This window comes from Apteryx mantelli, chromosome 10, assembly GCF_036417845.1.
Source record: "Apteryx mantelli isolate bAptMan1 chromosome 10, bAptMan1.hap1, whole genome shotgun sequence".
In the NCBI taxonomy this organism is placed as follows: Eukaryota; Metazoa; Chordata; class Aves; order Apterygiformes; family Apterygidae; genus Apteryx; species Apteryx mantelli.
In genome coordinates, this window is record NC_089987.1 from 16,957,285 (window position 1) to 17,029,373 (window position 72,089).

Below are 72,089 nucleotides of genomic sequence, written 5' to 3' on the forward strand. Positions count from 1 at the left end.
CTGACTGCAGTCTGGCTTTTCTTCAAGCCTTAGCGGGTGCTTTCTGCCCAAAGCCATAACGTTGGGCACCATGGTGACGGCAGTCTGGTAGTAAAGAAGCTGTAGTCCTGCTACCAACTTGTAATAAAACTTCTTCTGAAATCCTGGTTTTCACGCTTCCCTCCATCCCCCCCCCCCCCTTTTGTTTTACCTCTCTTGGCACTGTGTGAACTATATTCGTGAATCTATTTGCAAAAACATTGGTTATTAGGAATTAACAGTACAGTTCATCGCTTAATGTTCACTGTTAACAGGACGCGCATGTTGCCATGGAAACAGTATTAATTAGGGTTGAATTAAATGTGCAGAGCTAGATGTTAAGTATCTTTTTTGTTTTTTAAAAACTTAGTTCAGTGAGTTTTGGCTTGGACAGCTGTATTCTTTTCTCCTTTTTTGTGCCCTTTAATTAAAGTGTGAAAAGAAAAAAAGAAGGATTTTTTTAAAAAAGAAAATTAAGGTGCATATCAAAGAGTCCAAGCAAGCAAGGTGTATTATGATTAAAGATTGTGTGTGTGTGTGTGTGTGTGTGTATGCCTCAGTTTAAAAGAACTGTTTCACTACAAAACTTGTGTTGCGTATCTGACTCTCGGGACGCGTCGGTGCGCTGAGCGCGCTTTCGCGCTGGAGAGTCGGGGCGCTTTCCGCCCCCCAGCGCGGTGATGGCCGGCGCTTCCGTTCACGGCGGCCCGCAGTGGCTCCCCTTGCGACGCGCAGGGCCGCAGCGTGCTCGTGGAGACCACGTCATTCGCTCCAACGGGAGCGAGACCTATTTAGCACGCTGCTTGTAAGGGAAAAGTTCTGGCCGCTGGAAGAAGACGAGGCGGTGCGCACCGGCCGGGCCAGCCGTTGGGCGCAGAGCGCTGGCGAGCGGTCCCGGCCCCTGCCCCGCTGCGGTTTTAGGCAGCATTGCACAGAGAAGGGGCCGCCGGGCTGCCGCACCGCGAGCGGGAGAGAGGTTTTGGTCCCTTGTCAGAGCATGCCGATAGTAAGCTTAAGGAATGTACTTTTTTTTTTCCTTGGGCAAAACTGTGTACACTTAACTAAATACCCTTAATGTGATAATGCTGTCTCTCTGCAGAATTCATCCCAGGAAGTGAAATTCAAGCTTATGGGAAGGAGTTAGAGACTATCAAAAAAAAAACCCACAAAACCTAGCTGCACACGTATAAGCTCATGCAGAAATTCATGCATGGAGCTGGTGATGAATAGCCCATGGTTTTGGGGGGGGTAACTCTTTTGCTGTTCGCTGTATTGGAAATCTGAAGTTAATGCTCATGAGAAGTGAAAACACAGCATGCGAGTCATTCGGCGTGGCTGAAGACTGCAGGACCAGCAGAGGAAAGGCAGAAGTTCACTCTGAAGAGGTAGCTTGAGCTGCATCTTTCTGTGTCCACTGGAAATTGAGTGAGAAATAATAGCCAGACGGGGATAAAATGCCAGCGAAGGGTAAATACTTCTTTAACGAGAATGATGACTGCAAGATAACAGACCCGCTCTATGAGAAGTACCGCTACACCAGCCAGCAGCATCCACTTCTGTTGTTGCTGCTCTTCATTGCAGTTGCCTTCTGGACTACGCTAATTATTATCTTTTTTGTCACAGATGTGAGTATACCTTTTGGGTTGTGCTTTATGCTGTAAAAGAGGATGAGGAATGTGTATAACAGCACACAACATTTCTGTGTAAATATATTCTATGAGCTAGTTGGTGTAATAGTTGTGTTGTTGAAAGAAATCAAGTAACTGTGTATGTAATGCTGTGCGTGTTTGTGAAGGGATGGGGAGGAGAGGAGACAGCCTTGTCGGAGGCATGCAGCCATCCTGGAGGGGATGTTGCCTCCCTCCCACCTGTTCTAGGCTAAATTGCAGCTGTGCTAGTAAATAAATGTCTTTATTAAAGGAGTCAGGGACAGAACAAGAACTTAAGTTAAAATGTTCTGCCTCTCTCAAGTTTTCTTTTTAGATTCATGTAAGATATGTGAAATAATATGTTGATTCCTTGGTTATGAATTCCTGAGATTTTTTTTAATAGGATTTGTAGATATCTTTTTTTTTTTTGGTATTAAAACACAACAGCAATCCCACAGTATAATGGAAGATCTGTTGAAGGAAAAGTCAGTTAGTGAAGTGCAGGATCCTACAGGCATCAGAAAGATGCAACTTAGAGAAATTTGCTGTTGTGTAGCATAATATGATTTTCTGCTTAGAAACTAGGTGTTCTTCAAGCAAGCCCGGTTGACAGCTGGTAAAAGAGGAAGGAGTAGCTTTTTAAGATGGTAACATTGTAAATGTGTAATAAGGAGACTGGTATATTCCTTCCTTGTCTTTTAACCCTGCTTTCCAATAGTGTTTCATGTCAAAAAATCTTTAGATTTGTTGGTAAAGAGGGAACACCCTCTTAATCTTACAAATTGTACTTGTATCCCTTTTAGCTTTTACTTTTGAACAGTGTGTTTAAACACACCGTTTATGCACGTGTGTTACAAGTCATCTTCTGTAAAACTCTGGGAAAGAGTTACACTCTCCTTTCTGCCAGAATACATGTCCTTTGGGTATGTCTGCATTGCAGAGCTTAAATGACAAAAAAAAAAAAGAAAAAAAAAGAAAAAAAAAAAAGAGACTAGTTTGGGAAATGATAATGATGGAACTGGGGTAGAGTGGGTATCTGTAATATCTATATATTATCTCTATATGTGTGAATATTGTTGTGTTAATGCTGCCACAGCTAGACTACTTCAAAATATGCTAACCTGAGTTCCAATCTCAGCTGTTTCCAACACAGTATGGATGCATTTTCCATTTTATCTAAAGGAGAAAGTTAGAATAAATATAACACTTTGTTTTGCTTTTGCAGGAAGCACATAATCATCTTGCCTTCATTATTACAGTATGTACTGCTCTTGTCATATTTGCAGTCATGTACTTGCTTTTATGTATTGAATCTTTATTTCGGAGATGGCTAACATTATTTGGAGTTATGATTTGGATTAGCTTCGTAACCATAGGATATGTATCCATTTTTGAAAAAGAAAATGATTTTCCACCATGGGAACAGGTAGGTATTTCTTGTTTATTCATCTGCTTACATGCAACTGGTAGCCAGTGTACCAGGGTATGTGTGTATTTGTGTTTTTAGTTTTTCTGAGCATTTTAACTGCATAATTATGTATTTCTTCAAATTTAGGTTCACTTTCCCAAATTGTTTTTATTGGTTTATATCATGATCAGCTTTAGTTCATGTTCTTTACTTCAGTGAAAATATAGTACAAGTGAGAAAACTGAATAACTGCAGGAATCTGTGCAGGAATTGCACCTTCAGTTTGTAATTGAATTGCATTTTTCTTTAAGCAAACTAAGTCTTGTTTATTATGAATTCATCTTCAGGAGAATTTTTCATTAATAATGCTCGCTTTGTTCATTTGCTATGTGGGTCAATATGGTGTTTAAGAAATATATAAAGGACTCTCTAGCTGGGCGTGCCCTGGGGAGCGTGTTTTCAAATCAATGGGAGAGGTGAAGGGAACAATAAGAATTAATGACACATCCTGGCATGGCTGGGTGCGGCTAAAGTTCATTTCTTTGTATCTCTGATCAGAAGACAGAGATTTCATGATGCCAAAAATATCATAATCTGTAGGAAACTCCTCCTAGGCTCTGATAATGTAAACAGAAGAGTTTTTAATGAAATGAAAAATGACTTTTTATCTTGTACTGACTCCTCCCCTTCCCCCCTTTATTTCAAATAAAGAAAATTACAAAATTATCTGTTAAACAACCAAAATCTGATTTGTATTATGGCCTTGATCCAGTAACATGTATTTGTAGTTGCTATTCAGTGCTTTTAACCTAAGAAAAATCTCACCTTATGAAAGGAAAAAACAAAATTTACTGTTTTTAACTATAGATACCAAAATGTAACAAAGCAAGATTTGGTTTTGTGGCTTGCAGCACTGCAAGTTAATATCTTGCATTGTTGTCATTGGGTAATAATTTATTGACGTTGCTTTGAAGCCAAAAACTTAAAGACCATAGAGAGGAAAGCAGAAGTGAGTAGGTGAATTTCAGACTTCTGTCTCAAGTTACGACTTTAATTAAAGCTACTATTTAAATGCAGATATGACCTTTGGTTGTCCGTATTTACAAAACTATTACATAGTGTTCAAAACATTTTGTGACAGTGGTTTTAAGTGTGGTAGAAAAAAATTTTTTAGTACAATTAATCAGTAAAGATGAAGATGAAAATATTTTTGTTGGACAAAAATGTATTTATATATGTATTTTTATTGCCACAACCAAACTAGCTATACTGGCTAAACATTTAAGTGTAGTCCAAGCCTGAGACTTCCTTGAAGGGAGCGGATGTCTGGAACAGCAGGAGTTGAGTTGCAGTGAGGAGACAGAGCTGATCCAGGAGCACTGCAGTACCTCTGTTGCAATATTTAAAGGCAGATATCAGGTCAGGGTTGTCAGTTTCCATAAGGGCAAACTAAATGCTGTAACAGAAGTCTATAAATAAGTATTTAAGTGATTGGCTTTAATAGCTCCCATCTGATCCCTAGCAGTTTAGTGAGCCATTGTGCTTTTTGTAAAGTCTGTGCAGCTTAATAGGTGGTTAGCTGTGATAACCATTATTCTCTTCTGTGGGTGCTGGGATGTATTGTTTGCATTTTTGGTTCTATCAAATATGGATTGAATAAACACATGTGATCTGGTGGTGTTAGTATTAGCATAATATTTTGGAAAATGTGCATCATTTGATGCTAGTCAATATTCCTATCTTGCCCTGCACTATTCCTGATACATAATGTACAAAGTGCACCTTCTGCTGCGATGGATAAATTAAGGGTGAAGGGCGAGGACAACTGAACAAATTACAGGTGATGGGTCATATTAAACAACTGTCTTATCTATGCTTCTATAACTACTAATCCCATCAAAGCTTTTAGGACTACTACTATCCTGATGTTTTTAATAGTATTTTTGAAATGTCAATATTTATATGTTCAGTCTGAAAATGAATGAGAACACTGCTGCTTTCCTCCTTGTTCTATAGTGATTTTTTGGTAGGCATCTAGTAGTGTGTGTGTGTTATTTTTTGTTATTTGTTTTTTCTTCTTTCCAAAGGTGCCGTTCTTTCTATTCCTAATCTTCACAGTTTATACCATGCTCCCCTTTGGGATGAGAGATGCTGTCATAATTAGCAGTCTTTCTGCTCTCTCCCATATTATTGTTCTCAGCATTGTTGTACCCAAGAACTCTCAGAAAGAAAAGGAATCCGTTCTCTTTCAGGTAAGGAAATACTACTCGCGTAAGTAATATTCTAGTCATATTGCCACTTGACATTGGCAAAGCGTTGTGTTCAGCTAGGTTCCAAACTTCCACACCGTTTAGGGATTTGGAGCGTGGGCCCACAACTGATTTGTATACTTTTACTAAAGACATAATCATTTTCCTCTGTAATGCATTCTGGTTTTCTGACCTAAGTGGAAGAAGCAGAATGGTTTTGTTAACTGAGTAACACAATATAGGACAAATTTTGTTGTAGTCCTCCTTCCCAGGCTGTGCTGTTGCAAGTGAGTCCTGTCTCGCTCCATCTGGCACTGCCTGCTTCCCTTAGGTGCAGGGTGGATCCAAGGGCCAGCAGTGCCCTGGGAGCGCCGCTGCCTCCTTTCAGCGCCCCGGCTCGCCTGCTAAGGGCCACGTCCCGAGCGGCGCCCCGGCTCCCTGCTCCAACGCCTTGTGCAGGTGTTTGTCAGAAATTCACGCAGCGTGCTGATGCCTGGGTTTGTAGGCTGGATTCTGCCTGAATCCAGCGCACCTGTCCGCAAATAAAAATATTAAGTGATATTGCAGGATTTTCTGCGTTTCGGTGTGCTACTGTGTCTCCACGTAGGAAAGCCCCCGTCAGTGTAAGTTAGCTTATATTTCTCAGGTGCATCCTGGTTAACTGGAACACTGTGATTTGCGTGTGTGAGAGACAGGGCAAGGGACAAATTGTAAGAGGTACTGGGACTGTTGGTTTTTAAGGGACTAGTCAATATGTCAGTGAAATATCTGTGGCTGTTCTGCAGTACATAAATGTTTTTCTTCTCATGCAGTTACTTGCCAATGCTGTCATTTTTCTTTGTGGTAACTTGATGGGTGCATTTCACAAACGCCAAATGCAGGTTGCTTCGTGGGATTTGTATAGATACACATTAAAGTGCATTCAGGTCCGAATGAAACTGAAGATTGAAAAGAGACAACAGGTGAGTGAAATAATTCATTTTATGAGTTGCTTGTTTCTGTTTATAAAGTCTGTATAATTTTATAAAGTTTGTGATTAATGCATGTTGTGAAAGGCTTGGTCCAATCTCTGCGATACCCCCGATATTAAAAAATAAATTAATAATAATAATAAAAAAAAGTGCCATTTTCAACAAAAGAAGGAAGTTAAAGGGAAGAAGCTGTTCTGTGCGGGGCTTTTCTATACAAAAAAACCACATAGTATTTGTAACAGGAATATGATTGGCAGTTATTTTAGTTAAATTTTTGCCTAGTATAAAAGATTATTAGGACTAACCTAAGGTAACTTAAAAGAAAGTGTCCAGAATGCCCTGGGAAATACTTCCTGAGACATGCTTCCCTTGGTCACATGTTTTATGTTTGAAATTCTCCAGTATTATTTGTTCTTGCATTTTCTTGGTTTGCAAACTATTTTTATTTTTCAAGGAGGAGAAAATTGGAACTTAAGGGAGGAAAAAAAAAGTCCTTTAAAACATTACAGTATTGTTATACAATCTATACAATCTAACATTGTTTCTATAAACTCCAGTGATATTTAAAGAATAAACCAGAAACAGGAGTTTTCTCCTGAGGAAGGACTGTAAAGAAGTATCAAAGCTGAAACTTTGCTGCCTTCCTTAGCGTGTCCTGGCATGGGCAGGGTTCGGAACAGCGGCTCTAGAGTGCTCCGGTGTGCCCAGCTCTCTGCCCACAAGTTACTAGATAAAAGGAAGGAGCTGAAAAGTGACTGACTTGATTAAATTGAAAAGAAGAAAATGCCACAGTGCTGGTGCCGGTCTGTCCCCTGATGCCGATGGTGTGAGCCAAGGCGCCAGTGCAGTGTGCCGATCCTGCCGGGGCGCTGCCTGCTCCCCCGCGGCAGCCCGCGCAGCTTGCATGCACCGTGCTTTCTGTGATGTCTCTGAGCGATCTGGCAACCTGCTTCCCTCCCCCCCATGGCTGCTTGTTTGAAATGTAGATGTGCTCAACTCCATGGACAGTTTTCTTTCATCTGTGTTGTAATTTGTCAGGCATAATTCAGAGTCTCCTTTTTGCACCTGCTTTTTCTCTATGAAGAAGATATGAGAAATACAGTTAGGAGTTTGTCATCCCTTCTTTGGAAGCTGTGTAATGGGTTGGTATCAAATTGCCCTGTTGCATTCAGTGGGGCTCTGCCGTCAGTTTAAATTGTTCCCTAAGGTTGAATCTCGTAATGCAAAATGCTAGAAGAGAGGGAGGCGATGCCCTTATTTCAGGGGCAGTCTCAAACCAAACTGCTGTGTATTCCTAGCGTAGTCGATATCTGACACCCAGGAACTACCCCTTCCCACCGTGATCCCAAGACATTTCTTTGTGGTGGCAGGCACTAGTTAAGCCCTGGTTAAGCTGCCTGGTCGTGCCTGTGGGCTGCTGCAAAAGTGGGAAAATGGGACTGAGAAGCAATCGAGTTTTACTGGGTTGCAGAGTCTGTTTGGGTTGTGGTGCCCGTGTCGTCTGAAGAAATTCCTGCTTGTAGCTGTCCCACACAATGTTTCCTCTGCGGTGCTGACTGTCTCTGGGGTGGCAGAGCTCTTCATGGGTTAAAAGGATTCTTCCCCCCACCCCTTCTTCTTCTGCCCAGCAACTCAGTGGGGTCTTATTTGAAGAACTGGCTTTGCAGACAAAGCCAGGGTAGCACAGTGCACTGAGTAGCCAAACAGTGTAAGTGGTTTTCCAAGAGTCTTTGTTCTCGCTCCATTCAAAAGACCTTGTTTCAGTGGCATTAGTTGTCGTGGTTCATTTAAACGATAGTGGCATGCTGTCAACAATTTTGTATCTGTTGCTGTTTTCCAGCATTTGAAATTCTCAGCTCTTTATTCCAGTATTCGAGAATTCAGGTTGTTTTAATACTGCACAGATCATTAGTTACAGAATATAAGTTTTAATCTGAACTTTTATCAGAAGATGCTAACATAATACTGAGGAAGACAGGTGGGTGAAAAAGTAAATTTTCATTCATACAAGATTGTGGTAATATTGAATTTTTGGGTTTTTTTTCCATGGTAATAGAGAGATGTGGCATTTAGGTCATAAGGAACAAAAAGAGAAAGAAAATGTGTGACACCCTTACTTAGCTGAAAAATCAGTGTTTTTGATTTTGAGAACAGAAACAGAAAAAGCCTTTTTTGGAAAACCCAACATGTTACTCAAAAGCTGTTTGAACAAAGAGGTTTTATTTTTTAATTCCTTCTTACAGTCGCTAAAATTCTGCAATTTCAAATTTACTATATTAAGAATTTACATCATTAATTTTTTCCCTCCTTTTAGGAAAATTTGCTTTTGTCCATACTGCCAGCTCATATATCTATGGAAATGAAACTAGCAATCATAGAGCGACTAAAGGAAACCAATGATAATAGGCAAATGCATGACAACAACTTCCACAGCCTATATGTAAAAAGGCACCAAAATGTTAGGTAAGTGCAGAAACTTTAGATCTATTCATATTAATGCAAGCTGATAACTTTTATCAGTGTATATTGTGGTGAAATTCAAATTTGGAGGTAGATTTACAGGCTGTAGTAAACCTTTTTTCCCCTGTTGTTTGATGGTAGAAAGCAGCACGTGAGTTCAGGACACTAAAACTAGTTTAAATATATAAGCCCTTTTTTTCCAGAGTTATTTTCCAAAGGGAAGGATGCTTTCTATTAAATAGGCTTTAATATTTAAGTTGACTGTGGAGTAGATGTGTTTTCCTATTTCAGTTATGCTGTTTTTGCCTTTTGTTCCTGTCTAGCATTCTCTATGCAGACATTGTAGGATTTACTCGTCTTGCCAGTGACTGCTCTCCTAAGGAGCTGGTAGTGATGCTGAATGAACTGTTTGGGAAGTTTGATCAGATTGCGAAGGTAGGTGTTGCAGTTTGTTGCCCAAGTAGGGATAAATGCCACCATTGAAAAACAGCCAGCTTTTTCTGCAAGACAGAGGTCAGTCAGGGTTAGTGCTGGTGAGGACAAGGAGGAAGGACTTCTTTGGCTTTGAAGTTGCTAGCAAAATCATATAAAACAAAAAAACAAAAGTAAGAAATTTTGCAAGTTGTCACTATAACTCAAAGCCTGGAGGTGTCTCTGTATTTGTTTTGCAGGGAATTGTCTGATGGAAATAAATGATGGGACTGTAGTAGGTGCTGGATAGCAGCTCTGCTGAGGAGCTTTGCTGCATTCAGTTAGCATTTGCTGTTTGCTCTACAAACTCTCAAGCATGTATTTAAATACATGAAATCTGTCATATTGCATCAGACCAAAGAGTTCTTTAGGTCAGGAGTAATGACAAGTCCTGGATACTTACAAGAAAGTGTAAGAAGAGGACACAGATAAAATGCTCCTTATTATGATATACCCTCACTACGGACCCTTCAGACTGTCAGTTGTTTTTACATCCAAATGCTGCTTGAGGTTAATTTCTCTGGAGCTGCTATCACAAACGCAGTTTTTGAGTTCTCAGATTGCAGGGATTGTGTCATATAGTGAAGTTTTGTGTGATTCACTCACTCTGCAACGCTGTTTTCCTCTAAAAATGAAGTAGTCTGATTGTGTGTTCTGTCATATCCATTGATTTTTCTAACATCAATATTATGAGGCAAGTGTAGCTTTAGGAGAGTAAAGCTGCATTTTGTTGCATCCTATAAGACATTTACCCCCCCCCCCCCCACTAAATTCTGGTTCTAGATGTTTATCATTGGTAAGCACAAGGAGAGACCGATGGCTACCTTTCAAATTTCCTGTGCTTTAAAGATCTTGATTGGATTTGATAACTAAGTATATTTGGTTTTACTATTTGAAAATAATTTGAGCCTAGATAGAAAATTTTAATGGACTTGGAAAATCATGTTTTTTTGTGAAATTCTAAAAAGTCTTCATAAATAAGTGGGAAAATATAAAATTATTAATATAGCAGAGGTGTTGAGAAAGCACTTCTAGTTAAACCTTTGTGGATGTGGCCAAATAAACTCTTAAATGTATTGTATCACTGGTTAAAATCTGGCTAAAATCTTAGTTTCACTTTTTGACTAGTAAGTGACATTGCTAATCTTTATACAGTGTTTCTGTGAATTGAGCTGTTACTAAAACTCCTCAAGTACCGGAAGAGAAGAGGGTTGTACTAACCATATTGCAGCTGCATTGCTGTAGAGCAGCTAAGAACACACAGGATGACGTGACTGTTACTCCAGTTAGCAGCAGCTTTGAAGCAGAGAGGGCACGTGGGTGCCTGCCTCGCTCTTTGCTCGCAGCTGTACTCGGAGCATGCTGGATGGCATCAGATGTTGGAGAGTGATGGATGGGGCTTTGACTGATGAGTGAGAACAGCTTAGTTTGGTGACCTGTCACTGATTTGGGCTGGCTGCAAATTAGGGTGTTTGGGGATTGGCTGAAGACTAGCAGGGCTGTTCCTGCAGTGGGGCTGGCTGGTTAGCGGCAGGGTCAGCTGTCCCAAATTAAGCCATCTCTACTCATCAGTCAAGCACTAGGCAGCCTCCCAGGCAGAATTAGCCTTGGCCATCTTGCAACATTTGTAGTTAAAACTCTTACGTAAGGTCTTCACAAAAGACAGCGTGACGAGGTCTTTGTTCTTCCCCTTTCCCCTCCCCAGCCAGGGTCCGGAGCAGGATCCTCTGTTGCAAGGTTAGGAGAAAATTTGCTGCTGCCAAACAGTGTTGCTGCTTTTGTGATTAGCCGCTGGCAGTAACAAAACTGTCCTGTGGGCTGGCTTCCTCTTCAGTCTTTTAAAAACAACTTCCCTTTGCAACGCTACCAGTTTGGCTATCTCAATTCCTAATTTCTCCTTAAATTCTTTGCAGGTTTTGTGACGATGCTATTTGTGAGGTTACGATAAGAAATTTGTTCTCCTTTTACTCAATTTTGCATTATTAGATTGTTAATAAAGAGCAAGATGAAAAGATAGATAAATAGAGTTCATGCGTTAGGTAGTAAATTCTGTGGTGGTTCTTCACTACTATAATTTTATTTATGATTTCTCAATTGCAAACAGTTCCGAAAATAAAGTCAGAAATCAGTAAGATGATTTTCTCTCAGAAATGCTTAAAGTGATCATTTCTACTGCCCTCTAGTCAGCAATGTCCAGGCATTTGGATGTAGGAGAAGAGAAGTAGGTTTTGCTTCAAACAGCATTACACGAGGCCCAACTTCCTCAAACTGACATAGAGAACTCCTAGTTTTTGTGTCATCAGCTTACTTGCAAGGTCAGTTTTTCCTGTTGAATATGTTTACCATTATTTCACAGGAGAATGAATGCATGAGAATAAAAATTCTGGGAGACTGTTACTACTGTGTCTCAGGCCTACCTGTATCCTTACCGGTTCATGCCAGGAACTGTGTTAAAATGGGACTTGATATGTGTGAAGCAATAAAGTAAGTATAGCAGCAAAAGACTTTTTAAAGTATAGAGGCTAGGAAGATATTGAATAAAGTCATTCTTAGTTAGAGGACATTTAAAATGTATTTATTAGCTATAGTTTATGATAGTTATGTATGCATTAGGTCATAAAAGTTTTAGTCTCTTGTCTTTGCACTAAGTATATGTATAATGAGATTAATTCATAATATATCTCTAGACCTTACAGAAGAAGGAGAGAAGACCAAACATAAGTTGCCTAGGCACGTTTATGTTCACTGATGTATAGTTTAGTGTAAGTACATAAAGCTAAATATTGTGTTAATCCTCAAATTATATTAGGGATTCAGTAGTATTTAAAATAATAGTTATAGACTGTATCTTTTTTCTGCATAAATCTAGAGTATTTGGCAGAAAGCTAAATCACTTATTCTGGACCAATATATGCCAATGACATTTCTTTTTTTTTTTTTTTTCTTCTTACAGCTGGTCTGAAACTGTCCAGCAAAACAGAGTTTTGTTGGCAAATGCCAATTCTTTGATATACAATAAGACAATACTGTTATGTTGATATTAAGAAGAAAATGTTGGCTAGGGCATTATAATATTGTCATGGGATTTTTGCTTCAAACTTAGTTATTTTTTACATAAGTAGAAAGAGCATGTATTTAACAATGCTTAGCAAAGTTATTTGTGGGAACAGCTTAATATGTAAATAACAAGAAATCGCTTGATTTATATGTGAAATCCATTTAGGCTTTTGTTGTAATGTAGCTCTCCACTTCTGAAATTTTTAGCTTGAAATGGAAAATATGGCCCAGTTTTGAGATTTTTCAGAACTGTTGACCTTAGCTTGGTTTCACTGAGAGCAGTATTTGACACGTGCCTAGAGTTTTTAAAAGTTTCCCTTAAAATGATTTATTTTCAGAATGAAAATTTTAATCTGTTTGGAAGACTAGTACAAAAGCAGTAAAACTGAGAAATCTTCAGATGCAGGAAATAACCATGAAGAGTGGTAGTTTTCTTTTCACCATTATAAGCAGTTCTAAATTTTATAGCTACTTATTGATGAAGAGAAGAAACAGAGCAGTTGTGATTTATGTAAGGCTTATACTCTAAACTTATACTCTCAAGCCCTTCCTTTTGCATAGGCAAGTGAGAGAAGCCACTGGCGTGGATATCAATATGAGAGTGGGCATTCATTCTGGGAACGTGCTCTGCGGCGTCATCGGCCTCCGGAAGTGGCAGTATGACGTCTGGTCTCACGACGTGTCCTTAGCTAATCGCATGGAGTCGGCAGGCGTACCTGGGTAAGGCTCTCACCGTCAGTACTGATTCGCTCTATCATCGCAGCTTGCATAATCACGGCTCAGGAGTCTGGAATTTGTAACTGTGCTATTACACAAATCATAAAATGGGATGATGAAAATAGGAAAAAATGTCTGCTATAGCTGTAAGATGTCAACATTTTCTCATTCCTTTTCAGTTAACTGTAAAATTCTAGTCTTTTCCAATTGACTGCTTCTTGACTCTCCCTTCATTTGAGAAAATTGTGTGCATTCAGCAGTGTGTTATTGTGTTGACCAGTTTGGTTCATGTTGTGCACAGGGATAATACTTTATTTGTAAGTTTAGATAAAGGATAGTATGCTACTTACGTAGCCAATGCAAAGCTACGTGTTTGCATCAGTCACACTTGCTTTATATTAGCTGTGTATTCAAAAAATGCAGCCTGATGAGGGGTGTCCAAGCAACAGGAACTCCAAGTCACTGGTGGCCGTGTATTCACTCTGCGTCGCGTTTGTCAGCACACGGGAAGGGAGGCAAGTGGCCCAGCGTGCAAGAGCTGGAGCAAAGCGGTAACGTAATGTAACGTACCATATGGCGCTCAGCCGGGCAGTGGGAGGGACGGGCTTGGGACTGGTGTTCATGCCATCTTTCTGAAGATGCTTATTGAAAAGGACACAAAATGTTAACGTCTTTTGAAAAAAACACCAGCATTTTGTATTTTCCTTGTTTAGCAATGAGTACTATTTTTTTTTCTGTTTTCAGAGTGAAACTCAGGGATTAGAATTCAGCTAAGAAACTTTTTTTTTTTTTGGGGGGTAATCTGCACCAAAAAAGACACTTGTAGAATTTTCCTTTTCCATTCCCAAATGATACTGTCATTTGTAGGGTTTTGGTATTTGGTGATCTGTGCAAATTATTACTTTTATGTATTAACGGAATAGTCTTTATCTGGGTGTATATTTGCTATTTCAACCCATTAAGCATTGAAGTTCTGGTTTCTCTTGTAAAGTGATTCAAAATAGTGACATTTTAGGATTGTTTGTATGCCTCAGGCAGCTTTTAGGCAAATTCCTTTAATTTTAAAATGAATTTCTGCAAAGCAGTAAGGGGGTATGAATATGAAACTATTTGCTCGCATTAACTGAAACAGAAACTGGAATAATTGGAGCGCGGTTCACAGCTGCAGTACTGTCCATGCTGAGTGTTTTAGCAGTGTTGACTCTGCATGGGTTAAACAAGAATAAGGAGTTGTAAAGTTTCTTTTGTTGGTAAAGCAAACAACACGACTCTGAATATGGCACAAAAATTTATTTTTCTTAGTCACTTTTAGGATCATTGCTTCATCTTAAAAACTTTGATTATTCTGTTACGTTCTTGGTGCTTATGTTTGATTATCTGCTAAAGGTTAAAGCTATTTTAGGTTGGTTTGCTGATTCTGAAACATTACACTGTAATGCTTATATCTGCTTGTATATGCTTCTATACATGTCTAGCACTCAGTTACCATTTTTTTCAAAAGTAGCAAGAGGAAACTTTTCATTCCTGGAAGAGGGAGCCTCAGAGGGAGGAGAGGTGTCTAGCTGATATGCATCGCCTCTAGAAGAAGGGTCCGTCTGGGGTTCCCCCAGTTCTCGGTGTTAGCTAGTCCTGCTCCTGTGGAAGCTGGGGGAAGGTTTCTGTCATCAGGAGCAGCCTGAAGTTTTCCAAAATGCTCAGTTGGCCAGATGATAGTGGACTTGAATTCAAAATATGAAGTATATCTGGTTTGGACTTCTGTGAATGAAGGCAGTCTGAAGACTGTCAAAAGGATGAAGGAAAACTTGTGGGTTTATAAATATTATATTTCCATTGACTGACTGTCCTTATTCTTTCTGTTTGTCTTTCCAACTTAAAACATTATTTGCATTAATAACAATGTAACACGGTAGAGCAGAAAGCATAAAACTAGAATTAGAAAAAGCCTTTATGACCATTTCTCTCCAGTAGGTATATGCCCGACAGGCTGGGATGGGTTCCTCAGGCCTGTCGGTGCAGCACGTTGGCTGTCGTGCACGAACGAAGCGTGTTCAAGCTTGCCTGTATGAGAGGCAGCCGTCGCAGCCGCCGCTACGCGCTGATGCTGGAATTTAGCGAGTGTTAGTTACTGTTGACAAATCATCAGTGTAGCAATTCACATGGAAGAAGTAGTTTGCAGTAAGATCTGAAACTGTGGTAGTGCACGATTTGGGGCTGAGGGGAGAGGAAGCTCTGTAAGGTGGACACTGAACAAAAGTCCTGCCTTTTGGTGCAAAAACGCAGAAAATTTGCTGCAGTAGGTGGTGATGTTTTAAGTCTCAATTAATACAGATATCACCCAGTATGCCTCAACCCCTGCAGGATGGAAAGGATGTTTTAGAGCAAGTTACAAAATTTGGGGTTAGAGGGTTTGTCTGGGCTTGCAAAACTGCCTGATCAAGGTAACAATTACAAAAAATAGTCTTTTGAGACAATTGCCAGTAAACAAATGTAAACATGCACCCTCTCCATCCAAAACTCTCTTACCTTCTAGCTCGCAAAGAATTTAGGAAGTTTTTTGTTCCTCCTTGTGGGAAGCCATGGCCAGTGGTCTCTGGATCTTGGCTAGGTTATCTTCAGGTGAACCTATCTGAAGGTTAAGAAAATAGAGAGAGAAGGGACAGCGATCCCCTTTCTTTCTGTGTTTAGGCAGGAGTGCTGCACACTGGCAGCTTCCCTTCTAGAAATGGTCTGTCCCCAGCTCGGTGCCGAGTGTGTGTAGGGCTGTGCCAAAACCACTCCACAATGAAAAATGAGAAAAGCTGTGGGAAAATCAACTGGAAAGTAGAATATAAGAATAAAGAACAATTATTCTTATTTCAGATCTCTTACTGAGAAATTCTGTGGAAAGATGTTACTCACAACATATACGGAAATATGTGATTCAAGTCACTTAACTAAAATGATAACGTTCAAGGGAAAGTATGCATAGATGCAGAAAAAATTAGCTGCTTCCATTCAAAGTGTTGTGCTGCTGTTGCTGTGTTACGCTGTCCTCTGTTTCAGTCAGAAAAGACAGGCTTTCAGAATCATCCCTTTCCAACTGTTTTTTCAGATTTTCTTTCTGTCACCACTTCCTCTCCCCTCCTCATGCATTTCTAGCACTGGATTATTCCCTTTAGACAGTCTCATTTCTGTTCTGTATGTGAGCTTTCCCTGCAGCTCTTTCCATCTGAAACAACCTGCCTGTGTGTCTCTGTCTCTTTGTCAGTCATCAGATTTGATCATTTTTTTCTTGTTTTTTTTTAATTTTTAATTTCTCTTCTTTGCTGTATTTCGCTTTAATTTTATACTGATATTATCTCATTTTGGGAAATGTTTCTGGCATACTTAGTGTGAAAGATGAGTAACAAAAAACTGCAGTAATGGGTTGCTAATATGGTTTTAAATACTGGCAAGATTTTGGAGTTGGCTGCCAAAGCACAAGATGGCTGAAAAGCACAAAAATGTCAGCAGTAGCCATTGAAATGTAAATGAAATGCTTAATCTGACCTTTCTGTAAATGTTTGGGTCTGCTGTTCTTTTTTTCTCTTCTCAGTCGTGTACACATCACTGAAGCAACATTAAATCACCTAGGCAAAGCTTATGAAGTAGAAGAAGGGAATGGACACCTCAGGGATCCTTACCTTGAATCCATGAACATCAAAACCTACTTGGTGATTGATCCAAGGGTAAGTATATGTTTTTTAAACGTGTGTGTGTGTATATATATATATTTACATATATACCTACATAAGTACTTAGGTATCTGTGGCTCATACATTTATTTTCAATTCCGAAACATAATTAAAGCATGGGATGAGTTGTCTGAGTAGCTTAAATTTGGGACTTCTAGATCTGAAAGCACATGCTGCTATTCACTGAAATGTCTATTAGCTTGAAGGCAACAAGTGTTAAACTGAAACCTCTTTATGATCCACACAGAGACAAATTTACGTTTGACTATGCCTTTGCTTGAATTGGGTGACTCGTACAAAACAGGTCGAAAGGTGAACTTTTAGAACAGAAGAGATGAGAATGTGTGGATCTAAGGTCATACAATTAACTTTCTTTTCTTTTAGCTCTAAATCCATGTTGTGCAGCCATCCCATTGGGATTAATACAATCTCAGATTGTAGAATACTTGGGAACTAACTACTGCAATTTGAGCAACCAAGTGGATCAGAATGGCAAATCCAGCATCTATAGTGTAGGTGTAAATGCACAGACACAAATCTGTTGCAATAGTTACCACTATGGCTCAAGTACGTGCTGCCAAGTGGCTTATCTACAGGTCTGGTGTACTTGTGGAAGGATGAAATCATGAAAGAACATCTGGACTGTGTGGCCACTTTCAGAGAAACTATTCTGTGTAAAATAGCATCTGACAATTTCTTCCTCGCTGTTTTAGATGCGAGATTCACCTTCTTTTCAAGGTATAAGGTAGTATACTAACTGTTGGTTGCCCCTTTAGAGAACTGCAAATACCTGGAGCATTGCTGTTTTGAATTGACTTCTGGTTGACAAGTAAGATATTTCAGAAGAGAAAAGAATAAAAACAGCAGATGTTTTTCCTTTCAGGATCTTTATAGGAAGGAACAATGTGGAGCCATTTTTAATTAGCAAGACCTCAAAATCTTATCTTTTTTCATGTTTAAGGTACTCAACACTGTGAAACCCCCTACATGTAAACTGCATATATTCTAAGAATGATGATTTACCTCTGTTAAAATGGTCCTTGCTCACCTGAAGATGCCTAGAAAATAACTACCCATTGATGTATCAATTTATTTCTGTAGTTTTAGCTTCCTTTAGACCCACAGTGGTATTGCTGCATGAGTATTGCCTGACTGTTCACTTGTGACGCAGATATAATCTAAGGTTGAGTCTGTCATTTGCAGGATCTTCTCCTAATCACTGTTTTGGTACCTGCTAGCTCAGGAATTAGGAGCTGTATGCCCATGCTGTTGTGCTGACTGCAAGGAAACTGTGTTTATAAGATCCTGGGATCTCTTGCATCATCATAAATCAACCAGGAAGCTTGAAAGTTGCACAGCTTTACAAGCAAAGACTTGTAAAGGCAGTTCAAGCAAATTCATTAAGTCATGATTTGCTTTAGCTCATATTAATTAAATGAGATGAAGGAAGCAGGGATGGCTGATGCATTGCTGACACATTTAGAGTCCTACTAAATAGTTAGACAGTTTAGCCCTAAAACTACTCCTGTAAACAGTTAATAGAGCTTCATTTGTATGTAGTTTGTATCATTTTCTGATTTGTAAACGAATGTCTTTTTCTGCTAGTCCAAACAGTGTGTGTCAAATAATCATCTCCCTAAAACAAGAGTTAATGATGGGCTGAAGATGCGAGCGTCTGTCCGGATGACACGGTATTTAGAGTCCTGGGGAGCAGCCAGGCCCTTTGCCCACCTGAACCACAGAGAAAGTGTGAGCAGTGACTCCTCGACTTCACAGGGAAAGCGAAGAAAGGTGAGGTTTGAAGTAATAATTGTCACCTGACAGTTGCAAGCTATTCCTTGGGTCTGTAGTATGAAACTTGATACCTGAGACGGTTTTCGTGGATGAATTTCTGCCCTTATTTAAGTATATAGTATATGTGTTAAGTATAGAAAACTAAGAAGGCATTGGTGCAGTGATTATTTCTGTCAAAACTTAAACTATAGCATTCAAACTCTGCTAATATCCAGCATGCTGTGTTGGTAGTAAATTCTCAAAGTCAAACTTTGAAACTATCTTTTTTTTTGACATTTTTCAATCCTGAGGTTCTGCCTGCTACATGGGTTTTTGGCAAAAAGATGATTTATCCTAGCCTCTAGATGCATTCAGCATTTACTTAAAATGTTTAGAAAATAGAGTCCCCCCAGATGTGCCATCTGTGCCAGGATTTTGTCAGTAAACAGTTAAACTCATTTCTCCTTGTCTGCCTTATCTGGAAGCCGGGAGGAGACGTGTTTCCTTTCAGGTGTGCTTCTAAGGCCCAGCAAGGCTGTGCTTATCTCTGTGACCAGACAACAGTAGTAAATTTTAAAATGAAGTATTCCTCCATTCACGTTTGTACAAGTGGTTTCCAGTTTACTTGTCTCTGCTGATCTTAGTTATTTTACTGCATGGAGGAAAATGAGAGATGTCAGATCTGTTCAATTATGTACTAACAATTTTTTGTCAGAAAATGCCAACTTGTCGAAGCAGAAGAGGTTGCTTGGCAGGGAGGTTGATTGTGATAACCATTTCGTATTTGAGAATGGTTCTGGACTTTTGTGTATAAAAATGGTTTTGGCCGCTTCTTGTACTTTGTTTTCAATCGTAGCCTTCAATTGAGTAAGTATGTAACATATTCTTAATTCCTTGTTTGTTTTTAGGAAATACCTTTGTGTTCTGCTGGGCGCCAGAGGACTTCAGATAGGTTGGTCCACTACTTTCATTTTTTTAACCTATCATCTTGTGCTCCTTTTGCAGTTCAATGTACTGTAAGCATGTGACCTTTTGGTTGATTAATGACTGTTTGGTACTCTTACACTAGAAAGGTTAAGCTAAGCTGAATCTTTGGGCTTTTAAAAGGCTTCTCAGTTCACCTTTGTTATGGTTAGCAGTTTCTGACCGGAGCTTCCCCTGTCCCCTTCATCTTCCTAGCCCCTTACTCCTTTGGATTGCATTTTGCTTGATGGTCTCTAGCAGGACGGAGGGGATAAGGGAAGTATTGAGGTCTAAGCAGCAGTGAAAAAACAAGCCAGAACACCTTGTAGGCTGTATATGTGTATATACTGTAATGGTGTGTGCTACCTCAGCTTTTAGTTTTCTTATTGATAAGATGCCTTTTTTTGTTTGCAGTATTAGAGAATAAAATAAGTATGCTACAATATAATAAATATTATAAGTAAATATGTATTACTTGTATCTTACAAGATATATCCTTGGTTAGTGTTATCGGTGTATATTATGGTAGTGTAATCAAGAATTGCTGCTGTATGTACGAATAGTGAACTCTTTGGTACAGGTACCATTTTAGCTAAGTAGATGATTCTCAATTATAAAACATTCATTCAGTCTGTTGAAAGAAATATTGCCTTGAAAAATACATGGTTTGAACTACTAGAGAAAGGCTTAGTAAAGTGCTTATGGTTGTACATGTTCATCTGCCAGTTTGGAGCTCTCTTGTTTAATTTTTCCCTGTAGGTTATGGTAGCCTACTTACATACTGAGGAAAGTATGGTCATCTCTAGTAATTCTAACAGTGTAGTTGTAAAACCGTGTTCATTATCAATGTTTGTTTTCTATGCACCTTAATTTCTATTATCATAGTAAGCTCTTGTTGTTGTTTTCTGACAGTTTTACTGAAGATAAGGTACAGCTGTCTAGCTTGCGGCAGAATTGCAAGGTTACCTGACCTGACTTGGGAATCACAGCACATTTTCGGTGTCTATTATACAGGCTTCCAATTCAGTCTAAACAGAATAAATTGTAAAATCCTGCATTTTAAAGTTATATTTATTCTTAAAATGACTCTTAGTCATGCTTAAAATCTCTGTTATTTACAAAATACTATCTTTTAATGCAGGATTTAGCAGGAAATGTTTCACAAAAAACACCACTTCTGTATTCTTGACCCATGTTAGATAAGCTTCCCACCTCCAACTGCAGCATAAATTTGTCATGTTATAATAACTTATGGCATAGTAGAGTTTGGTCTTTTCGATTTCTCTGGTAAATAAAATAAATATCAAAGACAGCTCAGCATGAAGAAAGGCTTTCTTCAGAATGATTTTATCCTGAACGGTTGGCCTGTTTGCTGCCAATCTGCCAGAAGTATTGCATGAAATGCGTCTGCCTCTTAGGAAAGATGGATTTACAGGAGCAGCTTATGTGCCTCCTCACCTGTAATTCCTTGAACAAGGAACATAAAACGAAAGGGACCTCCTTGGGTGTGAACACCCAGCCCTCCGCAGTGCCTCAGGATAAGAGCCGGGGCCTCCCGCGGCTGCCGCCGCACGCTCGGCCAAGAGCTGGGGTGGCCACGGCTCCCGCTTCGCCCCACCGCAACTTCTGCCCTCTCCGCTCCCCACCTGAAGCAATTCAGGCAGTAAAGCCAAAGGAATCACTAATCCTCCCCTCGATCAGCTCTGACGGAGCTTGGCAGCCGCTTTGGTTTAGAAAACAGCCCCGTTCCTTTAAAAAAAATATGGGACTCAGATATTTAGCTCTGTAAGGCTTTCTCAGGCTTCCTGCAGCAAAAGGTATTTCTGTTGTTGCGTCGTCCCAGACACTTTTTCCCCCCGAAGCAATTCCTTAGCTAATCAGCACCAGCCTGTTGGGTTTTCTGACAGTGGGGCCCTCTCCTTGCTTAGGTACTTAACGAGCCCGTACTCTTCATTATATTGTTTAACTCTTACTAACCCCCACGCCTCCCCTTCACAGGTTATCCAGAGTCTCTTGCTGCTTACGAACTCCAGTTTTGAGCCTAACTTTACTTGTAGCCAGTTGGGCTCATTTGTTGTCAAAATGGCTTAAATACCATTCCCTTTTTATTCCCGAGTTTGTCATCCTTCTAGAATTATGAGTACTTACAGTCTGCCTTTTTATAAGTTAGTGAAATAGCTGTGAAACGGGATGCAAAAATTGAGGAATTCATAGTTTCCTCTTTGCTTTTTCATGCTTTCATTATCAGCACTAGCAAGTGTGCCTCAACTGCTTGTTTGAGTTCTCTGTCAGAGTTTTGCTAGAGTTCATGTGTGTTTGTACTTGGCATGTGTTTGACTTCAGTTTGTAAGAAAAAGGATATTTATTTTAAAATGCTTTTCTGATTTTGGAAATAGCCTGTTGTGATTTTAATGTATTTTAGGATACTTGCATTGATCAAAAAGCTTTGTTTAAATGAGATAAACATGCTTAATAATTTCACTGTACTTAAATTTTGCTATGTATATAAGAGATTTGGATAAACAGGAATTATATCTGTGAGCCGTTCCTTGTTTCTGAAATGCATTTATGACATGGACTTTGTATTGCTCTTAGAAATTCATCTCAGAAGGGAAGGATAGAGGAAGATATTTATGATGAAATGATGTCAACCATTGAGGGCCTCAGTTCAACTAAGTATGCACTATTTTATTTTTTCTTGATCTTGCTTTTCTTCAAGAATAATCTGCAGTCTCAATTTTAAGTCTAGATGCAAAATTTACTTCTTAGAAATAAAAAATTACCAGGCTTTAGTCTTGTCCTTTTTTTTTTTTTTTTTTTTTTTTTTTTTTACTTACTGTAGTTCCTTCTTTTTTTTTATTTGAATATAATGAGATTATTACTGCTTTGTTACAACAAGGAGTCAATGGCTAGTAGAGTTGTTCGGTGGGGGTATATTACTATGAAGTTTTCATACTTTTTTATATGTAAAATTCAGTACACTAAGAAGGCTTTGGGTTGCATTTTGCATGTGACTGGCAAATGCTGCCATCTCTGGAAGCTGCAGATCAGTCTGTCAACTCCTGTAAAAACGTAGCGGGGACATGCTAGGAGCCACTAGGCTGAGAGACACGGGGAGCTTCCGGAGCTGTCGGCTGCCGGCTCGGCGCTTTGCAGGCAGTCCGCCACCGGTCTGTTGTGCGCGTTTTGTGAACTGCCTGTCTCTTTGATGCAGCCCTTGGTGCGGCAAATCTGATGACTTCTGTGGATTCTCCCTCATTTTTGCAGAACCTGGGCTTGAAAAAGAGGTTGGTAAGAGCAAAATAATCATTTTTGGTAGTCTTTTAAGGCAGCATCAGTCACTTTAAGTGACTTTAAGACACTTAAGTCACTTTAAGGCAGCATCAGAATACCTTTGAAACAATCTATTTTCATTCTTGCCCTGGATTCCCGAGACGACTGCAGATCCCAAGAGGTCTCTGATAACTGGTGGCAAACAGAGCTCATGATTCATTTGAGTTCGGCCCTGCCCCTTGATAGCGCCAATTCTGTGGATTGGAGGAGGCTGCCTCTAATCTGCGGTTAAATTCTTGCAGTAGGGGAGTTGGTAGGAGCTTGGCCAGCCTTACTATGAACAACTTCTTTCAGAAGAAATGAGACATTTTTAAATGATGTATCTCTACCTCCATAGCGAAACGCTTTTGCTTTCTATCTTTCTATGGTGGCTTCATTGGAAGTGTAACACCATTATTTGTTAGGTAGAGGACATTTCCTGTTTGAATAATGTTCTTTATGTTCAGTACGTCACAGCACAGTAAATTAATTACTGGTTTATATATTTCAAATTTACTTGTGTATGTACTTTTTATGTGGATTTTGATTAAGTGTGGCTGTGAAGTCCTGATTTACATACTACTCTGTGGCAGATTTCCCGCCAGGTTTGAAATAGATCCTTTGGACCAGGCTGTTCTTGCTGGCAGCCAGTGTTCATGTGAATTTTTTATTTGATGCCTGTTTTCTTTTGTTCTCTCTTAGTTTATGTATTTGGGTTTAATAGTACAGTGTAAATTAGCATATGTATGTAATCACAAAAAAGTAATAGCATTAAAAAAACCCTAGAATTATCCTAAGATCATTTTAATCTGTTTTTCAGTATCGCACCATTCCTATTCTAAAACTGAAGAGTTACTTTGCGTGTGCCAGTTTTGTATTCCTCTGTATATTTCTGATACAGATGTTTATAATGCCAAAGTAAGTGTCAGTATTTTAATGTTCTATAATTTAACTTAAGCTATGGATAAAGTGAAACTCTCACATGCATGAAGCTTAAGTCTTTTGAAGTCTCTGAGCATTTAGGCATAAGTATATGTTTCTTAATTATAATCTACCCGTTAATGAAAGAGTGCATTCATGTTGTTGGCGTAAGAGCCCTGATACCCGTATGAAAATAAAATAGGAATATTTCCTCAATATCATGTTTGACTGCTTGGTATACACAGAGGGATGATCAGTTAAGTGAGGAATACTGTTTTATAAGAATAATTGGCTGTAAGCACATTGAATGAGAATGAAGAATAGGAAAATGGGATTAGGTAGTTAAAATGTGCTCAGTGATCCTTTTTCCTGTAGAGACGCACTGAGGGAACTTGCAGCTTCTTCTCATACCTCTGAGGAAGCAGCTGTTTGATGTTTCTGAAGTTTATGGCATATTTGTTTTTCATGGCTGCTAGGGTGCAATTTGCTCATGCTTTACACATGGGGCAATAGTGCAGGCGGTCACCAAGGGGATGGAATATCTTAAAGTTATATTTGTGCAACAGAACAAAAATGCCTGTGCAATGTTGTGATTGTTCAGTGCTATAAGAACTACTCTGTTTAATTCTCGAGAAACACCCTTAGCAAGTATTAGGCTGATGAAGTGCAGTTTCAGATATGTTTTCATTTAACACCGTTTTGCTTAATGCTGCTCTCTTCTGTTTAGAACTGCAAAACTAGGGATTTCCTTTGGTGTTGTCGCAGTCATAATTACACTTATTTTGTTTGTGTGTTTTGCTGAGAAATGGATGGTAAGTAAAAAATATTTCCTTTTCTCAAAAAATATTTCCTGTTCTCAAAAGTGAATGGATGCAATTTGGCAACTAAGTCTATATTTTAGAATGAATAATTAAGCTATTAATTTCAAGGGGAGGTAGAGGAACTTAGAGCCTCAGGTTACCAGAACTTTTCATTGCCCAAAATAGAGATTTAGATGCTGAACTTCAGATACTCATGTTTGAAAATTCTTAGTGCAATTCCTATGTGTTATTTCAGTATTATTTGGGTTCCAGAATAGGGGGTGGGAAGGAGGAGGAAGGTATTATCATGTGCTTCTGTGGATGTTTTTTTGTTTTGTTTTGGTTTGGTTTTTAAGCCAGATTTCTCAGAGTTTTTAAATGTTTGTCCTTAATAATTTTGGTTGTAAATCCTGTGGTTTTCTATACTGGAACCAATATTAAAATCAAAAGAAGTATGAATGCAAGATTCGTTTTTATAAACATTCATAAAGCCCCATGGAAATTACAAACATGTGAATAATTTATTGGCAGCAATTCCATAGCTGTTAGATTTCCAAATGCACCATTACATCAATTAGGACACTTTGTATTTGGATTTCTTTTCCTCTGCATTATTAAATGTATACAATTACTGCTTAAATATAAATAAATATAACAGTCTACAGTGATGTAGAGTTTAACTATGTAAAATAAAAAAGTCCTTCTCAGTCCAAGAAACAGCTGGGGTGGGGAAGGGGAGAGGGAAGGGATTTTGGAGATGTCCTTAGGCTCATCAGATCTGCGTTGCGATAGAGCAAGGGTGAGAGTGAATTCTGAAATTCTCTTGAGACGGTTCTACCATCACCTTATTGAAGAGCAGTGATGGTCTCCCAGGAAAACTGCTGCTGCAAGATCTTTCTCTTACAGAGCCAGGTTCAAGCCATGTAAAGACAAAAATACCCCACTTGTATTCATTGCACTCTGAGTCTTCACTGCAGAGTCTTGACTCTCTCTTGTACAATGGACAAAATATTTTTATGTACAAATATTTCTTCCCACATATGAAAGTCTGTTATCCTTGTTATTGAAATAAATTAATTTTGTTTACAGAAGTGCTGCTCAGAACAGTGGCCTTTCTTGCGCCATCTTTGTGCTGTCTCAGAAAAGGTGGAAACAATGCCTTTGCTTAGGCTTCCTTTAGCAATCATCACCATAGGTGCCTTGCTGATTATAGCTATTTTTAATTTGGTAAGTAATTGTATTATCTTCATTCTGTGAACTTATTGTAATGTCCATAGTTGGAGCAACTTACTGTATTCTTTTTATCAGTACTCTGCTTTTTGCTGCTTTTTCTAATGTCTGATTCCCACCTGAGCTGACTTACACAAAGATAGTGCACATGTCACAAAAGAAAATTCAAAGGAAAAATTCCCAGTTTATAAAATAAAAATTCATTTGATAGGTTTCAGTTCTATTTTACATCACCTGCTCTTTACTTTCAAGATAGCATTTTTAATTACTGTTGGTTATAACTATTAGCACTAAGATGGTCTTCCAATTTTTTTTAACGTAGGATTGAATGTTTGGTTCCAGTGGATAGAAGTTTTATCAAGTACACTGCGCTACTTGCTGCACTAGCTAATAATAATACAGATGGGGGAGGGAGGAATAAAGCTTGGATCCCTATTCAGAAATGAAGCCGTTGTGGTATAGTTATTGCTAGACTGCGCAGGGTTAACTCAACTCTTGATCCTGCAGGTTTGGCGTTGTGACCCGGTTTTCATTAAGATACAAACTGAGTCTGTCCTTTAACTTTAGTCTGAGTATTGTGTTGCATGGAGGTCCCTCCATTTGAAAAACAGAACTCTTTGGAGTAACCTCATGCTCAAGACAACTCTTTTTGTTTTAATTTTTTAAAGCAAGCTTTATGTGAGACTTCATGCTACCAGTTAAACCTATCTGATGGCTACCTGCTGCTAAAAGGGATGCCCTTGCCATCCCTTGTGCTGGGTCTTCCGATTCCAGGAGAAGTTTATTCTGAAAGCTATGCTGCAGAAAACTCCTGATTCTTCTGTAGGGTTGTTTTGCTGCTGGCTTGGCTCTTTGAACTGACTCACAGTGGTGTCATGTGAACACCACCAGAGCCAGCCCAAAAGGAAGAACAGGAGCAGCAGCTGTGAGCTGGGGAGAGATAGCAGAACCACACGTTTGTGCCGAATAGCTGTTAGAGTAGCTTGGCCATAATGTTAACTTCACCTCTGATTTAAAAAATAAGTAAGAAAACACATGGCAATTTTCACTTTTTCCTTGTACCTTGCATGTGCATGTATGTATAATAAAGCTGTATGGGACTTCATTATATTTTAACATCTGTATTGCAGTAGCACTGAAAGGGCAACCAGGTCAGGACTTGTACAATGTCTGGAGAACAAACTTGAATGACTATCTGCTAACCAGCTTGTATATTTTTTCTTGCTAACAAAACAGACTACTGAAGGAAACAAGCCTGCAAACGCTACTGGATCAAATGACCTGTATGCCGCCACCTCTGTGAGTAGAGTACTGTCTTCATTTCCAAGATTGATTTCATCTTGGATGGTGTGTGTAATATTGAGTGATGGCAGCATTTTGAGATCTTTCCATCTTTTATATCTATCTTTTTATAAAGATAGAATTTTAAAATATTGAACACACAAAAATTTACTCCTGCCACAAGACAGTTTCGGCACTTCTGCTAATATTTGCTATCATTAGCCATGGTTTTACTGTGTATCTTCTAGGGATTTTCAAAAGTCTGGACTACTCATGGATGCAGCTGAAGTCTTGACTTGATTTGGTTACTCAGCACCTTTTAAAATTTAGTGTTCTGAGGAGATTATTTTAATACAAAACAATTCAGTTTATGCTGTAGTCCTAATACTGATCTTTTCTTACAATGTTAGTATATAAGAGCTTAATTCTTGTTCATACTGCTGTATTTTTTCATTGGGTATCATAAGGGAAAAACAGGGCTATATATTAAAAAAACAAAAAAAACAAAAAAACCCCAACTCTCTTCTAAATAATGTTTAGCATCTATTTAGGCATAGATTTAGCACTCACTATAACATACGAAAGGATTATTTCTGAGGATTTCAGTTTTTAGCTCTTTAGTTTCAAAGCGGCATTCTGTTTTGAGTCCATCCAAATGTTTGGGATGCTCCTGTGTCCCCTCGCCCCCAGCTGTCAGTGATGGAAATGTTTTTGAACAACGTGCAGCAGGTTGTGTGAGGACCTTGTCATTCAAGGTCATATGACAAATGAGAAGTTGCACATACATAATGCATATTTTACTCACCTGGTAATTTTCTGTTCTTGCATGTCTGTAAATCAGCCTTTTGGAAATACAACTGAATATTGCATCGAGGAAACTGTAAGTAGTAAATACATATACTTCCCAAATTAAAACCCAGGTCTTTGAATACTGTGTGTAGTTTTGATACCTGGCAGGTTCTTTTGCTGCTTTTAAGTATTTGAGAGCATAGAAATTCTTCATGATATCAAAATGTTCCAATTGCTGTTGCTGTGATGAATAAAGTACAGCTTTGCATCTCACCCTTTTGGAAATTTCAGACATAAAAGTTGATCTAGAACTTTGAGAAAAAGCGGTAGAACAGGATGATGTTTTTGGTCACGTTTGAGAGGTGAGAGCTGTTTTGTTGATCCTCGTAGGCATCCTGATAAATGGCACGTAGACCTGTTCTGTGGTTCTCTACGTAGCCATTTCTGTTTCAGGGGTTTAACTGAAAATGGGGGCATTTGCTACCCTTTGAATAGCAGACTCACAGCCTTTAGGATGACAGAGTTGGTACAATTCATTATATCCTATGCTCTGATTCCAAGTTACCCTATAAATTGCTCTAGTTTCATTGATTTCAGCAGAAATTTTAAGAGTTTATCTAAGAACCTCCCAGGGCTCTGTGATATGCCTGTCTGTACTGTTATGGGTGAAAAAGTATGATAATTTGATGCCTTGTGCGTAAAGAGAACTATACACTTGCAGGGCAAAAGCTGAGGAAATTGTGGAGGTGACTGTGGACTCAAATACGCCAGCTTCGCCTCTTACCATGTCGCTGTGGCTGTAGAGAGCAGAGCAATCCTGTCTGCACAGTGCACTCTGCAGCAACTGCACTTTAATGCCATCAGCTGCACGCTGACCTTAGCCACCAGGCCTGGAATGTGATTTGTCTAGGAAACTTTTCATTAACTTCATTAGATAATGACCCTGCTTGATAACGCTTATTAGCATCACAGTCCCTAACAGTGTAAGGAAGGCATGCCTCACATTGGGGAGCAAGCCCTGCCCTTCTGCCCCCTCCATGGTACCCGTGGGGCAGATGGGAGGTTGCACAGGGAGCACTGTCAATACAGGACCAGAATTCCAGAGTTCCTGGCTCACAGCCTAGTCACTGGACTACGAAGCTGCTTTAAATTAGTATTTAACTTTAAATAAATAGCTGTTTAAATTAATAGTCTTCAGAAGATAAGTCCCCTTCTCAGCGTTCATTTTTATCTGGTATTGCTTGTGTTTGCACCTGATGTTTTTTGTTTAAATCCCCTTCTTTCTCTTTAACAAAAAAAAAAATCAGTAAACTAAAAAAAGTCATTAAATCCCTTTTAGTGCAATTAATAAAGGTTTAATTGTATTATCAACTGATTTTAATTTCTTGTATTTAAATGATGATGGTCATGAACGTAGAGCATTTACTACTGTTTGAAAGTCTGTTACATGTAAAGCCTGAATTATGCAACTGCTCTTTAAATTATTCTTCTACAGTATTATACTTACTGCTGCATACTAGCGTTCATTGCTTGCTCCGTGTTTCTCCAAATAAGCTTCGAACTCAAAGTTCTTCTCCTGTCCATTGCTGTGACTGTTTACCTCGTCATTTTTAATACCCTTCAGCATAGGCCCACTGTGAATGATACCAGGTACAGTGCAAAGTTTCTTATAAGAGACAATAGTGTTCCACTAAAGGAGGTGTAAGATTTTTGTACATTTTTGGATTTTTGAAATAGAAAAATCATGGAAGTCAGAAAGCATTACAAAGCTTTTTATAAAGTTAATGACACAGAAATCTTACTAGACCATATCACCTTAAGAAAATTTTATTGGAAGAAAAATAGTTAGGTTTTATTTTTTCTAAAAATAAATAAATAAATAAAACCCTGCCATGAAATGAGATAATGGCTCCAGAGATGTCTGGAAGCTTAGCTTACACTGAAGACTGTAAGAAGGAAGGGGAAGAATCTCAATCTTTTAATAAGGTTGATAAACTACGAAGTGAAGCCTTGTTAAAGGTCCGATGCTGAAGCTGTGCTTGCCATGCATTGCTAGTCAATATTCTGGTTAACTCTTCATTTACTTACTTCAATAACTACACGTACTTTGAAAAGTAACAGTAACTTCTCTGATCTAACTGAAGTCCAATAACTGTAAAAATTATTTTATAAATCCTATGTGGAAGAATTATACTGTTCACTTGCAAGTCTGTTTCTCAAATTTTCAGCATATTCTCATAGATGAAGATTTGGATAAATTTATTTTGCAGAGGCTAACTGTGAGCTGAGCATAAAACAAAACAAAACAAATTAGCTCTTAATTTGGCCTCTTAATCCCAGGCTGTTCATGTCACAAGAGCAATTTAGTTTGATACGTTAAGTTAGTGAAAATGAGTAGATGTAGTAGGAGAGACTGATCTTATGAAATATGAATGGCCTCTCAGATTTGTGTGTATATATATAATTTTTATATAAAGGTGTATGATTTTATATGCAGGTGTGATTTAATGAATGCAGGTGTGATTTAATGACTGGCTTTGTTTTATCAATTAAGGTTTTTTAATCTTCTTCCCTTTCACAAATAAGAAAGTTCTTTCTAGTTCAAGGTTTTGTTGGCTATGTTTCTGCGGAGGTAGTGTGGGGAGGAAAGGTGCACCTTAGTGCAATGGAAATTAAGATGGCTCCACGTTTACTTGAACACCTCACTGCAATAACTACTTAACAAGGTTTCAGCATGCATTTTGTCCATATGTTAAATGCAGTTCATGTACTGAACTGAATGATAATCCTTTCTCATTATCAGGATAGGACCCTTCACCAGACAGCCACTGGCACAAATAGATGATGCCAGTGTTGGTATTTCTGAAGAAAGGCACCCTCTCCCCGCCCCACCCCTTAATGATGTGGACTTTTTTTTTAAAGGATCCAAATGACTTGGTATCGCTTTCTTGTTTTCAGGTTTTTCATGAAAGAGCCGAGAATAATGACTAATTTATATCTGGTTCTGTTTTACATAACCCTAATTCTACTTGCAAAACAGGTATGTATTTAAAAGCAATAGGTTAGTTCATTTTTACTTGCTGCAAGTAGATTTAAACAAAACGCAAAAGTATTGTTAATTTAAATTGTGCACTAAATTGGTATGTATTTTTATCTTCTTTATTCTTGTACTTAGTTGTAGACAATGCAGAAATGTTTTCTGTGAAATGGCAGGAACTTCCTCACATTTTTCAGTAGTGTTTGTATTCCAAAAGTCAGAATATTTTAACTTTTCAATTTTCCACTCTAATGGAACTCCAGAAATTGGAAAGCAGAATTTATATGTAGGATCCACCTGTATTTATAAGCCATTTTTCATCCTCTATCTAGGCAATAACTCAAGATAAAAATAATCACTGTAATATTAAAATATGTCATACTTGTAAACACACCTGAAATGACCTGAATGGCATTCATTCATGCTGACTGCTTTGCATTTTTCTGACCTTCATTCTTGAAGCACTCTTTTCATAACTATTCATGTTCAAAATGTCTTGAAGAAACTTTATTGCTACTATTCCTATTTTGAATAATTTAAGACTAATATATTTTTCAGTGAGATGATATATGGATTTAATTTATCATATTTGGGTTTTTTGCAGATTGACTATTACTGCCGACTAGATTGTCTGTGGAAGAATAAGTTTAAAAAAGAACATGAACAGTTTGAAACGATGGAGAATGTTAACAGGCTTTTGCTGGAAAATGTACTTCCAGCACACGTCGCTGCCTATTTCATTGGTGAAAAACGAAATGAGGTAGGCTTAATCTCTGCTATATGAAGGACAGTAAATTGGACCTCTGTAACACAGGACATCATGCTACCAGGCACAGAGAAGATTGTAGGATTCTGCACACATGTTGTATCTTGTTTGTATACTAGGACCTTTGTAAAGCCAAGAATCTGGTACCCACATGGCCTCCAAAGAAATGACAGCTTTTATTGTCAATCTCTGAAATCTGTTCTAAGAAGTAGTTGTTCAGCTTTGGGACAGCGTTTGAGTTTGGCAGCTATTTAGGAAGGATTTACTGCTTTCCAAAGACCATATTTTACTAGAGCAGATAGGCTTTCTTTTTAAAAGTAGTTAGTTAAAGGACCAGATAATATCTCCTTGGTTACAACCCCAATGGGAAAAGTTAATTGATAATGATTCTTCTAAGACATCTGTCTTATTCTGCCAGCACTGTAGCAGAATAAATATTGCTAATTTCTGTCCAGAATAGATGAGAATTTTGAGATACACAGATAACTCAGCCTTTCTGTAGGCAAATCGCCTTTGTTAACACTTCTGATTAAAAAAAAAAAAAGAAAAGAAAAGAAAAAAAGAAAAAAAAGGGACATATATTACTTAAGTTAACTTTATTACTTTACAGTGCACTACAGGATAACTTCATAGAAAAAGTGTAATTTGATTAGTGATAGCAAACAATGATAGTTTTCAATGGTGGAGGGTAACTGCTGACAATGTGTAAATACATATTTTTCCTGTAGGACTGGTATCATCAATCTTACGACTGTGTGTGTGTCATGTTTGCATCAGTACCAGATTTTAAGGTGTTTTATACTGAATGTGATGTCAATAAAGAAGGCCTGGAATGCTTGCGGCTGTTAAATGAAATCATTGCTGATTTTGATGAGGTAATTAAGTTTCCAGAAAAAATGGACTGGATTATGTATTTACTTTAAAATAAAATGTTTCACTAGATCTGTGAGCATGGGGGGGGGGGGGGGGGAAGGTGTTAGGCTGAATTCTGAGCTCAGCCCTGCAATCCTGGAAGTAAAATATATTCCTAACCGAAGAGGTTTTTTAATTACGTCATCTGATGCATTAGTAGTATGGTTTGAAAAAGTCTTGAATTTCAGAACTTGTTTCATTTCTCCTATGAGCTGATAGAGCAAATACGCAGTACTTTCTTATCTAACCTTAATGTGATTAATGATAGTACTCCTAGAGATGCTTAGTGTTCATTGTAGAGAATACAAGATTTTTGGTTAAAAACTGAAATATGGTATTAGTATCAACTTCTACTCTTCTTCCCTTTAAACAGCTGTTGTTAAAACCTAAATTTAGCGGTGTTGAAAAAATCAAAACCATTGGAAGCACTTACATGGCAGCAGCTGGTCTCAGTGTTACACCAGGCCAAGAGAGTAACCAGGTATGTTTTCTCTGAAGTCTCCCATCAGTATGATACATGGGCGTATGTGCATTTCACATTAACAGAATGTAATGTGATAGAAAAGAGACAGTGAGTTACCAAGAGTGACTTTCTGAAACGTGGAAAAAGGTGGTAAGTGTATTGTCTCATATTGAATTCGTTATCATCTTCTAGTTTCTTTTTTTCTCAGCAGACATTAACCCCAGCATACTTTTTACAACCTTAATCTTTGATTCCAGTAGCTTAACATTTCTAGATGCATAACAGAATAGCTCTAATAATAAGGTAGTCAAAGGCCTGCCAAAGAAAAGGCCATCTCAGAATTTGGTAACAAGCTGTTTGTGATACCTGAGAACTGGCACAAAAAAGAGAGTCCTGAAGTGTCACATGTGAGATCTGAATTTGAAACATTCTATAACCTAGAAGAATTGAAATCAATTTCTCTGCTCAGGCTGACTTTCACCATAGTAGGATTGTGCACAACTTTAGGATGTGTGCATGTTTTGTATATACAAAGCATATAAATTAAATCTGAGTCCAAAAGGAGAGGCACAAATTCATGATTATAAAGGTTAACTATATCATGCTTGCCTTCTTCTAGTCACTTCAGTTGAATTTAATGTTTTTTTAAATCCATGTGTAGTGTTTGTTGAACACTACAATTCTGTTGTGTGGCCTCATCCTTATAAATGTATACTTTATTCATTAGTAGTAGTGGTTTGGAAAACACTATGCAATAGTAGTCTGATACAACCTTGTGTGGTGTTGTTCAATCATTAATATGTGTTATGATCTGCTTAGGATAAGGAGAGACAGCATGCTCACATTGGGATTATGGTGGAATATGGAATTGCCTTGATGAGTAAACTGGATGGCATCAACCGACATTCCTTTAACAATTTCCGCTTACGTATTGGTAAGTTCAGTTTGTGAAGAACATGAACTCTATGGTTCCATAAAAATTAAAAATGAGTTGGATGGTTTAGGTGGGTCAATTGCTGAGCACTATGGAGCCCTTCCTAACACTGAACACTGTATTTGGATCATTATAAGATGCTGAATAGCTGAAGGTAGCGTTGTGTAGTCTAGCTTTTTAAGAATGCCAGATTTCTTCAGGAATGGGCTTAGAGATTAGTGATTAGAAGTCACTGGAAAAAGGAAAAGCAAGACTGCAGCTGGATGAATTTGGAGAAAACTACGGTTATGGATGAAGAGGGAGGTACCCTGTTATTAACTGTTGGCTGAAGACAGTATTGTAATTATACAAATATATATTTCTGTATATTAAAAGTAGAAAAGGAAGAATTTTGCATTGTCATGGACTCTGCCCTAGCTCTTTCTTGGACTTCCTATTTTACAATGAATGAGTCGCTTCATCTTCCTGTGCCTCAATACTGTTATTTATAGAACAGTGGTAATACTGACTGCTAGAAGAGTGTTGCAGGGTTAATTCTGTGTTTTTTTTTTTTTTTTTTTTTTCTGAAGCTCATGATTTATGGCCAATAATGAAGCTAGATATCATGTAACTTTGTACTTTAGTAATGAGACCTGCTTTTATTTATACAGGGATAAATCATGGCCCAGTGATTGCTGGTGTGATTGGTGCCCGGAAACCTCAGTATGATATTTGGGGCAACACTGTTAATGTTGCTAGCAGAATGGAGAGTACGGGGGAGCTTGGGAAAATCCAGGTAAACATAAGATCCTTGGAATGTTTATGAATTTTTTTTTCTAATTGGCTATGGATTTTTTTAAAAAAATGAGTAATAGAATTTCACGAATTTCTAATTCTCTTCACCCAAAGGTCACAGAAGAAACAAGTAAAATATTACAGGAATTGGGATATTCATGTGAATGTAGGGGACTCATTAATGTCAAAGGCAAAGGAGAACTAAGGACTTACTTTGTGTGCACCGAGACAGCCAAATTCCAAGGTATTGGACTGAACTGAGGCTACGACAAAGTTAATCAAAGTAGACTTAGAACTGTCTCGCTTCTGTGAAGACTTAGAATTTCCCTCTTTATGTGAAGGAGATTATTCTAAAAACATAGATATGCTATTCATACTTCTTCTACATCTCAAAATAGGAGAAAGATTTGTTTTGAAGGAAGAGAAGTTCTGAAAATTTCCTAGAAGACACACAACCACCTTCTGAAAAGGAATACCTTTTCCTGAAATAATTTGAGGATTTACCTGGAATTGTCTTGAAGCATTTTCAGTTAGGTTCCTTTCCTTACCTGCACTGTGGGAGTCCAGCAGCTCCAGTAACAAACTATGTGGATGCACTGTAGAATTAATAACCATGTTAAAACATTCCACTACTTCATTCTTTGTCACATCTGCTAACAGTATTGTATTTGTCGCAGACATGAGAGGATACTCTGGGCACTGCACATCCTGTTTTTAATGCTAAACAGACTTCATGGCAGAAGATTGCTCAATAATGGAAAGAGGAATGCAAGTAAATTCAAGTATACTGTATGACAATTGTGCTGAGCTCCTCTGGAAAAAAAAATTGCACAGTATTGGATCACTTTTTCATTAGTTTAGCCTCCTTCATAGCAGTACCTTGTATTACACAAATGTATTCCTGACTAGCCGTTGTTCAAAAATAACTTTCATCTAGTTCAAAGTATTTACATTGTAATACATGTTCTCCTTTGTACTACTGTGCTTCTGTATTTAGCAGCTGCATGCAGACTTTGTACGGTTGCATAGGAAAGTGATCTTTAAAGTTCTGGCTTTAATTGTCAAAAAATATACCTGATCTTGAGGTGTACTGGACACCTGCAGTTTATCCTGGCTGCTTGGCTAGAGAGGCTCTGATAACAGCTTGTATCACTGACGTCCCAGTGGGAATTCTGCATACTGACTGCATTCTTGAAGGCATTTATGGAAGAAGAAAATCTATTTTGAATTGTTCTGAAACTGAAGAACAGAACTAATAGGATAGTATTAGAAACAGTATAAACAGAACTGCATCTGAGGTGGCTTTTTTTTCTGTTTTTGTTTCTTCAATTTGACTAGCCACTGGCTGTATACCTTTTAAAGGTAATACAGTTTATGAAACAATCTAGTTTTGAAGATTATGAAAGGATGTGTCGACAAACATGCATAATGGAAAAGTTTCAGCAGAGCCTCAGTACTGAAAGTGTGCTTCAGAGCATTAGTAAGAGATCACAGAACTTGACTTACTGTAAAGATAGTTCAGTGTGTAAAGTGTGTGGTGTTGTTGTTCTTTTAAGTGTTACTGACTTTTGCTAATTTCTAAATAAGCAATTTTCTACTTATTGCACTTGATCTACTTTCTGTTGGTGGAGATGACAGTATTCTGTAAGGATAACATCTTGTGCCCAAATATATGTAATAATTAAGGAAGGATTTCCCCCTTACATAAAACATGGAGTATGACTAAACAGCATAGTGAGCTGTAATATGAGTTCAACATCTGTTTTGTTAAGCCTTTTCTACAAACAAAGCAGCATTTACTAATATTTTGGGGTTTAGTACTAAACCGTACTGGAAAAGTGTTTAACAAGCAGTCGTATGCATCACTGCAGCTTTCTAATTACTGTGTAATTTATTTAGAAGACAAAGTGACTATGTTTCAAGACAGGAACAAATCTAAATATTGTCTAACTGTGACAAAGGATTATAGCCTTTGCCAATTTGGTAGGTCAAAACTGTGTTTGTAATAGTCTCCAACAGAAAATATCATGGTAGAAAACTTTAGTTTGAGGTTGTCTGGTTCATGCGTGGACTCTGCTGAAGAGGAAAGTTTCATACTTGGTGTTTTGTCAGTATCAGGTCAGTGTTGTAGTTAAGTAAACTTTCAAGCAGCTTCTGCTACTCTTGTATATTGTCTATTTGTAATAACAGATGCTCACCGAGCATTTGTTCTGAGATATTTATTTATTGTTTTGTAAGGACCATGCACGAATCAAAGGCTCCTTTCAGCAGTCTTTGACATTGTATGCTAGGTAAAGTGACTATTGGCCTCATTAATATATTTTGAAAAGTGCGTTATGCATATGGATAGAGCTGGCTCTGAAGTGTTTCTTTTCACAGTACTAGTAGAATGTAGATGTAAGTTATCTGTGAAAGAAAATTAACTGTACATAACAGCATTTTGAAATGCTTTTGTTTACATTATATTGCCTGTCAGGCTAGTAACTTGCTTGGGCATAACTTAACCTCATTTATGGAAGTGCTTTTGAACTGGAGGATGTAGTTTTTCATTGCAATTTTAAAAGGACATTATCCACTTACACTGCTCACTGAGTTTTAGTGTATTGTGTAAGGCCTACTCAGAGAAAGGCTAGAAAATCTTTGTAAAGTTGGGAAGACTAAGGAAAAGGGGTTATATCTGAAGATGACTTTAATTTCCCATCAGAACTGGAATTGCATAATATGAGAGCTATATTCAACCATAGAAAAAGTTCAGTGTAAGAGGTAACTATAAATTTTTGGCAGTCCTTTCTCAAGAGAACTGTGAAATTAAGATTGCAGAAATAATCTTGTTAGAAAATCCTCTTTATAGCATTACTGTTTTCCTGAACTAAAAAAGTGGCACTGTATCTAATTTGAAGAGCTAATAACATCTTGAATTAGCATTCTATTTTAAAGAACAAACTTTTGTTTTACCATTAAATAAACAACTTTATGCAATTTGTTTGTTTTGCAATTATTTTGAAGTGTTTGAGAGATTCCCATGAACAGGGGGCATGATGTTTCTTATACCTTTACAGAGTTAATGAGATTGTTTTACTCGCAAAGTAAACTTGACTATTTACAACTTATTTTGAGAATTCATTTAAATGGAAAATATGTAAAGTAGCTATACTTATGTTCAACAGCTAAAAAATAGGTTCAGCACTCAGTTTTCTGTAATATAGTTAAATCATCTTTTACTTTGGCCTTCTGCTGTGCTATCTCAAAGGTAAGTGACTGGAAATGAAATGCTATAGATTGAGCCAGTAGTGATTTGGCTGGCACTGTTTTGCATCTTGTCTTTGCATGTAGTATGAAAATGACTTAAATATTAATGGCAGAATTCCTTCCCTGATTTATTTCAAAGTAATGAGCTGCCCTTAGCAAGACTTGTTGGAAAATTTCTAGTGACTATTTTATTTAAAAAAAAAAAAAAAAAACTGAGACAATTGAAACTATTGGGGAAAAGTTCAGGCTGACAATTGAATCTTTTCAGAATTAATTTTAATTATAAGAATTACCAAAACTTATAAACAGAATTAAATAAACCCTTTTACACAGCCCCTTTGAGAGGGAAGAAAGGAGAGGCCTATAAGGAAGATGTTGGACAAAAGACTGGAGGGTGGAGAATGGAACTCACTACTATGCTTTACTTTTAAGCTACCTCTTCATTTCAGTTTTGTGTCACTTTCCTCACTTAAGCATGTTATAAATTGCTAATCAGATGGAGCTGAACCAGTAACACATCATTCCTGTTAGAGAGCAAGATAATACTGGAACCCTGAAATGGGTAAATAACATAAAAAAGGAGAGATGTCTGCAGTAGAACCTATGCATAGCACTGTGTCTTATAGCAGAATATGGGGCTAAAAATTAAAATTGTGAGAAAGTTATTGACTTACAGCATAGAGAAAAGCCTGCTCGTACAAGGTTCTCTAGCTTCCTATAGAATACTGCAATACTGCTTGAATTATTCTGTATGCCTGAATGCTATATTGTCAGTCTGCTTTGTCTGAATTGACTGTTAATAGGGGAGTTTTCTAAATATGTTATCCTTTCTAATAAGCAAACCTAAAATCATTATTCAGACAGTGTTTAATAATACCTCCAAACAATCAGACGAGCTTTCTTGGCAAGTGTCTCAACCCAATTTGATATTGCTACATCAATGTGGAATTTTTATCTACCAGCAGCAAACAGGGGTTTAAGTCTCACCTTCTTGTTGTCATGATGCATTTTCTAAGCTTGTCCTCTTAAATTTTAGAATACTATGAGCAGATGTAACTGTTTCTCACATAGAAGAAACCTCTACATTCAAAGTCTCACAAAGCTGATCTTCTGTTTGTTAATTTGTCAGGTTACATCAGTTTTACTCAAAAAGATTTTTTTCTCCCCATAGTGATCATAAAAGCTACACAGTTATGTTAAAAAGGGAAACTTGCATGTTCAGATATTAATGATTTCCCTGCCCCCACGCAGATGTGGATACACAGTATACATTACTTTTGGAACTTTTCATTGAGTCCCTGTACCTTATTATAGCCACATTTTTGCTTATGCTTTGACTTTTCCAGACAGTGCAAGGAAGACTTAAATGCTACAGAATTCCTTTAAAATAACTGGTAATGTGGAAAGAATAATTTAGTACATTTGCGTAGCAGAAGTAATTCTAATACAAAAAATTTAATTTTAAATGTCATCAGTTCCAAAATTTAATAAACAAAAGTAGTTTCTTTAACACACAATATACACACGCTCAGTGAGTACACTTGACAAACGTTTATCTGGTTCTTAAATAGAATCAAACAAACACCTGTAAACTTAACTGAAGCTTCAGACTGTAACTGGACCACATTCATTTTCAGTGACGGTGACAGTCTTTTTAGATTCTTGGAAGTCTGAAAGATTACAACAGATGCTAGATCAATTAGTATATCTAATAGTCTTCAACGAAAGTGCACACACAGTATAATACTTCTCCTAAAGTCCCTTGCTATTTGTGCAGCTAGTCCTGTGTTAAATGCATTTTACACAACAGTTCAAGAAAAAAATATTTTATCTGGTCTATTTCTGTTAAATAACCTCTTGCACACTGCTATGAAAAGGAAATTTTCAGGTTAAAATTTCTTGAGACATTTGCTTGAAAAGATAAGTAAATTCCTGAAGTAATCCTGCTCTTTGAATTAAGTACCATCTTAACTGAAACTTTTTATAAACCATAGAGCATGTAAGTTTGCTGTGTGAATTGGCTTTCTTGAAGCTAAGTTTTTATCCTCTTTAGAAAGTGAGGACTAACACAATCTCTGGGTACACTCTGACAGTTAAGGTGGTCTAATAAGCCACTGCCACAAGGGGGAGATCTTGTTCTGGCATGTAGGTCTTCCACTGAACTGACTCCTTAATCCAGGAAGAACAGTTACTTTTTTGCTGGATAAATGAGTTGAATTGATTCAGTCACTTTACAGAGCACTACAGCTGGCCCAAGTAAGCAAGAAGAGTGTACAGACAATAGCTTATGGGAGAAAGATGTCCTCCTTTTAGCAACAGTGAGGAATATCACTCCTGTAAATTCACTCTAAATGGAAAAGCTAGAATTTAATGGATTGTCAAGCTTGGAAGTTTGGCAATGCTAGAAAACGAAGTTGAGCTTTGGGGCAAGGTCACAACAGGTAAGCATGTTCAAATCTGACCATTTTTTCCACCATGAAGTATTTTACATATGCAAGTACTGAATTAAGTTTGTGCAATATTAATAAATTCATGCTACTTCGTAATTTTACCCGTAGAAATTTGTTTCAGCTTTGTATCCATTACTAGTTTCTTCATCTTTTATCTTCAACCATTAGAACTGTGCAAAGGCAAAAATGTCACCCAAACTTAAATCGAATGGTAAAATAACCACTTTAAGTAGCTGAACCACAGTTCCATACATCCAAGAGACTAATTAATTTTGGACTGAGACCAGGCACAGCAACTTTCCATAAAACCAGAATTTTAGAAAAGGAAGAATAACTGGAAGTTGGAACTAAAGTAAAGTACTGCAATTTCTACCATGAACCAGTCTAATGATTTGCAGATGTGGTTCTGTTTTAGCTGAACAGATGCTGCAATACATTTTGTATACTTACCATCTGTTAAATCTACCCAGCTGTCTTCTGTATCAGGTAAAGGAACTGAAATTCCCATTGCTTTCCGGATTCCATATGTACTAACAATATCACCTGGAGTCACTTGTTGTGCAAGTTCTTTCAGATTATTGGTTACTCTCTCCGCTAAAAAGATAAAAGTGAATGTGTCTATATGGTAAATATGCACACAAAATCGTTCAAATGAGCCCTTCACCCTGTAACCAGTGTTTAATTATTAAACTACAAATGCATCAATGTTAAATAACGTTGCTGTGACACAAGTTCTTTGTACCATGTGTGATCATGCAGGAGACAGTGGGAACAATAAGAGATGGCTCTAAGAATAGAAGGAATGAAATAACTGCTTACTAAGGCTTGCTGCCATCAAAAGTTAGATAGCTTATTTGAAGAACAAGCTAATGATGCTTGGGTCACATTAATACAGCAGCTGGGAGAGACCTGGTGGCACCCACGTAGTAGTTAGGTCAGTAATATCTGGCTTTTGGGATTCAGGCACAGAGTCTTAGTTTTGCATATAAACTGGAATGACTTCCTGTTACTATAAATGTCATAGTTTTTCCTTCAAGTGGAAAACTATAAGTACTTAAACTTTTTATTTAAGATAAGATTTGATCCAGATTAGATTTATACTGACTTGGTGACATTTATGCAATAATGGGAATAACATCCCGTCACATGGCAGTGATTATTTTAGACCACAGATGCTGTAGTTGATACTGCACAAGTTAATTCTACTCGCAAAACAGAGCATCCTCCTCACACTGTCCTATGTCAGAGAGCTGCCATCAAGTAGGCTGCATAACTGAGCTGTGGGACCAGGCGCTTTCCTCAAATAATTAAGGTATGTTGGATACAAAAATTAAGCAATATAATAAAATAGACTAATAACTAGATCAAACCTGGAATAAAGCTAGGCTCGCAATAAGAACTGGGTAACATTAAGCAACCCCTGTTCAAAGACAATGGAAAAATCATTAAGTTAAGAGGCACTCAGCTACTGTATGTCCTGTGGCACTGAGAAAGCTCTCTATGAGTTCTAGGAAAATTGATTAATAAGGAGGAAATACTTGCAATCAGTGTCTAAGACCTTCATCTGACTTTACGTACAAAAACTGAACTTAATGTTAGTCTCCTATGCCTAACAGGGCACAGATTCCAAACACTGTAGTGTAACTGTTAAACCTTTGTCTGTCTTATGGACTGTCACCTTGGTTCACAGTAATTTAATAAAAGTTCACACTTGATCAGTTCTGCAAAAATGATCAGAAAAAGTAATGTTTACCCAAGTGCATCTCTCTGTAAGATGGACCGAGAAGACAAATCATATTAGGGGGAGGTTTTGTACTTAGTCGTTCATTTTGAGCATCTTGGAGCTCTCTCAGAAGCTTTGTTGTTTCGTCAAGTTTCCTCTGGAAGATTTCAGCCTCTGTTTAATATAGAAAAAAAAAGTTTAATAAGAAAGTGTATTTACTTACATTATAATAGGGTAAGGCTGAATATACCAAGGGAATGAGACCATTAAATACCTTTCATTAAAATAACTACAGGCATACTAGAAGTGCAAGTATGAAGAAAACTCACCCTCAGACTCAAACTCTTCTATGGGCATGCAGAAGTTTGTAACTGCTTTCAGTGCTGTAAGTCTGTCATTATTAGCAGAGTCCAACCTGCTAGCCATATCAATTTCCATAATCTAAAACAAAACAAACAAGCCCAGCAAATAATAATTTAGGTAATATTTAGATCAGTCTTGAAACAATAAAACTGCTTTAGGTAAATTAAAATACCAAGTTAATTAAAATTAATCTGCTCTACAGAAAGAAAATTAGCATACTGCTGGAAAGTTGAAAGATACGCCATGAAACTTTTACTGTTCTACAGTAAATCGCTTACTATCCTATTCCATATTTAAATAAAAGGAATGTCTTTCCAAAGTGCTGGGAACATGCACATAAGATATAATAAGTTAAGACCAGCATCCTAATTAAATAATTCCTTCAGCTCACCCAAACCAGAGTTTTCCGCAATGTACAAGACTAAAAGACAAAACCAACCTGGGCATTGTCAGCAGATTAAGGTTTCAGGAGAACAGTCCTTTCACTAGAATGCTATTCCTCTCTTTCCTCAGTTGGAAAGTTTGTTGGCTGGAATGATTTTAGTGATATATATAAAGTATGTCTACGGGGACACAAACTATTTGAGAAAATGCCCCCAAAATCTTGTGTACCCACCATGTATCGTGTGGTATTTTATACTGACAAGTTCCTGATAAGAGAAATTAATATTTTCAAATAAGTAAAACCACCACAAGTACCAACCAGAACATCTAGCACATAATAGAAGCAAAAAAAAAAAAAAAAAAGCTGAACAGTCACAAACAAAAATACTTGAACATTTTCTTCTTTTGACATAGTCTCATTTAAGACATAACTTTTTGGAGATTCTGGTTCTCAAAATATCTACAAAATAGCATGCAGTTGTCATGATTTACATAGCGTATATATACAGCTTGTCAAAGTTTTAATGTAGCTACGTAGGCTTTACAGTTGTAGGCAGTTTTATAGTTAAGAAGTTAGACACGTTGCTTAGAGTAGTTAATTTATATCAAAAAAAAAAAAACCCAACAAAAGCACTTACCTTCACATCTCTTGTTCCATCACTACTTTCATGTGGGCCTTCAGCTTCCTCCAGTGGCTGAATTGAGAAAAGATTTTTAAATAAGGCATTAAAATTAATCTTATCCTTAAGTTCAAAGCAAAAACTTATACCATAGTTTTAAATAGAGGTAAGTTATACAGTGTCATAGCAAGCTTTCTCTGTAAACCAAGTTACAACATTGCTATTTTTTAGAGGGCATTATTCAGATATTAGAGAAGAGATAATACAATTACTAAAATACACACATTTTTATAGCATACATTTTTTCTATTATCTTTGCAAATGTTTCCATGTTTTTCTCCAGTGATTTCACCACAGAAATTATTTACTGGGGGGAAGGGAGAAAAGGAAGAAAGACGATTAGATGCTGAAATGTGTTCTGTTTCAATAAACAATTTTTCTCTTAATAGTTACAAGCATGATTGAACCTGAAAGCCAGTGTCACTATTGGGTACTAGAAAAGAGTTAAACTAATACTGCTAAGCAAAGGCCAAAGGCTGACTTTTAATCCAGGAACTATTTCCAGTATTAATTAGCTAATATATGAACCATCTGTAAAAAGCTGTGTATTGTTTCTTTCAATAGTTTACATTCATGTGAAATTCAAATCTAGAGCTTTAGTTAACTGTACTTATCTTGCTGAGATTCTCTGCTAACTCTAGGATTGTGAATTGAATTTTAGTTCCATCCTTTTCCCCAGGTACTAAAATTTCATAAAGATTTGACAGGTAGTTCTCTAGTATTCTTACACAGCACATATTTGAGTTTGAAAGCAGTGTGCTTACTAAAGGAAAAAACTAGTTACTTATTCTCCTGACATAGTGACTGGTAGGCATACGCTAAACTTCATGGAAACAAAAACTTCTAAGCAACAGCATACTGCTGTGTGTTCTTACTAACTGGAACAGGACCCAGTGCTAACGTGCATGGGAAAGTAGATAGAGGAAGGACATATAATTTTGTCAAGTTACAGTAATGTTAATTTTCATTTCTCAATACTTAACAAGTTAGTCTTCACTGCCGAATTTTACCAATTAAAAGGGAGCCCATGAATAAGAACAGTATCATCTTTCTCCAGCTTTATAGTTGTGTGCTAAAAATAAACATCAGAAAATTCACAAATTCACTCTTACCGTTTCTAGCTCTCTGAGAGATCTAGAATGTCCTCCTTTCGTTAGGACATCAAGCAAACTATCAGCCATTACAAAAGGATAATCTTGTGATTTCATCAAAAAATCATGAATACTAGAAGACCAAAAGATAATTAAGGTTACCCACTTTCAAATCAAACATTCAATGGGAAAAAGCTTTTTGTTATATAAAGTCAAACCAATATGTAGAGCTAGAAAATGCTGACATATAAAGAACAGTGTAGAAATGGCTTTTGTTTAGCAATACATGACTTTGTAGCCTAGGAACCCATTCAGATTCCTAACAAAGACTGAAATACAATTAAAAGTATACTGCCTCAGGCAGCGGAATCGAACAGAGCAAACTTTCACAAAAGCACTTTAACACTTGCACTGTACTTAAGTATTCACATTTCAGATGAATTTATACCACAGTGTATTCTATTTTTGAGATTCTTTTAAAACATAAGGACTTTATTAACTTTGAGATTGTGTTATAATCAAGGATAATAATGAAAATGAATCATTTTACTGTGATGAATAATATGAAAATCAGCACTGCAAGCACTATACAATTAGAGAATGAAATCGGTAATTGCTATCTCTGGACTCATATCTCTTCCTATAACCATAGTGGCTTGGGCAGTATTTGACATCAACAAATATGCCTCTTGTTCAAGGTAGTAATAAGGTTCATTAACATTAAAAAAAACAATTTGTATGAACATTTGCACCAATCAATGCTTTTCTGGTTTTGAACATCAGAATATTTATGACATGCATTGAAAGACTAAGTGTTATGTTCTAAAATCTTTATGAATCAGTAGCATCAAAATCCCTCAGTCTTGGCTAACTTTACATTGCAGGCACATTCTTATTAAGGACTTGTATCTTTAATTAAAAAAAAAAAAAAAAAAGCCCAGCAAACTATAAGCCAGGCATCCTTCAGCAGCAAATGCTATAATTTGAACGTAACAGCTTCTGTACATGAAAGCTGTTACATACATCCTAGTTGCTTACTTACCTGAAAGATCCTTGATAAGAGTCTTCCCCATATGTTGAATAAATTAGGTCTGAATCATCTTTGCTGATGTTGGCAAACGTAGAATCATACGTTGGTGCATAGGAACTATAGGGTCCATAATTCAAGTACATCACTGATGAATAACAACAGTACTAATTACTATCTCCAATGTATGTTAGATGAAAACAAGAATGCATTGTAATATAGTCCCACAAAAGGAGCTTTTAGGAGCATATTTAAGCTTAAAACAAATTAGTAACATCTATTTCAAATGCATTTTTATTTACAAATGTTTTATTAACAATATTTTATGCCTTAACACAATATGAAAATTCAGTTCAGTGCTACTAATAGGTTTTCAGGCTGCCCCCTATGCTCTTTCTAAGCTAGAAAACCCTTTTATTTATCTGGTACAGTTTCCATACTTCCTATTATAGATGAACACATTAGTAAATACATTTCACCTTTTGTATGTGCAAATTAAGCTAAATTTTGTGATGTGCTGTTTAGTTTTGTGATAAACACATGCAATAGAAATAATGTTTAATCATTAAAAAACTAAGTTCTAAGCTATTTGTGTGCTAGTAATGAGATCATAAACAGAATCTGTTGTAGGGAAGAGGATTTAGAGCAAAAAAAAATTCAGCACTTGCCTGGAGTAACCTTGTTTCTTTTATCTTCTTTGAAGCCTTGTAATGTATTAACTCCTGACTGAAGCCTTCCTGCTGTCATACCCAGCTTTACAGGGCAGTAACCTGGTTCTACAACAAAATACAAAACAATAAAGCCATAGCTGAGTGACATGAGAGATGTCCAAACACGTTAATTACAACCACTCCTAGCCAGAAACTTCAGAATAAAGAAGATGCAACTCTCCATTATAATCCATAGTCCATTATAATCTCCGATTGCATACTAAAGATTGCATGTAGTCTTAAATCTGAATTCATGTTTAAGTGATACTAGTTAAGTATAGAAGATTTAGCTTAAATATTAAGAGTTTTCACTGTTTTCATTATTGCTTTTTCTCCTTCCTGCCCTGCCCTAACAGAGGCTATATAATCAAAGAGGATCTAACTCTTAATCTGAAGGACAAAACTTTCTTTATTCCTGCCAAGTTCTTCTGCTGCACAAATAAGGGGAAGGGATAAATCAGATTTTCAGCTTGGTTTCTGTCTATCCTAGGACTAGTCAGTTCAGCTCTGTAATGAGGTGGCAGTTAAATACTCAAGCCTGCGCCTTCTTTTAGCTAGCGCCAATACATTAGACAGCACTGACATGACAAAATAAATTGGGACCTTGACAGTTCCCAGTGGCCAATTCTGGAAGGTTTGTGACCCTTTGGGTCAAAAAAGACTGTATTCTGTATGTGAATGAGACTAAGGGGGAGACCAGGAATTTAATGTGCCCAAACACATAGCAGGCAGCCCTCTCTCTCATGGCAACAGCTTTCTCCTGCACCTCCCACAAACAGCTGACACAAAAAGGAGAAGTAACAACCACAGAGGGCTCCCAACAGCACCCACTATTGTCCTGTTCTACCTGCCCCCTCAACCGCAGCTTTTTAAACCCTCTTCTTTATCAGATTACAAAGAGGCATTTGGTTGTTGGGCAGCATTTGCTGATCTGCCCCAGCAAAAAAGCAGGAGACCAGGTAAGTGAAAGTGACTTGTGACCTGGACCATGCCAACTTACCGCCTGCATTAAGGTCAACTGGATTAAGAAGGCCCAGAGTTGTTGTACCATCTGGTTTTCTTCTTTCAAATTCACACTGAAATAAGATTAGACTATTTTAATGTACATACTAGTTGAAATTCACAGTTCTGAAACTAATAAAAATACCAAATAAAATTACTTCATATGTAGTAAACAGAAAGGGATTTGGAAAGATCGGTCATACTCAGATGTGATTGCTGCTTTAACTTCTTTGTTTTTACTCGATACCTTTACTATTGGTATAGGCACAAGGAATTAAGGAATTAAGATAAGTAACATTCCTATAGAGACTAAGAGATAAAATATTTAACTCATTCTTGGTAGAAAATGAAATGGGCTTAGTTTTATCAAACTGCATTTCTTTGATCGAATATGTGGGTGTTTCAGAACTAGTTAGTTTTTTGCGGGTCAGATTTAAGATACATTCTTGAGGTTCCCACTATTCATCTTTTTCTATGAATTTATCTAAGATTTCTGAAAACTTAAGACAAACTTGTTTTGCTGATGAAATTCAGTGTGCATTCAACTGAAATGCTTTTCTTTTTTTCAATTTAAGATATCACACAGATTATCAGTCGTGCGTAAAATGGTGTAAGCTGCAGTAAACATGTACCTTGAGTTTCGACTGATATAAGATGCTAAGCCTGGTTCATGAAAGAATGAACTGAGTTTCCAAATACTCAAAGATTCACCTGGCTGTTTGCAAGTCGTCTTGTTAACTTTCCTCCAGATTCTCTAACGATACGGTCAATCTGCTCTTGTTCCCTTTCCAAGCTATTGTTTCTTAATTTGTCTTCAAGTAGATCTTTGTCCTTCCTGTGAATAAAACCCACTTAGTTACTAGCATCTGATTTAAAAGATACTGAATGGCTTAGGTATCAGAGGAGGATATGGTGGAGGTATTTTTATTTCAAACTATGCAAACTGTTTTTCTAGACAAAACAACTGAAAGGTTAAAAAAACATTTAGTATGATTATATTTAATACAGCAGGGGAAAATATGTGAAAGTGACTTGTCCACAAATGGTGTGTTTATGTTAGTAACTAAAGAATTCCTTTTATACAGCTTGCTTTAGCTATACCACTGTCCTAGTTTGTCATACTGCCAGATTTTACATCCTCACTCCCACAAAACTAACAATGATATTTTTGGTAAAACAAAACAGTAGCTACTCTGAATTTTAGTACCAGTATTTTCAAATCTGCACTGAAGTAGAAAACAATTGAAGGAATGGAGTTGATAAATAGTACAGGGTTACCCCCATGAAAAATGTTGGTATCCTATAAAATGATTCTAAATATACTTATTTTTTCTAGACAAGGATGTTTTATATAAATGTTGCTCCCTTGAGATGAACAACTCTTAGTGCATATGCAGTACCAGAAAGACATAAACCCACCTCCACTGGTCCCTAAAAGTCATTTTGTTTCAGTAGCATAAGAAGGGTGTAACCTTTAATCGTTACTGAGACAATACTTCACTTTTTGTGTTCTTTGTTAGGTGTTTTGAATACTTTGGTGTCACTGTCCACAGGTTCTCCTTTGTCTTTCCCAAGACCATTTTCATCTTCCCCATTTGGCTGCTGTTCCATCTTGTCTTTCTGCTTCCTGGTCTTCTGCAGGTCAGCCATGAATTCTATACTTTGTTTCAGGCTCTGAATTCTTTCCTAAAAAACATACTGGAATGCTTTTATTTCCTACTTCAATTAATTTTTTCCTAGCTTGCCCATACAGGATGATTTTATTTCAGTGCTTTTTTTCTGATAATAGCACACATAAAGGCAATTTAGAAAATGTAATATAAGTGCAAATAGTTATAAGTAACCTGGTAGCTGTGCTAAAAGCATGATCCTTAAAACAATGCACCGTTTAAATCTAATATGTAAACACTTGAGAAGTGTTAAACCGGTTTTAACAGTTTTTGCAAGATCCATATAAGAAAAGTAGAATGAAAAGGCGTCAAAAGGCAAGAAGCATACTTTTTAACACTTTGTTTAGTAATTTTCTATTACCTGGCTAAGTATCTTCATCCCTGAGTGCAGTAGTTTCTTTGCAGCTTTGTAGTAAATGGTGTCTGGTTTGTTGTAAATCATTGCATTAGTACACATCAATTTGAAGTTATCCTGTACAGACATGTTGATTTCAGAATGAACGTAAAGATTTTATAATATACTATATTAAAGTCCTAGTTGCAATATAAGCAGCATCTTGAGGAATTGTGAAAAATAACTTCAAAGAACATTTCTACTTAATGAATTTAAGAAATGCATTTAAACAGAATTGCGAGTGAAGTCTTCAGAAATAAGCAGGTAGATTAGACTCTTAAGTCTCAAAACTAGCACTCCGATAAACATCCTGAAAGCGTTCCTAAATGTTCGGTGCTGTTCCTAGTTTTAAAAGTGTTGATGCAAGTTCTTTTAGCTAAAATTACCTCCTTCCCCCCCAAATCAGCTGTTATTAAAGGAAAACAAAATGAAACAACCCAATTTTTCCCCACTGCTCTTTCCAGTCACTTAGATGGAAGTCCAGCGTCTAAATATTGACTAAATTTTGCCAAAATAAAAACCTGATGAAACCATGAGGTTTAGCAATAAGCCAGTTATCTTGCCTATATCCCTTTTTGTACCTCCAGTAAGTACAAGTGCATTTAGGCACCTTTATTCACTTCACTAAGTGGCAGTTTTATGAAATCAGTACTTGAAAGTATGAGGAAAAAAAATGAATGAAGCTAAATTTAAATACCAAAAAGTTGCAATTCAAAGTCATTACAGGGAATTTGTCAAAGTTTCAGTTACAATTAAGAAAAAAAGTATGCCTATTTGAAGTTCATTTCTGGAATAACTAAAGTAATCTGGAAACTTATTGCAGACCCTCTACAGGTCTGCTTTATCACAATCTCGGGTATTTACAAAGAGACAAAGTTAAAATGAAAATCAGCTTTTAGCACAAACATCTTCCAGTACAAATAAGTGCTGATGTTTGTGAAAGGTTGAGAAGCCAGAAAGCAGGGAGAAAGACATTCTCTAGATCTGTCTGCCAGACTCACCGGAAACAGCTGAAGCAACAGGGAATATTTTCTTAAGTTTCAGAGCTCTCAATAAGAACATGCAATAAAATACAACCAAAACTGGTAACTATTATCTAAGTCCAACTGCTAATTACACACACATTATACTTCTCAGGTCCTCATTTAGCCATGCAGAGAACTAGAGAACATTTCTGTTGAAGAAGAAAAAAAAAAACAAAAAAACCCCACACACCCAACCAAACAACCCCCCACACCACACCTTTTAAGAGTTCTAGAATCCTTCAAAATGGGACCTCTAATCCACAAGAAGTCACGCATGCACACACATGCGGAGCCTGGTGCCGAGACACCTGAGGAGCCAGCACAGAGGCAAGAGAAGGCAAACTGAAACGTTCCCATCTGGAACTCTGATTAGATTGCATATATCGCAGCTTTTAAAGGTATGGCTTATGTTTTGATGTGTAACCTAGAGGGGCTGTAAACATTAATCCAATTCTGTACAGTGGTAAAGTCTGCTATGTTACAGCCCCAAAAGACAAAAAAAATTGCCATGGGACTGATAAGACAAAAATTCGTGTATTATGATTGGCCCCCATCACACAGAGGTACTTAGTCTCAGCATTTCACTTAAAGCACACATGACTATTAAAAAAAAAAAAAAAAAAAAAAGAAGCTTTTACCATCCTCATCTTTTTGACAGGCACATTTAGAAGCTGGAGGTGTGTTTTCTTTTTCACATCCAGAACTTACTTGCTCACAAAAAAGTCAACAAGAAATATTCTTTCAAGCAGAAGTGCTGATTCTTTCGGCAACTTCATATTCTCATAAAATACCAGTGTTCAAGTAAATTGAATAAAAGTTTGAATAAATCCATACACTGAAACTGATAATACCTCTTTGTAGTCAAAATAAAATTTGAAGAGTTACCTTTAATTCTTCTATGGACTGATACCCATTGTTCTTGATCTTCTCCTTCATAGTACTAAAATCCATTGGGTTTTTAATGATCATGGAATAGCCAGGGGCGATAAAGTCAGTCACAGGAAATGAAAAGAAAGAACTTGGATCCTTTCTGTCAAGATATGAAGAGACTTTTTTTTAAATGTTTCACGTTTTAACAAAGAACATACTGAGCTTGGAGTTAAATATAAGGGAAAGGACCAAGTTGAAAAGGAATCAAAAAACATATAATGAGCTTGTGTCAGCACAATCTTCCACTTCTGAAGTTGAAAAGATCCCATATGCAAACTCATATATCAGAAAAGCGCTACAATCATATTTTAGAAGTTAGTTCTGTATTTTTGATAACTATCTGTATTCCCATGAAGATTCAATATAATCATTCTTTTTAGATTGTTTTTTTGAACAGCTGTTTTATATTCTATTTATTTATTTCAATGGAAAATAAAGGGAATAAGAGTTATAAGAGAATATTTGTTATTCATTTATTAGCTTGCTTACTCTGAAAAGGAAAGCTTGTTTTTTAAAGCTGTGAAAGAATGTTTGTGTATATTTACAATTATGGTTAAATTAATTTTCAGGTTATGTAATTTTAATATTTTTATATTAAAAATTTCTAAGACTTCCAGTGACTGTCATTCAACCCTTTCCCAAAATGGTATTACCTATACGAACAGACTGATATGTCAATCTGTCTGAATTCAATTATGTTCCTATGACATACATTGATGTTCATGGGTGCTTCTACTACCATTAAAATAAAATATGCTTGCTTGGTATTTTCTCCTCAGGATTAGGGCTTAATTGGTAAACTGTCAAGAATTTCCCTTTCAGATCTATTGTTCTTTTCTTTTCACTAAATTCTGTGGTTTGAGATTGGCCTCTTAGGATTATATGTGAGTTTAATTCTACAAATTCCTTGCTGTTACTAGATACATTGGTGAAACCCTTGACATTTCAGGCTTTCTTCTTGAAGCTTAATTATGACTTTTGGATTTTGACACAAAGTTACTACAGAACAATGAAAAGCATTTTGCTGTATACTGCAGAAGCATGTAGCACTGATATGCTGCAATACCTGCACACCAGCTTCCAGCTGAGAGACAGGATTCAAAAAGTGGCTTTTTCTACATACATGCAAAGGTACCCAAAATAAGTACACATATGCATGTGTTTTTGACTATGCATAGTTAGTTCCCTGAACCTGACATCAAGACCTTGAAAGTGTAGGGTTGTTAACAAAGATACTCCCTAACAAAATTTCATGAGCTTAATTTGGTGGGACAGATCAAAGGAAAGATCTCTCACTCTTGTACAAGACATATATTTTCTTAATTCTTAAAATCACAAAAGAATATCTTAAACCACGAACCACTAAAAGAAAAATAAATTTCTATTCTGAAAATCAGATTAATGAAAAGACATTTGGCTACTAAGACAGAAAGAGAACATGGTTTAACTTTAAAAATGTGTGTACTTCCTTCTTCCAGTAAATAAAGCTACATATAGGTGAACCAATGTTAAAATAAGTGAAGATATAATTTTAGCAAATTCCTTAGAAATTCTTGTACATCTCTGAAAAAAAGTTTCTTACAAAGAAAGCATCACACTTTTGGCAAATGAAGTATATGTCCTATTTTCAACAGTTTTTAAAGTTACTTTAAATCTGAAACTGGAGGTGTTTACAAGGTGCCTAAGCCAAGGAGAAGTTATAGGTATGTATTCTTAAAGTAGTACTTAAATTTCTAAAATAATCCTGTCAGCAATCGTATTTATCAATGACATTTTCACTCTTTGAGCAGTCACATACCTCAATTTTACATTAAAACATACAAAAACAGAGACAAAAACCAAAACCTCAAAGTAAGTTCATTGTCGATACATCTTCTTTACAAAATGTTCTACATGTTATGAAAAAAGCAAATCAGTATATTGACATTTGAATGCTTGGCAGTTTTCAGTGTTGCCGCTTGTAGGTAAAATATTTATCGTGCACTTCCAGAACTCACCAAGCTTGCAAACAAGCCTCGTAGCTTTAGAAAAGCTTTTTACAGGCCTCTTCCCTTAACAATGTATGTTATCTATTTTCATTTCATAGTTCTGAAAATCTACTAAAAATAAACATACAAATATTTACCTCTGCAGCTGTCTCATGAGTTGATTCAAAGCTTCTTGAAGTGGCGTTTGCTCCACTTCTAGACCAAAAAGAAAAGTGCTATGAGAAAGGTTTGGAAACAGAACTGACATCAAGATGTACTAAACTTCCAAGATATTAGCAATCAATTATACAAAACTGATGCATACTGAAGGTTGATCATCAATAAAAAAAATATAGTAGCATAAAAGAACAGGATATATAGGGGATCTACTTCTCTGCTCACACTTATATAGTTAGTAGATATCATTTTGGAAAAGAAGTATATAGTAATATATTTCAATTGTTACTTGTATAACATAGGGAAGAACATTGGGATGGCAAAAAATGTCAACTCACTTGCTATAAAAACAAAGAACAAGAAAATGTAAGTCAATTAAATAAAACTGGAATTAGCTAAAGCTAAATAATTTTCAATTCCTTCTACCTTCCTGTTTTGATAAAGTACTTGTCAACGGTTTCTCTGGTGGCAATTCCAGTCTCACAGGAGTCTGACATTTCAGTTCTTGTTCTCCCTCACTGTCAGGGTGTTCTCGATCTCGTTTCTTTTTGTCCTCCTACAAATAGAAAGATTGTTACAGAAATTCATAGAAGTTGCAAAATCAGCATTATTACTGTACATAATGCTCTCTTTGGATTTTTTAGAACAACTGCACATTAAAAAGAAGAAGTCAGGTCTTAAAAAACCTGTATTCTTTATGTGCTGTCTCCATCTGCTGGACAATAAAGCACTTCAACTATATAAAGCAGCGTATCATTTATGGGTTTTCTTTTCTTTTTTTTTTTTTTTTTTTTTTTACACGTAACAGCCTCTAATGGCATGACAGGAACGACTCTGCACTGTCCTCTGTACAGAGCATTCTTCCCAATGAAGTGTCTAAAATGATTTTGAAGATTTTAGAAGGACGAGTAGGAAACAGTCAGGAAATTTTAAATTAAAGGTATCTATAATGTTTCAAAATGTTGCTATCCTTAGATATATCCTTAGTAATAACCTCTGCAGTTTAGCACCTCTGGGAAATAGATGTACTTGGACTTGTTTATTAGCCTAATATATTTCAGTAGCTTTAGACGACCTGAATTCAATATCCACACCACACCAAGCCTGCCAAGGCAATCACCTGTACCTATGAAACTGCAAAGGTGTAAGTGTAGAGCCATCAGCTTCTGTCTACAGGATCATAACTGAGATAAACAAGCAGTTAATTTCTTCCAGAGTGATTAATTCAGGCAGCTGTAACTACACCAGCTTATACTGTCTGTGTTCTCCACAACCATGAGTGAGTTTCTGGTACATTTTAAATGACATTTCACATGAAAGAGCGCGAGTCTTATAATTATCTTAGGTAGAGAACCTTGACAGGGGAGTATACTATCATTTCCTTTTAATTAAAAGGTTATAAAGTCTTCATTCTGTTTCATAGAAATGTATTTACTTAGACGCACACAAAGGTTCTTTTCCTTATTAATTTGCTTTGTCCTGTTACTGCACAGTACTTGTAAACAGGTGAGAAATTTCAGGTAACTTCACTCATCTAACGAAACTGGGAGCGAATATTTTGGCAATAACAGTATATTGAGAGTAAATATATTCAGATTTAGGGATGCAAGTTACATTCATGTTTGTTCACCTTTTAGTATCAGGACGCGATAAAGTTGAGGCATTTTTTGCCGAAATGCAAAAGTAGCAGCACCTACCTTAACTTTTCTCTTTCTTTTCTCCTTTTCTTCACCAGGAACCTGCTTCTCCCCTTTCTTCCTCTTCTTCCTTTTCCTGTCCTTGTGTTTCTCGTGCTCAGCCTTGTCCTCGTAGAGGCCCGGCTCCAGCGCGGCGCCCGCCGTGGAGAGCTCCGCCACCTCGCTTCCTCCCACCTTCAGCACCAGCTTCAGCGGCTTCTCCACGTACTCTGCACACGGGGGGAGGGGGCAGGGCAGGGGCCCGTGAGCCGCGCCGCGCCGCCCCGCTCCCCCCGAGCCGCTCCGCAGCGCTGTAAACCGGCGGCCGCTGAACGCAGCCGCCCCCCCCCCGGTGCTGCGGAGGCCCTGACCGCCCCCCGAACCGCCGGCGCCCCGCGGCAGCCCCGCGCACCCTCGTAGGGGTGCTTGTCCGACTTGTGCTTCTTGTGCTTCTTCCCCATGATGGCGCCGCGCCGCCCGGCCCGGCCCGGCCGTTGTCCCGGAGACCGGCCCCGCCGAGCAGCGGCCCGGCGCGGCGCGAAGGGCGCGCGCAGGAGGGGCGGCGCGGCCGGCGGGCGGGCAGCGCGCAGCGGCGAGAGCGCCCCCGGCGGCCGGCGGGCGGGCAGCGCGCGGCGCCGCTGCGCAGGCGCGGCTCTGCGGGCGGCGGCGGCGGGGGAGCCGCCGCGCGTGCCGGTGAGCGGGGACGGCGGGTGGTGGTCTGCCGCGAGCAGCCCGCTCGGCCCCCGCCCAGCCCGCGGGCAGGCGCGGCCCCTCCAGAGCCCTGCCGGCCGCCCTCCGTCCCGCCCGCGCTCGCCTTGCCCTCCCCCAGGGCCCGCCCGGCTCCCCGCCCGCCTCACGGCCGCTGCCCCGTCGCCGCCAGGACGTCCGTCTCCCGCCTCCCGCCTCGCGCACGGAGCCTGCCCAGCGCCCCCCACCGCCCTGTTTGCCCCTCTGAGGCGCCCCTTGCCCCCCCGCCCGGGGCTCTGCCTGCGGTGCTGCCCCTCCCGTCCCGCGCCGCCGGCCTCGGGGGCCGAGCAGGGTTCAGCCTGAAATGTGCCAGTGCGGCGCCAGCGCTGCCGCAGCTCTCCGGGCCTGGCGCCAGGCGGCAAGCGCGACGGCAGCCCGGGGGCGCGCGGAGACCTGTCCTCCCGCCAGCGCGGCCCGCTTTGCGCCGGCTGCGGCCGCTGGCAGCGGCGGCGCGGGGAGGGGAGGGGAGGGGAGGAAGGCAGGCCTGCCGCCGCCGCAGCCGCCGCCGCAGGGCCCGTCCCCAGGCGGGGGCGGCTGCGAGGGAAGGCGGGCGGGGTGCGCGCCCGGGGGGACGGTCTGCCCGGGTGCCCGCAAAGAGCCGCGAGGCTTCCGCCTTCCCGCGCGGGGAGCGTCCGGCGCCCGCGGTTGGCAGCGTCCTTGGAACGAGTTCTTTGTGACCTGGTCGTAAATTTAAGGGAAATACACGTGTACAGGTTAAAAGTAACAACTCGGATTTGTCTTCGGTGATGCTGCCTTTTAAATAGAAAATAGGGCCTCCCAAAAATGATAGAAATTAGCACATTTGCCTTGTCTGGTAGTGCTTCACCAACCAGGTAAATGGTTTTCAAAATTAAATGCAACACTGATTATACAGTCTTTCAAAGTTAATAGCGTATTTGCTGAAATCAGTGCTGCTTCAACAATATTCTATATTGTTTTCTGCTAACACCTATTCTGTAATGCTGCTTGAAATTTCACTTATGGGAAATTTGGAGTGCGAGAACAAATTATTTCAAAAGAGAAACTTTGATTTTAATCTTGTGCAATAAGTAAGTATTCCTCAAGTTTGTTGAATCATTTGTGCTATTTTATAGCCAAAGAAAATAATGATTAGTTGTTAATTAGAAATTTGTGGTATGTGTGGCTGTACGTCTACACAAAGTTAATTTTTAAAGCTTGAGAAGTTACAGAGAATCTCTTGTCCATTGTCCATTCAGTCGCTGGGAATTTAATCAGATGTGACATTTTTGTTTTGCATTTCACTGGTTAGATTTACTGTCATTTGGTAACCTACTCAGAGAATTGTGTGGGTGGTGCTCTGGAATAAGCCACAACTTCCCTGCTTGATCTTACTCCAGTAGTTTGAAATTTAGCTGTAATAGACACAGTTGTTTTTCTAATTCACATCTGGATCCTTTAATACTCTTATTACATATGCAGTGAATGTTCTTAAGCATACTTTAGTGAGATGTAGAGTGCTTTTGCTTGGGATCTTGTCACATGTAGAAAATACAAGACTAGTAAATATTTAGAGGATGTTTTATAGAATGAAAAAATGTTGCTATATCCTCCATTCCCACAAGAGGACTGGCAGACTTTATAAGTTTTTTTTTTTTTTTAATGTTATATGGCAAGAACATTTGTTTAATTCTTATTCTTAAATTTACTGACTAATCTTGTCCTGAATCTAATGAAATTTGAGAGAACTGTATTACAACCAAGTAAGTATGATATACTGCCAACACTGAGAGCTGCCCCGGTTCAATAACATCCACTGGATCAAAGATACTTTTTTACCTGTTAGCACAGGCACTCATAACCAGAATATACACAGTTTTGCCACCCTCATCTTCCTCCAGCTCTCCTTCTTTCCAGTTAAAAGATCAGTATTTCTTCTCGCCACGCACGCCAAGAATACTGATACAGCCTTTCAAAGCACAGTTCAGCTTGGGAAAGTTTGGAAAGAGAAGATGCTGCGTTTCTCAGTAATGTTCAAGAATATTGTTGTTGTGCCTTGTCACTTCCTTGAGAACTGAACATTCCTTCATGCTCAGCTAGCTCTGCTGTTATGCGTAGCACCGGGGGAAAGCTAAAGTAGGCTTATTCCTGCCTCCTCTTGCAACGTATTGTCTCTTTTCGGCCCTAATCAGGGGCAGGCCTTGCAATTTAGGAGAACTCAGTTGTGTCAGGAAAGATGGAGGTCCCGAATGTGCTACAAATCAACACAGAGGCTGGATGCAACCTTGAACAGCTGTCACTTACATGTTTGAAAAGTAATTTGTTATATCTTCAGAAAAGAAGAGACTTACTGTTTTTCATATTTTCAAATAAGATGTTTTTGTTATTTTTCAACAATACATGTTTTTTTCAAATTATACATTTCCACCAGCAAAAGTGAAAGCCACCCAGCTGGCTGTTTTCAGAGTCAAGATCTCTAATGCTTTGCTAATACAGTGTATCGTTGGTTCTCTACTAAAAGACCTGTCAGCGTAGACATAGCTTCAAACTTTAGATGAGTGAATGTTTCTTTCAGACTTATTTTAGGTCTCACACTGTTTAATGTTTTGCCAAGTTCCCATCTGCTGGAATCATGTACTTGTAATTTTAAACTTTCATTAAAAAAAAACGTATTTAAATACTGTTATTACAGACAAAGACTTGGAAATATGGTCTCAGCAAACCCTAGAAACTGAGAAGTAAAATAAAACACCCATATTCAAATAATCTTAATTTCATGCTATTTAAGGCAATCTGGTGATTTCTTTGGAAGTCTGACTTTCAAACTTTTGGATACTTCTATTGACAATTTTAGTTATATTCTAGACTTTGTAATTTGGACCCAACTTGGCATGCAATGCACATTCAAAAGTTCTGTTTTTGTAATGCTCCTTGAACATACTGTTCTGCTGCTTTAAGTTGCTATGTCTAGGAAAACCATTTCAAAGCTTTTATTGGCTTAAAAAATGGGGCTGTTATCTTTTTTCCTTTGTATGACAATCCCAAGATTATATCCCTACACAGCAAGGATACATTATATATAAAGTATAGTATCTTCTATAGCATTCTTGTTGTCACTTGGCTTTGAACTAACTGTAATGTAACCCTAACTTTGAAATGTGAAATTTTACATCAATATTTGAGTGGTGGAGCATATCATTTTACCCACCTTCTTCCTCTCTTTTATCTTCTATCACAATAGAGAGTAAAACCTGTATTTGGCACCACTGTACAGCCTGCAGATAACCATAACACAAGCTTTTCTAATTAGCTAAAATTATGCATGTTGGGATTTGATTTCCATTGAACTTTAATTTTCTGAAGAGCTTTAGTTTTATTCCTAACAAACTATCTTTAACAGACAAGTTATTTGATTCAAATGTTTTATTTCTTGTCTCCTTCTTCAAAAAATTTTTCTTGGTCTATACCTGTGCTGAAATGGACAGATTTGAGCGAGGTTGAGAGCAGTTAATGAGTGCAGTTATTGTATAGGGTTTTTAAAATCTGTTTCATGAAGCATGTGTTTTGATTACAAATACAAGACCCTTTACAATATGTCACATTACTGGAAAGTTTTCAAATTTGTTCTCTTTCAACAGTCTTGAATTCAAACTGGAAAATAAAAATGTATCTGAAATTTCCTTATTGCTGTTAAAAAGTGTATTCTTTTCCTAGATGGCATCACATTTTCTGTTTGGCTAGAAATCATGGGGTCTTTTATAAATAGGCTTTAACAGGGGGTAAATAAGCTGCTAGTTATTTTAATAATTTTCATGTGATGTATGTTGTATACTAACAGTGAGTCTATTGAATCATCACTTAATTGTGATAGTTTATACCTATGACATTCCTCACTGGTATGCAGAAGTATCTGGATAGCATGGAAACTGTATAATACTGATTCTAAAATGCAGTTTCCCAAGTAACAAAATCAGATATAGGAAAATGGAGTATTAGAAATTGTTACTCCATACCAACAGGTATTTCTTTTATATTCTCAAATTCATGTGTAGCTTTTTAGTGAGGGCAAATAGAAAGATGAGATGCCTTCTGTTTCTGCTAATGGTTACAGAAACTTTTGCTCAGTTTAAAGAACTCAGTTTTTGGAGCTAAGGATAAAGATTCTCGCTTCTTGTGCATGACTTTTTAAAGTAATTTTATCCTTCCTGCATGGTTTGCTTTGTGAGCAAAATACACCTTTTGGCTGAGGACATGAAGATAGAGATGCTTTTATTAATTACAAAGAAAAAGACAATATTACTTTGGACCTTCCATCCAATCTTCCATCCTTACATAGGAAGGATATTTGCTTCATTGTCTGCTGGTCTACGTGTAGGTTTGTAACGAGATATCTGTGTCAGCTGAAGTGCGTTATCTTTTTCTATATGATTTTGGCTAGTGTAATAAAATAGTAGAATACCTACTGTGGTTGCAAGTCAGAGTGCATAAAGTGTTCGTGTGTTTTGCTAATGTGAATGGGGATATTTTAGATGTCACCTGAATGGATTTCAGAATTGTCTCACAGAGTAAGAAAGAAATTTGTTGCAGATTATGTACACAAAACACCTGAGTTTGGCTAGGATAAGAACCTCTGTGTCAACAGTTGCTTCTGAAAGGTGAAACAGTCCCTTTGAAAGCTCTTTCTTACACTCTTTGAAATAATTTTAGTTAGCAATAAAATAGCTGGCAGTAACTGTCAGCATATAAAAATGTGCTTTGGGTCACTTTATTTCCATGAATGATGTTACCCAGAAAAAGCCTGCTTTGGACATCATTTCTAGAATGCTATTGATAAGTGTAAGAAAAGTTTTATCACTGCCTGGCATTAGAAATGCAATGTCTCATTCTTGTTGATTGAATGTGCAGGATTAATAATTTCAGTTCACTGCATATTTTCAGGGGATCATGTTCCTCATCTTAATCAGTGTCAAGTTTCTATAGCAACTAGCATTTATGAGTGCTAGACAATAATGTATGCTGCTATCACTGTTAGCCACTGAGAGTAACAGAGAAAATGTCTGAAAATATGTGTCCAAGTATTTTCATATGCTGCTTCTTCCATCTCTTAAATAGCACCTTGTAGATTAAGAACTGTGGATAGCCTTATATTGTATATTCATTTAGCTAAGCATCAAATAATGTAATTATTTAATTATTTAAATTAGTCATAGTTTTTTCCAAAACACTGAGCAAAGAAGGAAAAATAAGCACAGTCATTTATGGGTTTCAGTCTTTGATCAGTGTGTATATAGCATAGCCAATATAATTTCATGTGTTAATACAGATGTAAAAAACTTGGCGAAGCCTTCTGGCTTTAATCACTCATGTAGTCTAATGAGAAAGAGATGGAAGCAGCAGAAAGATTGCAGAGACCAGTGTAAAACACAGGACCCTGGTGCACTGAAATGTTTGCAACAAGATGCTGTGAGCATGCACACATTTTAGAAGCTTAGAATGATAAAGCCATTGGGAGTTTTTCATGAGCAGGTTTGGTCTGTAATCCATGACACAAAGAAACATTTTAGGATAAACAGTTTTTGTGAAAGGCATGTATGTAAAAATGATATTTTACACTAGCCCCTGATTTTTTATAGAGCTGTCATATTGCTTGTGCTGTTAGATATGTGTGTGGATATATATTTGTATAAATCTGTGCTTTGTAAATATCCTCCCTGTGACCTTCTCCTGTTCCTTTGGGCACCTCTTCCAATACATTTCGAGTGATTTTATGCATCAGAAGAAATACCTTGCTGCACACCTCAGAACTAAAATATCAAAGTTTTTGCTAGACATGCATGCAGTTCCATTTATGACTTTGGTTCATGACTGGTATTGCTGCATGGGCTGGGAAAATTAAACAGGGTTCAGCTGGATCCTCCCTCATGAGTGGAGCTGGATGGAAAACTGGGATTTATCTGTCACCCCTGCCTATCCCTAAACATGTGGACTTCAGAGCATTTGGAGAGAAGGAGGGAAAACCTGAAGGGAGGAGCAAGTTGGAACTGGAGCCTGCCCTAGCAGCTGCAGGAGGTAATTTTCTCAGGTAGCAGAGATGTCACTAGCAGAAGCAATTTTTTGTTGCACAGTACTCGTCTTCCATGCTGACTTGTTTGTTCCAGCCCTGCCTGTTTTATCTTCATTCCTTCTACCCATTCTTTCCATTTTAGCTAGTCCTCTTTGAACACAGATATATTTGTATACATGAATGAGTATATATGAAATCTGAATGCCATTGTGTTGTTTGCTCTGCTTGATAGTTACATTCCTCTACTCCAAGCTTCCTCTACTTAGCAACTATTGTAGAGTGGCCTTCCTGGAAAAACTAAGGGAACCAGAGTCGCCTCCTGTTATTGTTGGATGCTCCTAGCCACATAACAGGGAAGTAGCTCTACATCTGTGCCTTGTCCAGCTCCCATCTATTTGATTGCTGCATGCAGCCTGGCTACTCTCTTTATACAGTGCTTGAAACAAGAAGGTCCAAAATTTTGTTTGGCATTTGCTGTAATAAGCATTTTGAAAGAAGTATATCACTCGGGCTTGGACAAGTATTTAGTTCTCAATAAGATTTTTTCAATAAAATGGCTTTAAAATACCTTATTTTAACATAAAAATTTTAGTTCGCATTATACAAATATGGAACAGATTCCCAGATAAAGCCATGCTATCTCATAGCAGTATAAGATTGGGCATTGAAAATGTGGAAGAAAAGTTTGAGTCTTAACTGCAGTGGGTGCAACCTAATATTTTTTCTAGAAATTCTTCAAATTATATTTGAGATTGGTTTGGAGTCTGATCCTGTTGGCCTCACTCGTGGGAGTAGTCCTGCTCATTTCAAATAGCTACAAGCTTAGCTTGTTCAGTTATGATATTACAAGCCTGTTCCAAATTTCCCTGATTCACTTGCTTGGGCAGACTTCATTTGATACCCTAAAACAATTTTTCTATAGTATAGAGTTTAATTAGTTATGTCAGATTTTGTATTTAATAAATAAAGTGTCTGAAAATTCCGGTGTTCATAGCAGACATATCAGACTACTCCATTAGAATCATATATCACCCAAATAAAGGTGAAGATGAACCTTTTCCTAGTAAGTTTTAAGTTGCTGCTATGAGAACAAAAGGATAATCAAATTTATGCTTGTATTAAATTTGCACTTGTAAGCTATAATAGGAGAAAAATTGATGTAAGTGTCTAGCTGAACCTTTCAAGTTACACTCCAATTAATTTTTTATCTCAGCTTTAAATTTTGTTTTGTGTACTGGTGTCTCTAGAGGAAACATGAAATAGAAAAAAATATGAAGAGCATTAGGCCACTTGGTGGTGTAATATGCAAAGGAAAATGAACCTGTCATGTTCAGGTTAAGGAAGTGTAGATGTTAGATCATTTTTATTTGCTTGTTAAAGCGGTAGTGGTTATCTGATTAAGCACAGGACAAGATGTTACCACGAACAGTTACTTTTGAAAGACCTCTACTTTCAAGCAGGGAGTCAAATGAGTACATTTCGGGGGATAGATTCTGGTTTTAGCTCAGATTTTACTGAAGTTGTTTGTGTTCAGTCTATTAATGTTTTGTTAGTTGGTTCAGAAATTCTGAACCAGTTCACAGTGGAAAATCTATAATTCAAAATTGGAGAGGCCTGCATGATATCTACAGGCCCACAGTGTGCGACTTCAGTAGCAGCTTTAGTTTTCATCTGCTAGAAGAGTCTGGGCATCCCTCCCATTCTTAGCAGGTGCAGCAGCTTCTCTTCAACTCTCTAGATTTTATACAGATGACTGAGAAGCTTGGGAAAAGCTGTGGCATTGCACTAGCTTGAGAGATGCCTCGAACTGCACAAGTTGTGTGGCAAGAAAACAGGGCTAATGCAATGACGGGAGCCCACCACCCTCTCCCACAGTTGCATGCACCTACAAAAGCTGCATACGAGTTTGCAGAGCAATATTGAAACGCAAACGCTTATGCAGTGAATACCAAAAAGGGGAGTGATGTGGGGAAGATCAGGTTGGTGGCACCCATTTTGCCACCACACAATAGCAAAGATGAAAGGTCCAGCCTCCCTTTGCCTTTTAGTTAGAACTTCTTTTAGGCAGGTACAAAATGTTTGAGCACAGCAGGATACCACAAGGTCTGCAGAGCAGTGTGTGCAGAGACAAAAATTTATACTGTGCACTGGTGTTCACATTGAGGGAGAAAAGTAAGGATAAAAGAATCAGTATAATGCTACTCTGCAAATTCGAGCAGGAGTAAACATTTTTCATGCTAAGTGGGCCCCACTGAGGGATGTCAGTTTTAATCAAACTATTATTCTGAAATGGTAATCAGATTTTTCTTTTCTGGGGAAAAGAAAAAGTGAAGGAAAAAAGGGGAAGTTTCAGTTCCTGTTTGACAGAACAAAATAACAGTTCAGGTTCATTTTCAGATTGAGGAAGGAAAAAATAAAAGATGTTTGCACTAGTATTTTTTTGAGTTTGGTTTGGCTTTTAAGCCTACAGCCTATAAATGAATTGAAATTTAAAATCAACTTAAGTCTGGGCTGTTCAGATAAAACTGACTTAATTTTGTCCTTGATGATTGTACCATAGCAAGTCTTTGAAACTTCAGGACTAAAAGAAATAGCGAGTTAGTAGTTGCTAATTTTGAGAACAAGTGACCAGCATAGTGTCCTAGTGTGTACTAATCTACTGGGACCTTGTCTTAAGTCAGATTATCTGTATCATTTCACTATGTTCCTCTGTCCATCCAGAATGTATAGTTGAAGAGAGAACTGCATGTGCAGACTGTAAGAACTGTAAGGAGGGGCTTAATCTTTAAATCTGTGTGGAGCATTCTCCTGTGCTTCAGGGCATAGACAACATCACTAACAGTTGATCTGCTCCTTATTGTGCTTTTTATTGTAACTGATGACATCCTGAATCATGTTCTCCATGGGCACCTTCAGCAGCCCACAGATTTCTACATAAATTAAACCTGAATTGTATTTTACTCTCCCATAATGAGCAAGGTGACAGATAGCTGGTTAACTTATGCTGTAGGTGTTATCTCCCAAAACATCTAAGTGGTACTGATGACCAAAGACATGGTGTGAATGGGGGAGCCACAATTTGTAACATACTTTCATGGCCCCTGGATATCCTCTACAATTTTATTCTCTGAATGAAAGCTTGGAGTAGGGAAGTATAAATGGAGTGTTTTGTAAGGCCATTGACCTTTGAATTGCTAATTATATGTAACCAAAATAATGCCATTTCAATTCTCATATATTAAAGACCTTTTGCAGTCTTTGAATCTCTTGAAATTAGAGATGAACATATGTATTTGTGGGCAGTGTCTGGCCCAGGTCATAAACTAAAAGTATTCATTCTCCACTCATTGATTATTCTAGTTCTCTTGAATTAAGGTCCAGTCTGTTCTATAGACTTGAGAGATGTCCTAAGAAGGATCCTGGATCACAGGATCAGGATGCTCTAGACCCATATTTGACAGCAGTATAAATGCACTTGTAAAAATTGGGCCTGTGTCAGCTGTTAAGCATTTCTTATGTTTCAAGAGAATTTTCTATTGTCTGAATATGACTCTTGGAACAGTTGATGATCTTTGCTGGTTCACTAGACTGTCATGATGCTCTGTAACAACACAGAGGAATGTCTCTTTTTTATGCTTTCATTTCCCTATGTGTAACAACTTCATTGATATTTAAGTTTTCATTATTTTTGCAAGTTTTTGTTTTAAACTTTTGCTCTAGATGGTGCAGGGGTAATGTGAAGTAGTAGTTAATGTGAATGCTCCATAACTTCTGCGTTTAAATCTTCTTGCTTTTTATTTTGAACCCACCCCACTAAGTGGAATACAGACCCTTTAAAATAGATTGCCTGGGACTGCAAATTGACAGTTGGAGAAATGAAAAATATCAGACATGAATCTGCCCAGGCTGACTTACTAGAACTCCTTGAAGATTTCAGTTCTTCCAAAGTCTTCAAGTATAGCTACACTGGTGCGGAATGAGAGGGGAGATGGATGCAATCCATGGGGAAGAGCATGGCTCTACTATACTGTTGTTATGCTCCTTGGCAGTTAATGTTTTGATAGGATCAGCACAGTCCAGCCTTTTTAATATTGTGGTACACTTGTCATGAAAAGGAACAAGAAGTTTGCTTTTATTCCGCTGCTCTTGTATGAAGAGGGTTTGCTGAAACCATTGTACTATATGACAAATATATGATCAATTTATTCTGTCACCTTTAAAGAAAAAAATAACTCCTTTACGGGAGGAAAAAAAGGAATTGATCTAAGCATGTAACTGTTTAGACAGAGTGTGTTTGGTTAGATGTAAATTCCTTGTGTCATTGCTCATTAGCATCGTTGTGCCAAGTATTTATGCATGAGTGTCCAAAAAGAACTGGATGTGATCAATTCAAAATGGTCTTGTCAGACTGCATGAAGAATTCACTCTGAGATATATGTGGTAATACATACTTTATGATTTATTCTGACAGGATATTCACATTGCTGCTTTAAGTATTTCTCCAAATCTTTTCACAGTGTATGATCAATTAGTTCTTTACTTATCCTATCTATTAAGTTAGAACATGAAAGTGCCAAGATTATAGCCACTTCTCATAGGATTTTTATATGTCCTTTTATATTAAATCAATCATACCAGTGACCTATCTGGTTCTTCACCTATAGGTATCTAGGAGATCTGCCACTTGCAGTAGTGGTTTCCTTTTGCCCCCCTCTAGTTAACTGAATAATGGGAGTCTGTAGGGCTGTGGTGAGAACCAGCCTGCAATCTCTGGGCTGTTGTGGATTTTCTGCGTAGCTCTGTGTAAGCCCTTCTTTCCCCTCCTCAGTCTTCCTGTCTGTCTCCAAAGGAGACTACTAATTCTAAAAATTGCTTATCTTGAAAGGGTTATAGAAGTTGACAGGGAGTATTACAGCATTAGGCAACTTAAATGTGTGGTGGCATGGTTATGTCCTGATGTTATTTCCTGATATTGAATATTTATTTCTGTAAAGAACCTTGTCTTGTATACTGAGATGGAATGATTCAATATTATTTTAAGTTCATGTTTTGTTTTTTACCCTGTCTTATGGCAGGTAGCTCTGCAGGCTGATTGTGTGAGAAGATACTTTCTTTTTATCAGTGTTTTAAATTTTCTGTTCTTCATTTCAGTCACATCCCCATGTTCTTCCATATGGAAAAGCACGAATTTCAGTCATACCCTCATGCTAGGGTATGAGGCACCCTCATGCCATCTGTCTATATGTTAGAAAAAAAAATTGCTTGCATTTGACCTTATAGCAAGTTAGCCAGTATTTTTGCCCTAAAACCATAGTACATTGAGTCACATAGCTTTCAGAGTTTTTTGTGCTTTTTTCTTTTTCTTTTGAAAGGAGTAACTTCTCTTCTTTGCCGATGCAGGACAAAATTTGAAGATATGTATTCCAGAGATTAACAGAAAATGAAAGTATATAGGTTATATTTGTTTTAAGGTAATATGATTATTTTGGTGGAAAGGGTCTAACTGGTAGCTTTTTGAATGTGTGGTGTAGCTATTTTCTTCCTCTTAAACCTTGTCTTTATTGAAATACCTGAACGTTAGAGATATTTCTAAATGTGGCTCACACTGATGTCAATGCTGCTAATGATCTCAAGCGACTTAAAGTTGTTGTTGCTAAATGTATGCATGGGAAGCAGTTTAGGAAAAAGTTTTAACCATGTAGTTGATGGCACGTTCAGAGTGTTTGTTGGACCAGCAATACTAGTAGAAATGTTTGTTTCAGGTAATCTATTAAGGGCGGTGGCAGTTTTTTCTGCTTTTTATAAAATCTGTTTCTCATTTTCCTAGTGGATTCTAGCTAAGTAAGCAATACAACTTCAGAAAAATAATTCAAAATTTTTGCTTGATTTCATTGGAAGCATAAATGTAAGAGTCATACTTATTCAGCTGAAACCTTATATTTATTGTTACCTACCAGAATTCTTGCTTTATAGTACAGAGCAACACTTCACAGTTGCCAAATTTCGCTGGAGATGAAGTGATAATCTCTGGCTATAAGTTGTAAATTGCTTTGGGATAAAAGGTCCTGCATAAATTTAAATTGTTACCTTATTAAAGGCAAATGTAGCATAACATGGTTTTCAAACTATTAATGACTACTTTCTCTGCCAGTCTGATGGCTTTTTAAGATAAAATAGAATTGGCTATATTTAATCAGCCTAAAAGGTTCTTATCTGACACATTGTGATAGTCATTCTTACTGCTATAAATATATATTATTTGGAAGAATTATAGGATAAAATAAGATGTTGTTTTACTGTGTTTTTTATTAGTTTTACTGTTTTGATTACCAGTCAGGTTGTTTATCTTACCAGTTAAATTAAAATAAGTATTTTCTGATAGTACTTACTAAAATAGAGGGTTTTTTTGTCTTGTGCTTTTTTCTAACAACACAAAGAAGTCAAAATGTCATAGAATCTATTTTGAATGTGTAAAATGATTAAAAATGTTAACATCAAAAACACTGTGAATGAGAAGATCATTTGGGTTTTTTTTAATTGAAGTACTGGTGAATACCATTTTGAGATTTCTCTGTATTCTTTGTATTACTTCAGTTCCTTCTCCTATTTATATACTTGGTTTTTAATAGGGAGAAAGGAACAAAAATCAGTGAGACTGTAATTAAAATGAGTGTTTCCATCAATAATGTGCAAGATCATCAAATTCTTATCAGTCTAATTGTGGTTGTTAGGAAGTGCTAGGAGCTCAGTTTTACCTGACTAAATTTATCCACTCATCTGAGCAACTATAAGAATGTGAATATGTTTTTATATACCAGCCACTGAAATTTGACAGGTATTATGCTTAAAATGGTTTTGTTTCACAAACTTACTTTATCCAGGGAAGCAATGGAGGAAAATAGAAAAGTTTTAAGTAGAAACTGTTTAGGAAAAAGGAGCATAGCTAAGCATGCTGTTTGAACATGGAGGAAGCAGAGAAGAAAAAAATCCCAGATAACTGGAAATTGTGAACTGCTGTTTCACTTGTGAGAACACCAGCAAACCAAGCTGGAGGGGAAAGGATAAGACTAAGTAGAAAAAAAATCCATTAAAGCTTAAATAATGGTACGAGAGGTATTCCCACCCATAACATACAAACTAATTTTTGCTGGACACTGAACTTTTAGCAGGTCCATCATAGTTTCATTTTGTGCTGAACTACACTTCATCCACAATATGTACTTGTATATTTTTAAGAATACTAAAAGAAGGCCATGATGCATATAAATGAAGAGAGCGTTATGCATGTGCGGTTTAGCAAGTCTGATTTCAGTCTCAAAGCATGTTCACATCAGGTAAACACTATCATTCTGTGTTTTGATTTGATTCATTATTATTCTGGCATAATTCGTGATGTAAAACACAGGAAGGGAATGATGCTAATACAACAGTGGGCAGTGTGGTGAAAACTGAAGCGAAATTTTCCAGAGGTATGTTGCTAAGCTGACATCCTGATCAAAAAGGAATAGAAATCAGTAACTCTGCACTTGTTTGAATGAACACAGGTGAGAGAAGTGGAAGGGATATTAAATATCTATAAATATCCGTACCAAAATGAAGCTGTGATTATATCATGTGTTGGTATGTCTTACTGTATCTGGAATGATGGCAGCAATGAATACAGAAATGACGTGGGCACTACTGCCTGTAGTCTCTGCAGGATTTGTTGTTGGTCTGTGTGGCAGTCACATCTTTATTTTGCTGTATCACCATAGTCACAATAGGAGCCACTTTAAAGAGATTTACAAGAGTTTCTATTTTAACAGCTTTCTACCTTGTCCCCTGACCAGCAACTACAAACTGGCACGACGCTTTGGGGATGAAGGCTGAAGGAATGCAGACAAATTTAATTTAGGTCCTCTATACCTAGCTGAAGATAACAGTTAAGCACATCTTTAAGAGGCAGAATTCAGAACTCAAAAGTAGAATTGGACATGCAACCTTAGCTATGGTGTTTGCTGTTATTTTCTTGGGGCAGAGGGAGAAAGGAGGTGTACCTCGCTGTGCAATGTTGGAGATTTCTTGCATAAAATACTTAATGGTTTTCATGTACTGGAATATTTAGTGATGTTTCCTACATAACTAAATAGTGTTTAGGTATTTTAATCCATATTTCTGTATGACTTGCAATAAAAGTGAAGTTAGTGTTTATGCAGTAGTCCATTAAGATGCTCCATATTTAATCAGCTTTGTCACGAAGCTGTGGAATGAGTAGTTACAGTCAGAGCTAAGGCAGAGAGGTCCAGCGTGGAGCGGGAGCCAGGGTGGGCTAGAGCATCTGTAATTGCACAGATTGCTTGGCTTATGCACACGTTATGTAGTGAGACTGCAGGTCTGTTAAGAGAAGATAGTTCAAGGAGAGGTATATTATGACCCCAAATCCCACATAAAGCTTTGGTTACAGTGATTTGTTTTTCCTCTGACCTCATAAGCTATTGGCTTTCTAACTAGTATTGCACCATGTTGCCTCGTCACTATTTCTGTTTTTTGTCCTCTCTTGCTGAGTATATTATTTTATTTTAGATAACAAGTTCCTCAGTATATGATCTTGAAGGACTCATGCACACTACTAGCACTAAATATAAACAAAAAGTAACAGCTTGCTCTGTGAAATGATAGTATCTACTCTGCTAAAAACAGAAAGATGTAAAAATAGAATGACTTTATCCTTAAACAGTTTTTAAATTATTTTCTACCTCTATCACCATTTCCCATTTAGGAAAATACTGTGGTCAAGAGAGCTACAGAAAAAAATGCTAGATACTTAAATCACCATTTCTTGGTTTATCCTATTTCTTGAATATGTAAAGGTTATGTATTGCTCTGGTCTTCAAACTATAGTGCAGGCGTTCTACAGCTGCTTGTTGATGTCTGACTCCTTCCTGCCTGGAGGTGTCATGGTGTATTCCACCAAAGTGATTGAAATAAGCATTATTTTGTGAAAAAAAGGTCTAACACAAAAAGTGTGTTTGAGTATTTGTTAAGGGGGAAGAAAACATGCAGCAAACAGCATTCTCAAAAGGGAGATCTTTATTTACCTTACGTGCTCATGGTCCTGTCAATATCACCGTAGTGTGAGAGCATTTCACAGAAAGACAGCATTTCCTTAGCACAGTGACAGGTTTAGTAGTCTCCCCAGGCTATTTCAGACTTCCATTAGAACTATATCATTCTATCAAAGATGTTTATTTATACACCTTCACAAACAGATTTTAAAAAATAGAGTAGTTGTTTTTCTAAGGTAAATTTGGAACTGAAATCCAGATGACAGTGCAGGTATTTCCTGGAAATTATTGGTTTGCACAGGTGAATTGTTGACTTGAATGTCCTTCAAACACATTTCATTTTGTAATGAAGGAGTTGCATGGGCTGTTCTTGACTACAGACAACACTTGTTTTAATTCCTTGGCAGTCATTTACTAACAAAGCCCTTTTTGTTTTGTCCTGTAAACCAGCTACGTGTCTGGCACTTTTGTATTTGTAGCCAATGAAAGAATCATATTGCTAAGCCAGGCTAGAGTGTGCTCCCGTCTCATTCAGCTGAATTGGGGAATAAGGGTGTAAATGTGATGACGTCTCTTAGCCAACAGGCAGCTAATTAAACCCTTTCAGTTAAATGCATGAGTCTTCACACCTTGAAATAAAGTCAGACTTCTAAGATAGGCTCTATTAATAGATTTCAAGCCTATTTGTATTAGACACGGATTGTAACATGCATTGACCATAGGCATTATATTATTTTCCTTATACGAAGAAAGCTTATTCTGTGAATATGAGGTTCAGGGCACTCTGCAGCTAAAATAAGTTTCTGCTTCAGTAATACCACCATCTTGGTTGTCACTTAAGAGAACTGAGATTGGGACATGCAAAGGTTAAAAATATGAGTTGCAAATACTTGATTCTCATGTCAGGCTTGGCAGTTGGGGATTTTATAGTCCTCAGTGATATGTTCTGTAGATCAGATGTTGACAGTAATATTTGCTGACCAGCGAGAGAAGAGCAAAACAGATGGGACCACTGTTTCTTCTCAGGGATGTTTTAGTTCATTTACAATTAAAAGCTGCCTCCTCTTTAGAGTTTAGCTTGGCTCACAAG

General features: G+C 37.7%; 2 protein-coding genes across 2 annotated transcripts; one reads left to right on the top strand and one right to left on the bottom strand.

The window, feature by feature from the left end:
• The first annotated feature begins 1,163 nt into the window (after positions 1-1,163).
• Positions 1,164-37,647, top strand: ADCY7 (adenylate cyclase 7). The gene is made up of 26 exons (XM_013941200.2): positions 1,164-1,643; positions 2,893-3,093; positions 5,163-5,327; positions 6,137-6,286; positions 8,610-8,758; positions 9,079-9,190; positions 11,583-11,710; positions 12,845-13,003; positions 16,575-16,707; positions 18,319-18,504; positions 19,395-19,438; positions 22,045-22,125; positions 22,664-22,736; positions 23,582-23,679; positions 24,410-24,494; positions 25,572-25,709; positions 26,949-27,011; positions 27,835-27,873; positions 29,278-29,432; positions 30,741-30,822; positions 31,424-31,579; positions 32,314-32,460; positions 32,871-32,978; positions 33,780-33,894; positions 34,545-34,669; positions 34,783-37,647. The coding sequence occupies exons 1-26, from the start codon at positions 1,473-1,475 to the stop codon at positions 34,927-34,929; spliced, it is 3,210 nt and encodes a 1,069-aa protein (XP_013796654.1). The 5' UTR covers positions 1,164-1,472; the 3' UTR covers positions 34,930-37,647.
• A 1,706-nt stretch (positions 37,648-39,353) lies between these two features.
• On the bottom strand, positions 39,354-55,744 carry BRD7 (bromodomain containing 7). The gene is made up of 17 exons (XM_067302570.1): positions 55,599-55,744; positions 55,208-55,416; positions 53,937-54,066; positions 53,492-53,549; positions 51,322-51,466; positions 49,379-49,489; positions 48,849-49,033; positions 48,059-48,182; positions 47,346-47,421; positions 46,304-46,411; positions 45,651-45,783; positions 44,630-44,741; positions 43,476-43,532; positions 42,420-42,531; positions 42,121-42,264; positions 40,818-40,961; positions 39,354-39,587 (listed from the first exon to the last, which is right to left on the bottom strand). Exons 1-17 carry the CDS (start codon positions 55,645-55,647, stop codon positions 39,523-39,525), a joined length of 1,962 nt encoding a protein of 653 aa, XP_067158671.1. The 5' UTR covers positions 55,648-55,744; the 3' UTR covers positions 39,354-39,522.
• Between the last annotated feature and the right edge of the window lie 16,345 nt (positions 55,745-72,089).

Excerpts from the sequence above, each read along its gene's own strand:
- ADCY7 (XM_013941200.2), top strand. The coding sequence starts at position 1,473 with ATGCCAGCGAAGGGTAAATACTTCTTTAACGAGAATGATGACTGCAAG. Across the intron at positions 11,711-12,844 it reads GATATGTGTGAAGCAATAAA|GCAAGTGAGAGAAGCCACTG; the intron begins GTAAGTATAGCA and ends CCTTTTGCATAG. Across the intron at positions 27,874-29,277 it reads AATATTGCATCGAGGAAACT|TATTATACTTACTGCTGCAT; the intron begins GTAAGTAGTAAA and ends ATTCTTCTACAG.
- BRD7 (XM_067302570.1), bottom strand. The coding sequence starts at position 55,647 with ATGGGGAAGAAGCACAAGAAGCACAAGTCGGACAAGCACCCCTACGAG. Across the intron at positions 49,490-51,321 it reads AGTCCATAGAAGAATTAAAG|GATAACTTCAAATTGATGTG; the intron begins GTAACTCTTCAA and ends ATGTCTGTACAG. Across the intron at positions 46,412-47,345 it reads AGTTGACCTTAATGCAGGCG|AACCAGGTTACTGCCCTGTA; the intron begins GTAAGTTGGCAT and ends ATTTTGTTGTAG.